The following is a 72,089-nucleotide window of genomic DNA, read 5'->3' as shown; positions in this document are numbered from 1 at the left end:
ATAAAATAAAAGTAGTTTGAAAAAGTCAGGCACTAAATAATAATACCAAGGTTGACTTTTACATTGTCTCTGTAGTTTGTAGCCTGTCATTCAAACCAATGATGCCTTTAAAATATGTTTTGTTAATGGTATGACAAGATTGGCAAATACTTGTGGTGTCACAGAGATTCCCATTTGCCCTCATGTTGTGATTCTCACCTCTTTATGGTAGATCCACAGTTTGTACTCTCAGACTCTTTTATTCTGGTGCCTTTTTAATGCCAACACCAGTCAACTCCAGATTACAACACCCCTTGGCATTGTAGTGGTGATGTGACTCACATTACCACTGGCACTTTACCGCCAGATAATTGCCTAATTAACTTACTGTGTAATCACCATTGTTTCCAGCAACTTGTTACATGATTGCTGCCTCATTTCCACAAAGCAGCACATCTTGGTTTTGACACCGTTGAACCATGTGATGTTTGAAGACTTGTGAACTTCATGATGTCTGGAGGCTTGAAAACCCATTTGTCATTGCTCAGATGTGCAAGCTGAGTCACCTTGAGGTGTGCCATCGTCCTCATATGGGTAAAACCAATCTATCTCTAAGCTCCAAACCAGAATATTTCTGTGATTAACTTACACATTCACAGAAATAAATACATTCTAGATACATGGAAACTTCTATCCATTAAGAAAATTTCAACTAAAATAGATATGGTAAGCACTGAATATGTCGCAGTATGCTGTGGGTTTTATTTTTCTAAGTGTCTCTTTTATATACTGCAGTCTCCATACTTTTCCATATTTTCTGTTCTTTGCTTCTGTTTTCAACCAAGTTACATTTTTCTTAAGGTTTTTGTTCCATTTCTCTAAGCTCTTGCGTTTTATTCAATCATTGAGAAGAATTTTTAAACAAGACTTTCAAGGCATTTCAAGAAGAGTGGTCTTCTCACCCACGTCATACAAAAAACGGGAAAAAAAGCGTCCCCCATGATTCACTACAAACATGGTACCTTTGAAATGCTAATTTTTAGCTTCTTTTTTGTCATGCACAGGTGAATTGCTCATTTTTGTACCAGCTCTGTTCAGTTTTGGAATATAGCAAAAGGAATCAGAAACTCCTTGCAATTCAAACTGAAAAATTTTCCCCCAAATCCTTGGATTGTATAAGCATTTAATAGCCTACAACCAGGACAAACATTGACATAAATGAGGATTTTGTCTGCAGATCAGTAGCAGAAGCAGAGTTGGACAGAGTTTTTGGGCAAACTGGGAACTAATCAGTGGGATTTAATCCAGCATGTGACACGCTCTTTGCTTCAATTTCCTAGGCTGGAAGCCAGGGACACCTATTTTAAACCAGCCTTTTGAACCTCCCTGAGAATACTGAACACTTCACACTGGGTACAACCACATATACAAATAGTTAGAACTGAGTCTGGATTCAGATGAGACCAAAACCACTCTTTCTATTGAAGACTTCTCCAGTGAGACAGGCCAGAAGGGTGATGTTCACAATTGTTTAAATATCTGCCAAACTGCAGCTTTAATATTAATGGCTTATTCAGGTCATGCCATTTCTTAACGGGTGTTTTTATATCATCCTCTATGATATTTATGCTAATGGCCAAATACTTTCAATGAACTTAATTTCCAGCTTCAGTGAAATAACTTCTACACATCTAATTTTAAAAAGCAGAAGACTTAATTTAAACAGAATATACATAAAAGGGGTTTTTTTCTCTTTTGCCTTATACTGCTATTGTTAAGCCTGAATCAGATATGAAATCTAAGCTTGTTACTGGGAAAAAATCCATTCACATTCAAAGTTTAATGCTACTCAGCTCTCCATACAATCACTGCAATAACACTTTATCTGCCTATTATGAATGTCCTTGACAGAATGTTCGCAGAGCTAATCATTTCCAGAAAAAAAAATAGACATGAGGGCAAGAGGATATGTACATATTTTTATATATGTGTGTGTATGCAAGTATATGTGCTCTTGGAGCTGATTTTTTTCTGTTCTGAACATTTGCAACTTCTTACTGAAGTCCTAAGTCTTCCTATAAGTCACTATAACCCAAGCAAGGAAATCAAGGCTTCAGAAGTCAGTCAGATTTATAAATTCTTTCAATTACATAAATAGTTTGAAATTCTTAAAATAATAACAATTGCTGTATACTGATCCATACAATCAATTGTATATTTATTCATTCACCTTATTGATGAAAATAATATCAAATATAATCCTACTCAGTGGTTTTTATGGCGAAATCACATACCCAAACAACAAAAACCTTCAGAAAGCTATGACATTATTCCATTCAACTATTTACAGTTTCTGGCTGAACACATTCTGGCGCAACTTCTTTTTTAACCTCCTAATGAAACCCAATACTGCAGGCTGGAGTCTATCTCCTCAAAGCTGCAGCTTACAGGATACCTCTGCGGTGCATTAATCTTTTAACCCCTTGAGGCATACTGAACATCAATTACACAGTGCTGTTGCCCAGAGGTGAGATATGTGAGCTGGAGCTAAAGACAGACTACAGCAGCGGCATCTTACACACAGATCATGAGCAATCCATCTTCTTCAGGGTGTGGGGGCAGAACAACTTTGGAAAGCCATCAAGGCGTAATACTGTATTTGAGTGTATTTGCGGCTAAAACTAACTTGTCACACAAGGAAGAGCTCGCAAATCATCCTGACCCTCCTGACCCCATGCAATCTGCGGCTGAGGAGCACGGGCTGTTAAAGAGCCTCACAAGGTCCACACAAAAGAAGCAAAAAAGGACTCTCATAACTACCCTGGATTTCTCAGAGCACCCGGTTTAGGAGGAGGATGGAAAGTAAATACCACCAGCAAAATTGAGAGTTATCATTGGTATTGCTTAAAGACAAGACAAAATCCACTTTGATCAAAAACAGAGCAAATCAGCTCAAAAACACTATATGAGTCGTCTGCTACTGAGATTTCCCAGCAATTGCAAATACAAAGTGAGTTTTTCCTACATAATAAAGCTCCCATAGAAATGCAATAACTGTATGCCTGCTCTATATTTCCTTTTAGGCACTAAGTTTATTCTTAATGTGTTTGTCACATTAAGACAGAAAGAGTTTTTATTGCTTTAGGAGCTATAAATCTAAAATTGTGTATACAGAGTGGTTATGAACTTCAGCTTGCTTAAGCATACATGGAACTTGTCAGGGCAACCAGTACTTGCTGTTATAGGACTAGATGCATGTGTCATAAATACATGAATACCTCTTATGAGCAGCTACCTACAGTTTCATCAAGGTTTGCCTGGATGCTCTGACACACTGCTCTCTATTCAAAAACTCACCAAAGCAGCTGGTTCAAGAAACTTCTAAAATACTGATTAAAGTATGCCTTGACTGACTAACTGACTGATAACTGTATATTGAATAATTGATGTGTTAGAGAATAATAGATGCATTTTCCAAAGATTTTTAATGAATCATCCTGCAGCTGAAGAAAGGGAATGAGGAGCCAGGAACCAACAGTGGGGTCAGGCTGCAAAACTAAGACCTTATTACCTGCTTTTTATTGTTCTTTTATTTCTATTTGAGAGAATAGCATGGAAATAAAAGAAGTCTGTATTTGTGTGTGTTCAAAACTGTACAAATCTTGATACCTATTGCACAGCTAATGAACTACCAAAGTCAGCGCACATTACTGGATAATTTCTTTCTTTGGAAATTGTGGGTGTACCTCTTCCTGTGGCAGTTTTTCCTTGAGGTTAGTATTTATTGCCTGCTCAATAACTTCTGTGAATTTCATCTCCAAACTTCCAATCATTATCTAATTAATTAATTAATGTTTCATCCAACATTGCTAATTACTGTGTTTTAAGAATATTTCCCATTTTAGAGATATCCTTTAATATAAGAAGTGATCCACGCTGGCTAAATGTGTAAAGGCATAAATACTTCTCTAGAAATCAGATAGAGAAGCCACTACTGTAGAAGTCTATTAACTCCTGCTGTTTGTCCAGCCATTGTCTGTGACATCCTTAAGTTAATCAAGGCTGTCTGCTCCTGCTCACCGTCACCAGCACCCTTCACAGATGCAGATTTTTAGAAAGCAAAGTATTTTCCATAGGTCTGTGGACCTGTGCAAAGTTCCTCAGTAGCACAGGCACTAAATTTGTCAGCTATAAGATAAGGAACAAATAACTTACTTTTTTTCATACATAGGGTAGTAACATTTTTTTTTTTTTACTGCAGCAGAGCAGGTGCCATCTTCTACTCGTGCCATCTTCATACTCATGCCCAGTCTCTGCTTAAAGACAGCTGAAGTTACCTCTATCTGCCTCCTGTTTCTACTCTTGCCTTCATCTGAAATACTATCAGTATTTTAAATAGCTGAACAAAGGCATGAAATATTTAGGAATTTGCTTGAATTGTATAACCAAATAATTAAATGCAGTAAATAAACACTCACTTTAGGAAAGTCAAACATTACATAGATTATAGCTCTTCCCAGAATTAGTATGTCGCAGCTGCAGAAGCTTGCTGTGATGATAAATACCCTTATACAATCACAGCCTTTATTCAAAAGGAAAAAAGACTAGATTGAAGTTGGGTATTTTTCACACATATAAACAGATTTGAACCTGGCAGCAGAAGCGCTGGGCTTGCTGAAGTTTGTGGAATCACTGATTTTAGTAGGGTTAGGGTCTCATTCCCTTTTTTTTTTTTTTTTTTTTTTCATATTTTATTGGAGGGGTTGGCAGAATCTTTCATTAATGGACCCGTAAGGGAGAGTCTTAGCTCTCTTAGATCTTTAACTACTAGATAGATAAAGTTAATCTAAAATAGCTCCCTCTAGGGTTAATGGATGCAGATAGACATCTCCCGAGAGTGTTTCATCCCACCTAGTTTTGATGTATACCAAGGAAGAACTGCCCTCAGGAGATGCATGTTTCTCTCTGCTGATTATAGAGAAAATATAAATGACTAGTGCATTTAGGTGTCTAGCTTTCAGATAGCTAACTTTACATTAAACAAATACCACTCTGAACAAAGATTTAGATGTAGGTATTTTATGAATTCTTGTGATCTCACTTCCAAAATGAAAATAAAAATTCAGAATAAAGAAATGATGCACTAAAACTGCTGTATAGATGCATGCAAAGAAGTTAATGGGTCTCTCCCAACACCATTAAACTTTCCATAACATTCTAGATAATCCTTACTTCTCTGATTGGTCTGAGTAAAGTAGTTTTATGTTATAATGTACATAAACCCACACAGCTAGAGTAATAGTCATTGCTTTCATACATGGACACTTACATACCAGCTTCTGTGTGTGGCTCTCAGAATGTCTTACAAATGTTAATGAATTTAACTTCCCTGTGAGCAAAATAGTTCTATTGTGTTTCCTATACAGCTGTTGAAACCACAGCAGCACACATGGGATAGATTCTAGTGCTTCAGAACTACAAAGTTTCATTTAGTGCCCAACTTATGAAACAAAGACTTTTGAAAGTTGCTTTCTGGAGGAAATTATTCTTGGCAGCAGTGCCAAAATTACAACCGTCCTTCATTTTTGTGCAACCTGTGATTGGCAATTTTCATATGAGAGAAGATTAAAATCAGACATGCTGAAATACTCTAAAATCTTGTCAAATGAATAAACATATTTCTATGGCATCTTGGAGGAAGATTTGCAGATTAATATATGACATAGTCCTATATATCACAATACACTATACATAGTATGTTGAGTGTATATCATAGTTAGGAAAAAGTTATCACCATTATTTTGAAATCTTATCCATCAAGCACAGAATTTATTCTGAATGAGAATAAAATTTTTTTTAATTATTTAAATTATTATTAGAATATATTGAAAATATTGTACCTATGCTTAAGGAAAAATGCATTTATTTTCATATATCAAAAAACACCTTATAGCTGTATGCTATTAGGTAATCATGCATTCTATATATTATATAATCTGTATGTTTACAGTTCAGAGGTAAAAAGTCAGTAACACTGGAGACTATGTTAAAATCTTCAGAAGATTGTGGTTTATTATTTTGATCATTGAGAAATGTTTTTAATAAATTTTTCCAAGCATATAACTCACTGTGGGTAGAACATTTCCATGTGCTATTTAAATTTGTTCATAAACTTGTTCCTTGACATATCACTAGTGCTTTTTGAAATCACTAGTATTTTGAAAAAGAAAATTAATCACAATAATATTGACTAGGCTGGAATGCTTTATTTGTTGAATGAAAACATCATATTGTTCTGTCACTTACTAGTGCAGTACTTTAGCATTTTTGATAATAAAAAGGATCATTCTCTAATTTATGAAAATAGGTGACTAAGACTTCTCATATGTAATCTTTATCTATAGATAAATGCACACCTATATGTACATCTATGTACCTGTATTAACACAAAAATTGCAAGGACTTTATAGTATATTTTATATTTTTAATTATTGGTAAAAAGTACACAACATCTCTTTTATTATCTACTCTGTCTGTCAGAACATTCCACCATTAGGAACAAATTAACTGTTCTCTGTCCTCAAAAAAGCATTACAGGACTTGCTTCTAAAGGCCCCCTGTAGTCCAGAGAGAAATCCATGGGCCTCCAGAGATCACTAAACACTATTTGGAGCCATCCAGCTCCGCTGCAAATTCACTGATCCACTAGCTTCTGCCAAAATAAAATTGTTGAGTTTGTTTGTAGGTAGTGCACCCAGTTCCCATTTCCAAGAAGAAATTGGAAGAATTTATTTCTGGATAATTTTGCTCAGCATCTCTGCTGCCTTATGACACTCTGCCCAAAATACCTCACTCAGGTTTTTTAAGGTGGGGTTTCTCCCCTGTGAGAGGCAGACAGCTCACAGAGGGCTGCTCTTTGTATGTGACCGTTCTTGCCTTTCGGTTTATGGGAGAAGAATAGATGACACTGGCTGAAGACTCACAACAAAGAACACTGGGTGTCTGAAGCATGTAAGGAATACAATACAGGACATTTCTCCCTCTCAAGTTAGCAGTCTGTTGCAGCCACAGGGCTTTTCTCAGCAGATGAGCTTACCTGCCTTAGCACTGCTTTTGAATCTTGGTGCCAGAAATACACAGAAAAGTATCTACTAATTATCTGATAAATGTGTTTGTTCATGTCTGAAGTGCAGCTTATCTAATTGCCAGTGCCCTTCCTATCTTCCTCTAAGGGGTGGGTTTAGCTGAGAATTCTCCCGAAGAGCTTGCTTTTCATGTGAGTAATTATGTGCTTTGCTTGCTTCGAAGGGATATTAGCTCATCTGCCAATGGCAGCAAAGGAAAAAAAATAATCTCAAGGAGATTCAGATCTAAAATAATACAGAAGCAAAGAATTTTGGATTTGTGGCTTTAGACTTCATTAAAATTAACATAAAGTTATCAGTGAGGCTTGCTAGAAACTACTAGAAGATCTGTGTTACTGCAAATGCTGTCTTAAGGGCATAAACTTGTAAGGCCAGGTCACTAATCAGTTTCATACTTGGGAGCCAGGAGATTGGAAAGTTAATAAAAACAATCAAATGAACAAGAAAAAAAAAATAGAGGTTATTAAAAGTGTAAATTCTTGCATGCTCTTGCAAACTTTGCAAATCTCTTCGCAACTCATCTGAAACTCCTATGACTTTCTGAGTGCTAGCAATGTCAAGGCCCAGATCTCCCTTTCTTTATGTTTTGCAAATCTTTAGGAGCTATTACCAACCTGCAAAAGCTAGAAAATGTTTTAGCTTCTTGCTATGTCTACTGGACTTAGAACAAGAGGAGAAGGACTCAATCCATTTCATAGGATATATAGGCATTCACTTGCCTGGAATATGGCTCAGCTTATTTAATACAGTAGAAAGCATTAATCTGGATAACAATGATAACTTTTAATATATTTTACATACTATTTAAAATAATCTTTGCATTTCTCATTAGAACAATCATGGGCCTGAAGGAGAATGTTAGTACAGTTAGACAGTTATGTAGGTTAACATAACAACACATTTGAACATAACCTTCCATCTTGAATATCATTTTGATACAGGCAGATACCACTCCTTCTGCCAGTACATATAATACAGCCTCATCTCAGTAAAACACATTACAATTCAGCATAATTTCACTGAAGGGAAAAAAAACCCCAAGATTTGGAACATTCACAGAAAACAAGCAATTATAGGAGACCAATGCATCTTTATTTTATTCATTAGGTCATTTTGAGTTTTCCCACACATCCAGAGAGAAAAATGGATGAAATATAAGTGAAACAAAAGTATGTCAGTGTCCAGCACATCTTAGTAACAGAGAAGCAAATTTCTGTTTCTCAGCAGACTAGACTTGTGTAAACTGTAAACTCTCAGATACCCTAATCTGACTATAAATTTACCCTTCTTACACCTTATCATCCTCCCTTTGACTTTTTCTTCTGCATACATTGTGACTGACATGGTTGTCTGTAAACCCCACCAAAGTGGGAAAATCAATTAAATAACTATCCATTGTGAGAAGTAAGGCAAGGAGCTGCTACTCCTACACTACAAGAACACATTTTTAGCAAGACAGCGCAATTTGATGTGGCATTCTTATTTAGAAGATGTGCAAATTAACGATGGAGGTACAGTATTCCTGGCTGAGTGGAAATACCTACATAGATGTTATTTTAACACCTTATCTGTACCACAGCAGATGTCTCACAGCAGCGTTCCATGCAAGCACTGTCTTGTAAGAGGGGAGTCCAATACTGAAATGCAGAGAGGTTCTAGCTCACAGAGTCTTCAAGCTTTTGAAGAAAAAAAAAAAAAAAAGGGGAAACTAAGATACCCTAAGTAAAATATTAGTAAAATAGACTACTGGACTGTTATGGCTAATAGCTTTTGTCCCACTTGCACACTCCTTTCCAAAAGATAGGAAGAAACCTAGATGATTTCTGGCAGAAGCACTATGGAGAAAAGTAACAGCATTGCTGCAACCATTTCTTTGATTCTTCCACAAACAACTACAAGCAAGTATGAGGATTCAATGGCAAGATGGTAGAGAGAGACATTCAAAGTTCCCTGATACTGTTATGAAACAAGCAAACTCCAGCAAAATACTTTACACTTTACCACGAATCTGGAAAAAAAACCCTAAACCAAAGATTGCCAAGTAGCCTGAAGGAAAATTATATAAAGGATCCTTTCCCTCTTTTCTTCTAATCTACTCCACTTCCTGCCTCCTTTCTCACTCTACTGCTCTCCTTTCAGCTAATCATTCCTGAAAAGCAAAACAAAAGAAAATAAGGCTTTTTCATTGAGGAGATGGAATGACCCTCAAATACTACCACCAAGTGGTAATATTCTGTGGTATCCTTCTTGCCATTATTTGTCTTATCTTCTGTACTAAGGTCATGCCTTATTTAGATAGGGAATTACATTTATTCCACAGCGTCTAGAACAGCCTCAGGTTTCCCTGGTTCCTCTTACTATATCAAACAACAAATAGCATCTAGAAATTACACTGAACTGTATGCCAATAAAATTGTGAAGCAACACACTTAACTTCTTTCAGCTGAAAGGTTTGTCTTCACCCAGTACAGTTTGGGAGGACCAATTAAAAGAAGGTGGAATACCTGGTATGATTCCCTCTCACCCCTAAGTGCAGTTATTTACTGTATAGTTACACTATTTAAGTGAATTGAAGCAAGACCAACTGCACGTGGTCAAGAACTTTGACCCTCTCTTGAGATCATCTAAATAAGAACAGTTTTTATTAAGAAAAAAATGGGATCCAAGAAACAGATAAATCTGATTCTTGTTGATGCTATTTTATGAGTTGTGAAGCAGTACAGAATTTGAGTCAGTGATGCCTGAGCCATGGTTCAACAGGGCTGATATTTTTGACTTAGTTACCAAGTCCTTTCTTTATTTACATTAGAAGATTTTTTCATGAATAAATGCAATATGTCACTTATTTTGTAAGTCAGTGACTTTGTTGATTATCTGTCTCAGACATTCATTAACCATTAAACAGCTGAAGTAAACACTCATTGCCATGACATTTTGGGTGGGATTGGTTTAAATTTAGCAGTCTATAGGGAGTGAATGAGCATATAAGCTTCTGTCAGTGGAGACAGATGTCTCAAATCAGATGTCTAAACACAGGCATCTAGAGCTTTTGGGCTATTTGGGATGTTTGTAAGGCAGATAGGACACAAGTCCTATAGGAAAGTTAAATCTTTCTGTGATGGCAGCAAAAAGCAGGTTGGGATACTTAGCTTGTCTGCAATGACAAGAGAGGCCTTTTTTAGGCAAATGAATTAAACCTCAAATCAGTGCACTGAAGAAGAACCCTTCAGTACTTTTGGTTAACTGACTTGACTCCAGCGAACGGATCAAGGACTTTCTTGTCCTCAGTCCACCCTTGGTGGTGGAGACCCTTCCAAATTAGAGAGAATTTACAGCAAGTTTACATCACTGGTCCACTACAAAACACATAAATTTTGTGACAGAGACCCACTGGGTAAAAATGCAAGATTCCAGTAGGGGTTGTTTATAACAATTCTCTCACTTTTAGAAATTGCTGAAATTTTAAAAGCAAAGCAAGATGTCATATGATATTCAATTTCTAGATTATTTGAAGATTTGTAATAATACTTATAACAATGCCACGTAGTCAGAAAAAGGATGAAATGTTTCCTGCTTCTTTCTGAGAAGTTGGAACATAAATTGAGTTCATATGAAGCTTATGTGATACTCTGACTTCAGATTTTCACAACCCACCATCATGAATGAAAAAACTTGACTGACCAACAATGGCCACCTAAGTTGCAGGTATTCAAAAATAATAATTTTTAATTCCGTTTGCAGATAAGAATCCAAACTTGATTGAATTCTAATAACATTTAGGTGTTTAAATACCTTAAACTCCTTTAAAAATCCATGTATAGGAGTGTATTTCCCCTGCAGATGCACTCATTACTGAAGAAAATTGTAAGTATACATTGCAGTATCCAGCACCAACACCAGAACCAGCCTAGCAGCCTCCTAAAGGTTGTTTGCAATTGATTTCCTGAGTTTCTCAGGCACACTTTGATCCTGCAATGCTCAAGACAACTGAAATTATGTTACCTAGGCTATTTTACTGGGTTGATGGCAGAGTTAGTCTAACATATGTATAGCACACTCTTAAATTTCAGTAAGTTTCAACTCATAAACCTTAGCATTTTAAAATCAGTAAGTACAAGACTTGCAAATACAGTCAGTTAAATTATTTCACCATATCAATACAAAAAAAGATAACTTAGAGTATCCATGCTTTAAAGCAGTTTGAAGGCTGAGGCTTTTTCCTATGATGGTAATTTACAATGTCATATGAATCTGTTAGCTTCTCTAGATGTAAGTTTATATTTTTGAGTTTTAATTTAAGAATTCTCTGACATAATTTGACATAGATTTAGACTTGACAACACCTAGCATGCCTTTTTTATATCCTCAAAAATATGTTATAAGCTTTTTTGAATATTAAAGGCACCTAAGTTTCTCACCACTGAATACAATTCATTTGTTATCCAAATAAAAGAAATCAGAATTATATTCTCAGTGATGGCACTAACCATAGATGGCACTAACCTATAGCACTAATGAATGGCATTAATAGGGGTAGTTGTCAACAAATACTTCGTGGGAAAAGACTTTTCAAGTCAGTTAAATGAGTATTCAGTTAAATTATAGTTTCAAATTTCTGAGTTACATTTGTTATTCTCATTCAGCCCTTAGAAGATACAGTTTCCATTAGACCTTCCAGTTTGACTGGCAAAGTAATAAAGAGCTCAGAAAAGCAGCCATGGTTCATTCTGATATATGTTTGCCTTTTAAGAGTAATTTTGACTCTATTACTTTATTATTTCTTGTTGCATCCGGTCTTGAAATTATTGCTATAGCCACTGTAAACATGAGCATATAACAACTTTATTATAAATTCTGTTCTGATTAAGAGTCATCAAGCCTATATTTCATTGAAATATTCTGCATTTGTGAGAAATACGCTAAAGGCCAAGCAATCCTTAGCTGCAGTTATTTCTACCAGTACTTTTTACCAGTACTGTGTTGTTTTCAATGCAAGGAAGAAAATTAGGTTATCACTTTGTAATTTTCATATCTATTTTTATAGCAGAATTTGAAGCTGAATCCCAGTCTATTGTGATATATATGGACTGATTTTCAAACACTTTGATAAATTTACCATGTGCTGCAGTATGAGTAATGCTCCTTCTGAAGGCTGGACCTAAAAGTTTAATTCTGTACACAACACTGAACTGTACATACAATACTTTCATTATAATTTTCTTTTCTGCTGTCTTCAAAGTAAATCTTCCTTACCACGGCAAAAGACACTTCCATATTCACCATATTCACACTGAAACAGAGACACACACAGCTACCCCTTCTCTTTCTCCTATACTTTCTTTTTCCATCTCTACAACTAGTGCTCCCTTCTAAGGAAAAGTTCAAAGACTGAGAGGTTTGGTACTATTTGGATAAGCATGAAATCTTGTTGCTTATCCCAATTACACAAAACCTCTAAGTCTTTTGAACTTTTTCCTTAGAAGGGAGCATACAAAATTTTATGCTTATTCAGGACACCTGGATTTCAAACCTGAGCTGGAATTTTATGAGGATGGTCTCTCTCTTATGGTTTAGTACACGTACTAGAATGAATAAAGAAATAGGAAGAGAAAAAAAAAACTTTGCCAACCATCCTCCTGTCTCATCTCTTTCCGTAAGATGAAACAGATTAAATTACTTATCCATCACAAGAAAGCTGTCAGAGTTTTTAATTCACAACCTATTGCATATGCATTACTTTTCAGAATTAACGTGATGTGTTGCTACCTCTTAATGTATTTCAGCACCAAAAGTTTCAGACTGAACAGTGCAGAAAAAAAGTAACAAATTGTAAGAAGACTTTCTAAAAATCTTATGATAACAGTAGGAAAAGTGTATCTAAATTTGTCAGCATACATACTTGCATGTATTTCATATATTCCATTTTTCTTATGATTTAAGTTCTGACATCGCAAAATTACACTCAAATTTCCCCTTTATCACTTTGCAGGTTGAATAAAATCCTTGAGATTATGATTTGCCTTTTAGTCTTGAACCCAGTCTCCTGCTCCTCTAGCAATAGCATCTATAGAATAGCTGAGCACTTGAGCTGAAGCTTTATTTTCTGTAGTTACCACTGTTGGCAAAAGTATGATTTTGAGTTAGAGAACATTATTGCAATGCAAATTCAAATGGTTGGAGTATTGCCCCATAAGAAGGGAGTGACAGAGACAGCAAGGTGTCTGCCCTTCTGGTGGTTCCTGTAACAGGCTTCTTAGCTGAGTTTCTTCCAGTGTCCCTGGTTATGACAGTTCCATCAGAAACATTTGTGTTTCATACCAGTGGTTCTTCCAGAGTGCAGTAGACCCATAGTAAAATAATGAAAGTGGCATTATTTAACATTAAATGTCATACCACTTGACAGGTTCATGTAAATGAGGACCTTACTAGGAAAAAAAAAAAAAAAAAAGCTTCATTTTCTTTAAAATGAATTCAGGACTAAAATAATAACTGATCCAGGCTGGAATCCAGGAACACAATGTCTGTGACACACAAAGACACAAATTAGCTTCTCGTAGTCTCACTGCTTTTTCAGTGAGGAAAGTGTCATTCTCCTATTTTGGTATGGATTGCATAATCCTCAGAAAAACCGTCTCTATTTCACCCTTTCTTCAGCTGTTATGAAGACAGAAGGAAGACACAGAGGCGAAGGAAGGGGAGGGAGGGAGAGTGATGAGGGCTGGGCTGAGTGGCAGCACAGAAGAGGACCAGCAGTTCGGGTCCCCACCTTCCCTCCCTCTCTGTCAGAAACACAGCAGAGGTGCTTTCAGACCTAAATGGAGAAAGTCAGTGTGTTCCTCCCCTGTTGTCACAGCAAACATAGCAGGTCCTCCTGATATGGCTTCCAGCTTTCTCATCTTCTTGCCTTGTCAGAAGGTTGCCATCGTTTAGAAAGGTACACAGCATTTTGAAAGGATTAGGTTATAAAACACAATTCAGTTCTTTACAAAAGAGAGAGAGGAAGGGGAAGGGGAAGGGGAAAAGCAAAGTGTCAGGTGCTAGAGAGTGACTGGACAAGGACAATGAGCACAAGTAAAAATAGCAAATTGATTGAACCCCTATTCCTGTGAAGCAGGGGCAGAAAAAATGATGCATGACAAATACAGCCAGAGCAAAGCAGAAGGAGAAAAATGTAATTTATGACAATGTGCAAAGGCAAAGGATTAGGTGAAACCAGCAAGGGGAAGGTCATCTCCTCAAAAAAGCACTAGTTTTACAATCTAATACAGACATGGGAAGCTTTGTCTTTACTATTAGCTGCATTTTAGCTACATACATTTACAGTAATGGCAACAAAGGCTGCTTATCATTGTACTACCAAAGCCTGACAAGGTGGAGCTTCTCCCTTTTTAGCTTTTCCCTTAAACTTCATTCCAGCAAGTCCCCTCAAATAATCAGGTTGCCCACATCTTTCCCCCAACAAATATATGTCCTTGCATGTAGGATTTGCAGCTTTTCTTCTATTCTATTCCAAGCCAGGTTTCATCCTTAACATTTATTATTTTTATATGTGCTTTGTTGTTTTTTCAGTTTTGAGGTTTTTTTGTTGTTATTGTTTGATGCATCTAATTCACAAAGCAAAGAAAAAACAATTTTTGTTAGCACTTTCTCATTTTTGCTCCTCCTGGATGACAGCAAACACCATTATAATTCCTAAAAACATGACTGTAAAGCCCTGGCACTACCAAAACCACTCAATTTGTTAATTGCTCAGAGGAACTTTACTTAAAATGTGACAATGGCTGCCCTCAATCTAGAGTTTCAAAAGATTTTTTCTTCCTAAATGGCTGTTATGGAAAAGGATATTACCTGACTCAGAAATTACAGCAGGATGTTGGCAAGCTCTAAGTTCTCTGGGCAGGACTTCAGCAGTCCAGCTAGATTCTTTTCTACACTGTCAGCATCTACTTGGCCACAACCCAATTCCATTTATCCTGGAACAGCCATGACCAGTCTGGACAAAAGGGGAGAAACTAGTGAGCTAACAACTCCAAGTTCATGTTGCTTCCTAAATTGCTGTAGTCTGTCCTGAACATGATTTGAATCGATTATGTGAAGCATGTGGACAGAAAGCTCACAGTACTGAGCAAGTGCACAACACCCCACAGATCTAAGAATTAAAGAAGAAAGTTGTAGTATAGGCATCCAAAATATATTCATGGCTATTTAATTATTGAAGTTGAAATAACTACTAAATTTAAAAGATGCTATGAGATGGCAGTATTAATTAAGAAAACTATAACTGTTATCATAGAAATCGTTTACAATAAAAAATATGTGATATTATGACCTAAAAAAGTTAGTGGGAGAACGTAAATGCAATACATCATACAGGGATACCTAAATCTGAAAGCAGATCTCATAATACTCATTGGAAAGCTACAGGTATTCCATAATTTTCACCCATTTTATGTAACTCAGGAGAGAAGACAAAGTTACTACTCATTATATTGGATGTACAGAATCTTAATCTGCAAAATCAAACTTAAATAAAGACTAAGAAGTAATGCAAATGAACAGATTTGTAATTTTGGCCTTCCCTGACCTCTAAGTTAGTCAGCACACTTCTTTATCATCTTCAGACTGTGTATTTTCATCAAGATTTTATAAGGCTAGCTGGCTTGCAAAGGAGAAGTTTTAATAAAAAAGATCATTCAAATAACAACAATTGTGCACAATCTGGATTAGTAATTTTTTTATCCAGGTTAAGTATGCCCCACATTTGGCTTTGGCTCCTTTGGAATAAGAGTACACACTGACTGAGTTTGCTTGCTTCAGTTGCTTTTATTTTCTGACATGTTTTCATTCCTATCCGTGATTCAAAGGCCAATAATATACAAGCAGGTACTATAGCGATAGACCATTTTCTATTCAGTAGCTGTAGAAATCTTTAGACAAAGATTTTTTTGCCATAAGCTTCTTACACTGAAACTCTTAGCTATTAGATAAATGAAACCTTACACTTTGGATAATTTTATATCACATTCTTCATCATTACTCATGTGCTATCTGTTACCTCTCCCTACCAAAAACCATTACGTTGTGCTTTAAACAAAATCAGCTCCTTCAAGCTGAGAATGACAGCCAGTCAGTGCATAACGCATTTCATGATAAGTCAAGAAAACTTTGTCAAAGGCACCCAGACTCCACTTTTTTACAAAATGAGGTTTATAATGAGGTTGTAATCCTCAAGCACAGCTGTGCAGGATCTCAGTCTAGGAGGCTTTATCCTAAAACTCGTACTGAGAATTTCAAAACAAATTTGAAAAGTCTGCAGAATTAAAGGTCTGTAAACTGACATGCAATGGATATGCTTAGCATACATCAAATATATGTCAGCAATAAGGACTGCCACTCAAGAAAGAAATTTTGCTGGACGTTGCAGGTTGTCATCTTTAGGGCTGCAGTTCTGATGCAGACAGCTCATCTATTATGCTCCACAAGTCTTCAGTTTGTGGATATCTTAGTACAGAACTATCCAATTAATTGCTTGAAGCTGTAGTAATGTTATGCATGACAAGCAGGAAAATTGCTCTGATTAGGCAAAAGTGCAGAGTCAGGCCTCAGAACAATGCAGTTGTATTTCCTTGTGAATATACAGGACAGAAAAAGTACGACAGCTCTTCTTGTTGAGTGGATGCAAAATAAGTACTTGATGCTTTCATTAAAAATCAAGTAAATAGCATTTTTATATCATAGCTGTCACAGAGGGCCACCAGACCCCTTTTACTGAAGGAGAAACATCTGTCTTTGAATGGCATGCTTGGAACAACACTTTCTCTTTCTACTGGAACATCAACAGAAATTCTCTCTGCTGGAAGTACATGAGGAGAAGAAGCACACCTCATCACTGCAAATATATTGCCATTTCTTTCTCTCCTACTCCTGAGAATATTTATCTTTTCCTAGGAATCCTCCCAAATATGTTTTTGGCGGAGACACCACACCCTGACCACTTCAGGAGAACACAAATTTCAGTCTATCTGTAAAAAGGGCATTAAAACTGAGACAAGTGAATAATTAAATATGATAGAGAAATGAAACTAAGTCAGCAAAGTGTTTACCTTAAGACAAAAAAGCAGAGGAAGATCCATAAGCCAAAAATAACAGAGACAAATAAGATATCTTGTTGTCTTAGTTTAGGGCAAATTTGGGACAGAATCCCCAAAAAGGGCTTCTCCAGAAAACAAACCCACACGGCCCCTCCCCCCAACCGGTTCAGGAAGAATTCCTCGGAGAGAAGTGGAAAGAACCTGTTTATTTGACAAGCACAGCACCCCCCAGCACACAAAATGAACAATACTGGATGACACCACTCTTTCACCACTCTGAAAAAAGGTGACAAATTCAGAAAGTCTCTCCTGGAGTGGTTGCTCTGTTTTCAGTCCCTCCGGCGCCGGGGCAGCTGCTGCAGCCACAAGGTGCAAACTCTCTCTCGGTGCTTCCCAGGCCCCAGTCTGGAGCAGGATCAGCAGGTCCAAACAGGAAAGGGGAAACAGTCCAGGAAGGAATTTGGACTGTTTAGCTAAATTAACTAATGAGCAGAGGAAAGAAGCAAGAGCAAGCAAAAGCAAAGCAGAAGCAAGAGCATAGCAAAAAGCAGGGCAAAAAGCAGCACTATGTACTGTACTATCTGTATGTCCCACCAAGTGGCTGATAAGAGGCCCAAAACAAAACTTTCACTCTGCAGAGCCAGTCTTAAAGGCACAGAACATAATATCCAGCATAAATTACACACACGAATGGGGATAACAGAATCCTAACGTCACCCTAGGACACTTGTATTCTCATTTTACAAGTAACAGGTTCTAGCAGTAAGGCAGAGGTCAATCTGGAACTGAAAAAAAGTTAAAATAAGAAATTAGTAAACAGAGTATAAGGGAAATATCATTACTAACTAATGAATCTCAGAAAGCATTAGGAAAAAATAACAAACAAGTAATTAAATGCAGTTCCCTACATTTTGTAAACCTGTTGAGGTAAAGGACATCGACCTCAGGCCATGAAATGAGCAGGGAAATTGCCTAAATAAGCTGAAAAGTCTTAGTTAAAGCAGTAACATCCAGGATTATTGTAATCATTTTTCACAGTCTGAGTAAACCAATAATTTATTTACATTATAATAAATTATATTTTATAGATTCATGCACCACAGTTTGAAAGGTGTGTCAATGGATGCATGTACATTAGAAATGCGTGGTTGCATTCTTAGTCTTTCTGGAATAGACCTGTATGATGAACAATACATATATATGTAAAACAATATACATATAAACTGTATATAATCAAGAAATATGAAGAACAGGAGAAGTAACATGACCTAACATTGAAGTTATATACACCCTGAGCAGGATGCTACACCAGGCAATTTCCAAAAAGTTCCCTTCAACCTTAACTATTCCCTGGTTTTAAGGTGGGTTTTTTTTGTTTGTTTTTTTTTTAATAATCTACGAGCAAATACCTTGCCTTGTGAAGCACCTTGTAGTTCCCCAGTAGAGATCAGTTTGAGAACTAGTAGCTGAGGTTGGTGTGACAGGGTCCTAAGTGATCATACAGTTCTGGGGCTGATGGCAGCAATGATTTTCCCAAAACCCAGAAACCAAAGCTTGAACTCAAACAGCCTGCTCTCTTCTGCCCTACTACAGATTTCTTTGATATAATGTTTTATATAATTATTAACTTTTGCAATCGCTGTAGAACAAAATAGTCTGAAAGGATAATTAAAAACAAGTTAAACTGCAGACATGAGGTTTCTTAAGAAATATAATACAAATGAGACATACCTAAAAGTTCATATGAAGAGTATTGGGGTTACAAAATAATTTACAGATATGTGGAGGAAGCCTTTTTCTTAAAAATCTTGAAAAAAGGAGGAGAAATCAGAGTATAGACAGAAATAATAAGAGCTATAGTACTTATACAGAATTACAAAAATTAAAGATAATAAATGGAAAGAACTGAAAACAGATCTCCAAAAATTGCCCTTCAGTTATTTGAGTTTCAAACAATTGTTCAGACATGAGTTTATTATAAAGTGCTGAAAATTATGGAGACTATACACCAGGGTTTACAAAGAAGTGGTAACAAGAGCTAAATAAAACATTGATGCTCATTTGTGCCATAAACAGCCACACAACTCTATTCATGCTGAGATAAACTAAGTGAAGTGCTGGGTTTGCATTAAATATTTGGTCTGTAACTGTATCTGAACCCTGTATTGATCATGTTCTCCTTTCCCTGTGATAAGCAACACTCCAGGTGGACACAGAAGAACTGTCAGAAGTAGCATGCAAAGAGCAGGCACATCTTTTGCTAGAGGCCTCTGCTAGGACCAAAGGCAGCTCAGAAACACTGAAGAGAGCCGACAGCGGGTAATCCTGACCCTCTGCTGAAGTCACATTAACTACTTTTGGGTTTGCAAGACAGAGGATGAGAAAGCACCAAGACAGGTAGCCTGGGGACAGGCTTCAGGTTATTAAGACAGCTACGGGGTTAGCCAGGAGGGATACAAATTCGGTGAATTTTCCTGAGGGGAAGGGGGAAAATGGGAGTTAAGACCAACCAAGTAGCGTGCCCGGTAGCATCAGTCATATGATGGCAGCCTTCAGCTAGCCAGAGGCGTCCATGAAAACTGCACAGAATCAGTTCTGAAATCCAACAGTAATGTCCATTTGTTGTAGAAATTAATTCCCCAAAGAAGAGAGCAAAGGAAAAAAATCAAACATAGCAAATTTTTCTGACATTACAAAATGAAGTGCAAGTCTATAACCTTCTCAATATGCTATCTCTGTTAAAGTAAGAACTTCATTTCTGATGACAGCCAAATCCCCAAATATTAGTACCATGAAGCATTATTAGATATTGAACCACTGAAGAAATACAGTAGCACAATAAATAGCAATGCTGTTCTATTTCTTTGAACTTGATTTTTGAAACAAAGCGTGAGTCTTTCTGTAAGCTACACAGGTGTGACAGAGAAGCAGCATGACTGAAAATGGAATAAAATGTTTCTCTATCAAATACATTAAATCAGTTAATGCAGATGAACATGTACTGCTCGCCTGCTTCCCAGCAGCATTGGCTTGCAAATTATTTGTAAGAGGATGTTAAATTCTCTTTTTGGTATAGATCCAGCAAAACCCCTGCCAGATCACACCTCCTGGGAAATGTGGGACTTGGCATGGAATTTGGCACAAGACTTTACAAATGTCAGCTTCCCTGTAAAAACAACAGGTCTGTTGTCATGAAAACATCAGTTTTGAGTTATTTTTTTTCTTAATGTTACTAGCCAGTACAAAGAGAGAGGGGATGAGATGTCAGTCATGTGCAGGCATGTACTCAGAATTGGATTTTTGTAACTGAATTCCCCAGAACAGAAATATGAATTTTGGATATTGAAATGCATGTCCACATCTTGGATCGGTACATGTTGTATTTAAAAGTATCCCTGCTCTGTACATCAGAATGCCTATCATTATGAAATAACTGACAATTAGCAATCAGCATGAGCTAGGTATTCATGTGTACCTCAGAACTGCTGGGGTACCACCCCACTTACAGAATTTCTTTACAGAAATTTGTATCAAAGTTATGGGGTTTTTTCAATTAATGTTTCCCAAGAATATAAATCACTAGAGAAAAGTATGAATTTTATCAAGGTAGTAATGGCAATAAATTCAGTAGTCTGTGATGTTATTTTACCAGCCTGGCATGCAATGAGTTGCATTACAGCTTTACTGAACCAATACAGCTTAGCTCCTGGCATTACCAAAACTTTAAATGGTTAATTAATAACTCATTTTAATATAGTACCTAATCTGTGGGAAAGCAGGAAATACCTGCTCCAGGAAAATGCAAGCCATCTTTTGGAAGATGGCTATTAAGTTTGAGGAGCCAGAACAAACTTTTGGGCTGAATGGACTTCTTACTCCACGCAGCACTTCAATAGGTCTTGGTCACTTCTGTATCTATCAACCTGCCAAGACATAAACATTCAGCCCTCCGAGTCACACATTATATTAGCACTGGGATCTCCTCTTGACATTGACAGCAATTACACCTGCACCTTATAAAAAACACTGCTAAAGATCATAAAATTAGAATCTTCCCAAGACATCATATTTTCTAAAATTCCCTTTTTTGAAACAAAATTTATTTGAATGTATGTTTTTATGTCTAGCCTTTGTGTAGAACAGTTATCCAGGAAGAAGGACATAGAACAAACCTCAGAAGTAAGAGCTTCAGTATGGGACCAGTGTCAAAGTAGGTCAATTTTTAGGACTAACAGCCTTGACAGTGTCCCTTTAATATGTTGATCTGTTTCTGTAAAGCACATTAAGAAAAGTTTAGCGTGAAAGAGGCTACAAATGTGTTTGATATGATATGGCAATAAGTGTACATTTTGAGCATACTAAAGCAGCCAAAGTACATTTTAAACTGCTTTTCTTTACTAGCTAAGGGTCCAGTTCATTGAAAAATAAAATCCAGATTTCTGTACACTAGAAGCTGTAGAAAATCTGGTTTTCTGTAACATCTATAACTCACTGTGTATATTTTCAAGGTGGAATCTACATCTTTCTTTGAGAGATTATGGACATTTTTTTGTCCCTTTGAACCCCTGAGAAACCTTGAGACTGGGAAGTTGTCCATACAGAGCCAAGCAAAATCACTTGCCTTGAGACTTTAAAAGTTCTGAGTACTTTGTTCTCAAGAACACTTCTGAATCACTTCATTTGTTGATGTATGTTATTTCTGATTCACTTGTTATGTCCTTTTTACACATGTGAATCTACCTGATGAAAATTTGGTATCATAAGACATATATATATATACACACACATCATGTTAACAGGAATTGATCAGGAAAACACATTTGATAAGGAAGAGTGAGAACTTACATCCAAAGAGAACTCACTAGTTATTCTTGTTGTCTGTCTTGATTAAAAGATGTTAATTCAGTGGCTAATGCATGTAGAAAATGCCATGTACGGATAGTTCAGGAAGCCATTCTTTATAAAAAAGGGTAAAGTTTAAAAGTCTCAAACTTTATCATGAACTTAGTAAGGAAAATCCCTTAATGTTTGGCTCTATAACAGAAGCAATTGCTGATATTTTATGTTTACATCATTCTGACTTCTTCACTATTCTCACTGTTGCCCACTATGAAAACAAGCTGGAACTATATTCAGTAGTTTTGCTTCATTGCTTTGCTTTTAAATACATTACTCTGTAGTTTTCACCACATTTGTATCATTTGCAGTAAAAGATACCATCACCACAAGCTGTGTTTCAGCATATTTTTTTACATTGCCTGATGAATTGAAAAAGCAGACTGGTTTTCAAGCACACAAACCCTTCTTCAGGCCTACAAATGAAAGCAGCCAAACTTTAACAAGCATACCTTTTATACACACATATAAGCCTGTAATGAACACAAAGAAATAAATATATTTAATTAGTACCACATTCTAACCATTTTCTAGGAACATAACTGGAGTTGCTTCCAAATTATTTTTAGAAGAGTAAACATTTAAGGAAAGGCATTAAAAATTGTGGCAAAGTAATCCACTCTTACAAGAGGCTTTAAAAAGTAAAATTCCATCACTAAGCAACTACTAAGGCTAAATAAAATGAAGACTGACATTCTACACAATATCAAAGAATGGAAAGACATAAAAAATACATTAATACAAAAATATATTTTCAAGGAATATACACACAACTGTTAATTAATGGCAAATGAGGATCAAATAATTTTCTTGTGCAGAGCCACAACTACCAAAGTGTAAAACATGACTCATTGTGAAACATCAATATAAAAAGTCAGATCAACGAGGAGGCACTCGTTATTTTCAAGCAAATGAACTCTGAAGACTTCATCTTCCACCATAATTTCCTTATACCAGCTTTGATTCATGGTAACATAGTGTTCCCTTTGAAATGGAGTGGGGGGTAGAAGGGGGAGAGGGGAGGGAGATTTTCCCATTTTATAGTTTTATGATAGCATTTCATCTCTTTGTATTCATTTTCAGCACAACTGGGTAGGAAGTAGACAACAATATTTTAGCTGTCAACGACAAATATTTAAGTTAATTTTTCTTCCTAAAATTATAATCATTAGAAACATATCCTTGCACTGTTTATTTTTCCCTGAAACATGCCTGCTACATTTGGCACTATACTTACATTTCTGTCCTGATGGAATCTAAAAAAACCCCATATTTTTGAGAAAAAAAAAATTTAAAAAGCTAGTTATTATGCTAGCTTCCTAACCAATCTACAGAGCAACCCTCTGAAATTCTTCTTATCTGCAGAAACAATGGTGGCTGGGCTAGTTGTCACAAATTCTCATTTTACAATACAACATTTTACAGTTTCTCATCTACCTCTCCTTCTTTTTAAGATTCTTTTCTCTTGGAAAAGTAAGTTTTACCTAGCCTTTTTTCCTTTATATACTTCTCTTGATTTTCCACATTTGTTTCAGATGGCACACCCACTATTTCATTGCTCCTTTCTGCAAATCCAATGTATATAAAGAAATTTTTCATTTAGAATGGCCAACTGGGAATATAAATTATTAAAGAGAGTTATTTCTCTTGAATTTCTTCAGCAACATCTTAATTAGCAACAAAGGTGAAGAATGGATAAGTCAAGATTTTGTGCTGCAGGACATCTGAAAACAGCTGCCTGATCCCCTGATACTTTTTCCATATCAGACACTAGAGCACAAAAATATTATCAGACCAAAATTCTTCACTACTCTGATTCAATGCAAATAAGCAGAAAAATATGCACCTCATCCCTCAAACAAAAATCCTTCTGCATTTAAACAAAAATCTTTCTGTATTGAATAGATAAGATATTATAAGAAACATTTATAAGTAACAAGTCATTAAGTTTGGGGTCCTTTTGTTAAATGTTGCCTAGATGCATCTCACAAAATGAAACAAAACAAAACAGAACAAAATGCTCTGAAGCAAAATTATGAAGTAGTGCTCTCAGCCGCTGCTGGCATGTAAGAGTCAGTCCTGAAGCTGAGAGGCAGTGAAAGAAATTACAAAGCTACAGCAACAGTCTGCTGCATGCACCTCTTCCCTACAGCTTTGCTAAAGTGCAGCCAAGCCAAAATCATCCATCAGCCCTGCCTACCCAGAGAGCCTGGCTGTGCACATGGCTGTGTCAAGGACTGGCAAACCGCAATCACAACAGGGTCAGAGGAGCGGGAGAGACGGTTTGGCCCGACACTATGACACAACAACACACCTGCCAAAGCTGAAACACAGCCACTGTTCCTGCAATGCTGACAAGCAGTGCTGACAGCCTTTGAGTCAACTGGGAGGAAGAAGCCATAGCCAAGTGTTTTTTCATTAGCAATGCCAAGGAGGCATCTGAAGTACCTCTACTTTCCTTTTCTTTGGTAGCAACCATATACTGATGGAAGTAAAGTTTTGTGCAGACATAGTAAAAGAGTTACAGATGCAAATTGCTGAGGTACTCAGGGAGGCTTCAGTTCATATCAGGGCAGCCTTGTTCTAGGGACCACAGATCTCATCCCCTCACACAGGAAATTCCATGTTCACAGTTTGAAGATTAAGTGCAAAACAAACCAGTCTTGTTGGATAAACCCTTTGTGCTGAAATCATGTGAATTGGTGCAAAACCAGCTTTGTATGTTTGGCAGCCACAAGTGAGAATCACAAAGTGCATCTAGCCAAATACTGCCAATTAAGTGACAATCACCAGAACTTTAAAAGAACCTTTTTCCTCTGTTTCTCTAAACCATCCTTTAAGTATTAACTTCAGCTTTCATTTGGTACAAATGTAACCCATTCAGATAATTTTCAGGGAATAGGGAATAGCAGATTGGAGCAGATTGGAGAGACTATGTACACTGTGTACACATTTGCTACCTGCCAGTCCGATACAAGATATGGGAAATAAATGCTTTTCTTATATATTATTGCATGCTCTCTGCTAAAAGCATACCACTGAGCCTGGGCAAACAAGACAAGCAATCCATTCTTAAGGGTGCAGCACTGCAGAGTTTCAAGTGCAGAAAGAGCAGCATAATGGGAAAAGCAAGTTTCTAAATGGTAGTGCTATCTCAGAACACAATATTTGTGCACAAAGAACTACAAATAGGAGAAAAGAACAGGGTGGTCATGTAACAACCTACAATGAAATTAAAAAAAAAAAAATCATAGTGAATAACAGCAGCAGCAAAGCAGTGGAATATTCAAGACTAAGAATGAAAGAAATCTCCACTGAAACATGGAGTTTCCTTTTCCAAATTTATATGAAGGAAGACAAAGTATTTAGGATTAGACAAGATAAGAAATCAAAAGGCTGAAATTATGTTTGTTTAACCGAGTTTATGAAAGGGCATATAAAGAGGTGAGCTGCATAAACAAATTAAGTTTATGTAGTTTTGACATATCCAACAAATGGTAGTGAAAACCACAACTACAATCAGGAAACAGCAGCAGGTAACTAGCTCCAGCAAGGGAGTGGTTCAGAAGATGAGAAAGATGATACAGATTGCTTGACAAAAAGGGATTGGAAAGAGCAAAGCCTTGAAGTATTGTACCTTTTGATAATTCAGATTTCAGCCGTGTCATGGTACACTATAATCAAAATGCAGGTAACAACATGACACAGAAACAGAAAGTAAGCTTGAAGTTATTTTCATGTAAGACAGGGAGTTGCCATGTAAATTGCTGAGAACTATTTGGCCTCCAGAACTTACTTGGCCTCCTTTCACTCCAGGAGTGAACAAGACAAATCAGCCCTCCCACCAGGTGTCTGGAAGTACCTGCTGGAGCAAAGGCTGCAAATATTTGGTAATTTCTTGTTTTCACAACACTCTTACTACTTGAACTCCTCTCCACCCCACCCTGGCATTTCACACTGACCCACTCTGCGGGTGATGCTCTACTTAACTGAAAAATGGGAATTTTTTCTAGGAAAAAACCCCTTCAACCTATCTCCCCAGTTACTGGACAAGAGTATTGCTGAAGAGACCCCAGTGTGGGCTCAATTCTACACTTACTCCCACTACTTCATGCACTATGGGTTTAAGAACATCACTGTATTGCCCTGTAATAGTAGAAAACATTATAGTTGAAGTTTACATATATTTCCAAGTGCAGACTGATTTAATAGGCAATTCCTAATATTTTTACTGATCTCAAATGAAATTATTCTAGCTGTTAAGTGATATTTTTGCATGGTTTTACAACAGACTCTTTCAATTTATTTTTACACACATACTTAGGAGCATGTTCATCTAGCTGCTTTGAGGTCCAAAATGCTAATTTTGAGTTTCATTCTTTAATTGAGATTTTCAAAAACTTATAACTGCTTAGCTTCCAGTCAAAATCAAATTAAGAATTATTTTAATGCATAATATAATATAGAAAACTCAGTTCAAATATTATAATCTGAGTAACAGAAGAACTGAATTAATTTCAAATATATGTAAAAAATAATGCCACCATTTATATTACTGATTTAGTAAAAAACATTCCGGAATAAGTTCATAGCTTTAAGTGCATGCACTTCAAATTTCTTCCATTTTGTTTATTTTGTAGGTACAATGAATGCTTATGAAAGTTAGCACTGAACAAAAAGTCTGTCCTTACAATATTTTTATAGACTAACAGTAATGTAACGACTGCAATTAGCTAAGTTTATGGTCTTGCTTAAATTTATTCTTTTAATTGAGATCAGCACAATCTCAGTCTGACATATAAGACCTAGACTAAGACTTTGAAAAAGCTGCAGATGGTAAGGACAGTAAAGAAAAGGATAAAACAAAGGTTTTCATTATTCTTTTCACCAAAATCTTATTATTGAAATGGTTTGGGGTTTTATCTGGCCCATCTCTTTTCTCCAGATGTGAATTCTTTTATTTCAAAGATACTTTTTCAATTTGTGTTGTAGCAAAACAAAAGCAGTTGTGTTTTCTCCTATCTGGTGTTTTTGGTATTTTAATTTCAAGGAAGTGATCAAGTGATCTACCTTTTCATCTGTATCTAAATCAAAATTTCCCCAAAAATGAATTCTCAGTCAGAATTTTGCTTATAAGAGGCACAAAAGGCCCAGCTTGGTCTGAAAAAGTTAGAAGCACAAAGCACAAATTAAAACAAACAAACAAAAGCACAGTTACAAAGTTATCTTATAATATGTATGAAGCATAGCACCTGTAACCTACTAATGTTTATGATATTTTGAGTAATTTAACAGCTTACCATCTGTTTTGTTTTGGTTTTTTTTTCCTGTTGAACACAACAAAATATAATTGGCCAGAATTGTGTCTGGACCAATTTTATGATGTCTTTAAATTTTTCATTCATCTTTCTTTTTCTATGTTTGGTATGTAATAAAAATTTTGGCTGTCTGTCCCACAGTTGAACATAACAATGCTTCAGGATTGCTACAGAAAACACTTTTATAAGCTGAGATCATGGAGATGTCTGCAACACTACTGTCTGTGTTATCACTAAGCCATTAATTATTAAAAATGCCCTGAAAACTGTAACCCTACTTTGAGCTTCTGGATATTTTATTAATACTTTCAGTGGAAATTAGACAATTATCTTTATTACTTTAATATCAGAATTTGCAATTGATATTTTCCAATAAAAGCACATACTTTAGCTTTGGAGAAAGGAGGCTAGAGGCAGGGGTGAAGAGAGATACAATGACAGACAATTACTGCATTCATTCCATAAGACAAGACAGCAAGTTTCTTATAGGAGAAGCAGCACTTCATATGAAAATGAAAAAGAAACAAATAAATAAAACCGAGAATCAAGAAAACTGTTTCTTTCTGCTTCAAACATGATACACGAGTTATCTATCAGCAGCAGGAAATATCTGATGCTTTAAGAGCTCCATTTTATTTTATATAAAGAGATTTCAATTTTCCCCTCAGAAATAATTTATACTTTTTAAAACTAAATACAACTAAAAATAATTTTGTTTCACAATAGCCTCTGGGGGTTAAAATTAATCCTGAAATTGCAGAAGCAAGTGGAAACAGGTATGAAAGAACTATTAATTGTCAGTGATTCAGTTTCACTGCTCAAGAGAACTGCAAGAAATCATACTAAAAGTTCTAGGGGAGAGTTGCAGGATTTTTTTCTCCTCTGATATTTGTTTGACTCTTAAACAATTATTTTGATTATTTTTTCAATCTCAGATTTCCTACAGTTGTTTGCTACATGACCAAGATCACTAAATAGTAAATTATTTTTTCATCAGCCATATGGTCACCTCAGAGATTCTGGACTCTAGTTTAGGCCCCATGTGTGCCAGTAAGAGTTTACTGGTAATGTCAAGAACTCCACTCTGAACAGAAGTGGACACGTAGCAGAGGAAATCTAAATCTGAGGTGACACGGTGCCACAGACAGTTTGTGTATGGATCCTATCTCAGATGCTCAAATTCTGCCCTGGGTCATATATATATGGTCTGACATATCATGGAAAAATGGAAAATCGCAACTTGGCTGATGTAAGGAAAGGAGGGAACTTCGAAATCATATTAAAATTTACATCAATGTAGAATGGTGAGCAGAAAAAAAAATACTTTCCCAAAGGTAAGGTTCCATGTCTTGATATAAAGAAGTTAATCATATAACACCACCTGTGAAAAGGAGAATTGACTTCAACAGTCTTTGAGGTGGCAAAGTGGAAATCAGGGCTCACCAATTTTCAGCATCTTGGGACTAATGACAAAAACTCTCCTCTAAAATCAGGACACAGCTATGACAAACTATACCACAGGTGAGCTTGAAGTCAAAACGTTTGGTGATTACCTGAAAACACTAAGCTAAAAATTAACTCTGAAAGGCTGGATTTCTGTCTGAATCTGACATTGAAGGAAGTGGTTAGGAATGACCTCTGGAAAAAAATCTCATCAGTACCTTTTCTCTATCTGATCAGGTTTGCAAATAAGGATGTAGAGTTTACATAAACCTGTTCATTTTGGAAAATTCTCCTCTTGTGTTGCTCTCTTTTAGAAGCCAGAGGATAAAGAATTTTGACTGCTCATGATTGCTCTCACTGATTCTGGGCTAAACTGAAAACGTGAAGTAAAACATATGAAATTAGGTTTTGCTCTACTAAAGTCAGTAAGAAAACAGGCTTTAATTTATTCCAAGTGGTTCATAAATGTGCAAAAAGATGTCTCCAAAACAAACCGTAAAACAAAGAGAAACAAACAAGCAAAGAAAAAAATTAAAATGCCACCATTTCTCCATTTTATTTCACTGAAACAATGGGAAAAGTGTACACATCTTCTACTTTAAATTTTAGGAATTCAGGAAATAATTAGAATAAACACCACTTTCTCATTTTAGATAGAATTGATAAGTTTAAATTAAAGACCCATTACACTCACTGAATGACACCCCACAACGAAATGTATCAGGCAAGATAGTAACGTCAAAATTAAAACTGATTTACAGTTGTACAGTTTAGAGCACTAAATATGAGAAAGAGACCTGTTCTAAATTTTTTGCACATGTTCACAATCTTCCTGAAATGTTTATCAAACAGGTTACCAAACGTGGGGGGTGGAGTTACTATATTCATATAATTAATACAATCACTAGTAGTATAGAAATAGCAATAGCATAGTCTCTACTAGTAATACAGAGCAATTAAAGTTTATTTCAGTAGGATTATCATGGCCACCTACAAAGTAGAGCCATAAAGTTTTCAGTTTTAGATGTGGCTGACCACAGATTGACTTTTACATGGTCTACTTGTCATCCCATATCACACTTTAAAAAAAAAAAAATAAATTAAACCAGAAGTAGGTTTCTATCTCCTTTTCAAAACTTTGAAAGCAAAAATATATTCATGCTATGTGTATGCTGACAGCTGAAACATCAACAGTCAAGAAACAGTAAACAAAGGAAAAGCAGAATATCTTCACTTAAGTTTAAGTTAGCTCTAGAGCTGCGGTAATCTAAATGTACTGTCAAAATTAGGAGGGAGACCCTACTTGAAAAAGCAGGCAAACAAAGAGAAATCCCAAAATGACAAGGCCACAGGTGAAACTCAAAGTGCTTTTTACATGCAGGTTCAGAAATGCTCCACTGAAGTGCACTGGCAGCTGACTTCATTGTTCATGCATATGAACCATCGCCCTGGTGAAAGGCTCTTATAAGTGCATATGCTAATTTAGTTAGTTGGGCACCAAGTTTCAGACAGAACAGAGTCAAGCTGGAAAGAGCAACCTGTAACACTTTTTCTGTTCATGAAGCAGCATATCTGAAAAGGGTAAAATTCTTTGTCTCTATGTAGACTGGAAATTATAATCAAGACATCGTTAGTCTTTCTCACATCATAACAACCCTAGAAGATGTATTTTAACAATGCAACTTACAATCATCTGCTTGCTCTTTACTAACCATTTTGTGATTGCATCTCCCATGGCCTGCATGTGAATCTCCAACCTAAGCCAACAAATTACTGTGATTCCATGATCACATGTGATTCCACCTATCACATATTCTGTTCAGGATTTTCCTGTTACCAAGGAGTACTAGCTGTGTACGCTGAAAATAAATATGTGCAAGAGAGCTTGTCTGACCTAACTTTCATCTGAATGTTTGTCATCTAGTCGGAGACAGTGTTCTACACTCTCTCACATGACAGTGGTAGATTTCCCCCAGGTCTCTTTGATCCTTTCCTGAAACAAATCACACTCTATCTCCTGATTACAGAAGGAGCTTAATGAACTTTAAGTTGACACAGGAATCTAAAGTGTGTTAGATAAGTCCCACCTATGCATGGTTTAATTTTATTACTCAAATTCTGGATCTTACTCAGTTTCCCAAGGCTGTTGCACAGTAGATTTGGTATCCTGAGCATGATGCTCTAGGGCTTCTATGTCAAATTCTTTGAGAAGAGAAGAGAAGAGAAGAGAAGAGAAGAGAAGAGAAGAGAAGAGAAGAGAAGAGAAGAGAAGAGAAGAGAAGAGAAGAGAAGAGAAGAGAAGAGAAGAGAAGAGAAGAGAAGAGAAGAGAAGAGAAGAGAAGAGAAGAGAAGAGAAGAGAAGAGAAGAGAAGAGAAGAGAAGAGAAGAGAAGAGAAGAGAAGAGAAGAGAAGAGAAGAGAAGAGAAGAGAAGAGAAGAGAAGAGAAGAGAAGAGAAGAGAAGAGAAGAAAGAGGAACAGAAGTACTTCCTTCATTCACACCATAGATACAAATAAAGACAAGGGCAGATGATCTTATCATCTTAACAAGTGAGAACAAACCTCAACTATGCTAGAGCAACTAAAAAAACCCAATCTTTCCTTTTGATACAGAAATAAGCTTTAGGCAAGTTGAAATTTTTGAGATTGTTCTCACTGATGAAAAGCTTTTCAAGATCTATAAAATGCTCCAATGAGGTAGACACTGATCAGCGGACAATGCCTACTCCAGATCTCTGAAAGGGAAACATAAAATCTAACCTCAAATGAGATGCATCTGTGTTGCACTTGTATTATGCCAGCTCTCACAAAACAGAATGAAAACAAAGCCTTGCATTGATTTCTTTCAGGATGTTATGGTTGTTGCCTCTCTTGTTTTTGTCCTCTTCCATATTGAAGAATCTGCACTGTATTTAGGATGCAAGCAGACTGTAAATTTCCTATTTGTTAATTTAAATTTAGTATTCAATTACAATTAAAAAGAAATAAAAAAGAGATATGAAAAACTTACAGCAAAAGACATTTTAATGACCTTTTGGCAATCAATCATTAATTGAAATTTATCCTTGAAAGGACGAAGACAGGTAGATGGAACTATGTCACCCATGGATACAAGAACAATTGTCACGCTGTTTTCTTTTCCTCTTTATTTAGCCAGAGAAGTTATATTAGGAAAAAAAAAAAAAAAAAAAAGAAGATTTGTAGTAAGCAGACCATAAAATTTACCCTCTTTTAATGAGCATGAAAACTGCACAATGAAAATCAATCACATACAAATATATTCAGGGGCAATGGAATGCTACTAAATGTTGTATTTCAGTGCACTAGGTGGTAACTAATGCAACATTGCTACAAAGGTGTTTTTTTGCAACAGAAAGATTACCGATAACTTTCAAGCCTTATATCTACCCTCCTGAGATCTGAGAAAATAAACTACTCTTGGTTCCTATTGCTTTACTATATCACTTTCTAGTAACTGAGTTAACAGTAAGTTTATATTCTCAGTTCTCCCTCCATTTAAAATTATGAGGTCTGAGTTACCCATAGTTTAAAAAATTATTTACCTTACAGCCTCAGACATGCAGAAACATTTGCACAACTCACCAGCTCCAATACTCCAATACTAAAATCCTACAAAAACTGTGCCTTCATTACTGAGTGAGATATTCCCAAGCAAGGATGAGAAATGACAAGCTAGGAAATTATATATAAAGGCAGATCTCCAAGCAACGGTCACCCAAGTAAGGGTTGGACAGATGAGTGTTGGGCCTATTTTTTCACAAAAAATCAAGGAAAAAATACAATTTCATAAACAAGTAAGTTAGTCATCAAACCAAGTCGGAAGCAATTTCTGGAAAAGCAATTCCTCTCTTTTTTGGGATTCACTTATGCTCCAATTTTTCATTACCAATTCTTACAAATAGAGGTGTGAATTTCTAATGGGAAAGCTGAGTATCCATCCAGAGCATGCCAGGATTCCTGCCAAAAACAAACACATAAGGAAACACAACTGAGAGAGCATGAACTGTTGCACATTCCTCTCGGTTTTATTTCATCACTAATGCTGCACATAGTTCAACTTTGCTAGGTTACACTATAGGATGGGAGGAGAGAGGGGAGAAAAATCAAGTATCTTTCATGGTTTCAAAGCTGGCTGCACCCCTCTCCCCTTCCTGATTTCTCTGAATATACCTTACCCTCTCAAAAAATATAATTCTCTAATCTATCCACTTTAAATAGACTACTGCACAACATGTGCTTGTCTCCCTCCTTTGCTTGTGCTCTGAGCAGAGTGGACACAAGAAGTCAGATGCAGAAGCTGGGGATCCATTAACAGAGCCCTGAGCCGCACTTTGCAAGTCCCATGAGAAACTAGACTCCTGGCTTATGTCCACCTGGGCAGATGCTTCAGCTCCACCTCAGTCTACAATATCCTGTGCATCAGCTGCTCTTGGACAGCCTGTTAAGCTGATATTGGCACCTATGATATGACTGTTGAGAAATCCATTATCAGATCAATCTTCTTACAGTTTAGCAATGCTTTGACATATGAAAAAAAAAAAATTATAAAAGATTTGAAAGTGACCCTATGGTAATTCAAGCCTTTCTATTTTTACAGTGGCCAGAACAAGCTACTCCAGGTGACTCAGACCCCATTCCTTCCCAAAACTTCCCCCATCATAAACTGCTGCAACCTCAATGGTCATTAGAAATTAAAGTCTAAGATCTAACCTCAGAAATAAGTCTCTTCCTGGACTAGAGCAGAGCTGGCAGTTCAGTCAACTAGGTAATGTCATCGAAGAGCAGCCCAGCTTGAACAACTGTTTCCCTCTAAGCAAAACAGTTGTTTCCTCAGTTGGTGTCTCTTATGATGCCAGTGGATAGAGGTAAAGACTAAAGGTAAAGACTAAAATGCCTTCCTGAGCTATCAGCAGACAATCTGACTGACAGGAAACATGGCCATCCTTCCTTCCCTTTCATTTTTATCTTCCTGACAAACCTTCCCATTGAAAGGAAATCAGTGTTTGCCAACTGAACCACACAGAGCAGGTGCTGTGATGCAGCTTTGTCACAGAACCATTTGGAGCTAAAAGCTGGAACTGCCTCATGTCTCAGCACTGGTTCCCTCATTTCCCACCCAGGGTTTAAGGGAGTCAATACCTAAAACATGGTTCTGAGCCCACCTGTCAATGTCATAGTTAACACTACTCATAGAAATACATTTTCGTGAAAGAATTGCCCTGCTCTATCCTGTAACTAATTTCTCACATGTAGATTGTATTTATGGCCTAAGCTCTTAACCAATAGACTATGTTCAAGTATTTCAATGCTCCTGAGGAGCATTAGCTGGTCTGGTGGCTTCAGCTACCATCCAAACTGACAGCAAAGCTGTTATGGAACAACAAGAAAGACAGAACAATCTCGCTAGGGTAATGCTGTAAGCACTTCAGCTACACATCAGAGCAACCATCTCATATCTCAAATTAACACTGAATTTCCATATCCATCAAAATTCACCAGGTGCTGCTTCATGAAAGAGATTTTAATCTGGTGGGGGAAGGAATGCCTACAAATGTCTCACCATGAGAAGACTCTCTTCTAAAGGTGAGACATTTCAAAGCATCAGGAAAGACACACTAGTCCATTATCACCTATGATCAGCCCACTGTGCACTGCTGCTCCAGCCTGATGTTTGAAGCCAACAGCAACAGTGCTTTGCCCATTACTGAGGCCTGGACAGGAAGACTCATTAGGGGTGGGGTTATCACAGAATAATCACACCCTTGGGTATTGGGTACACAACCACATCTCAAGTCTTGTAACACCCCAGAGGTGTGATTATCTGCTGTCATGCTTTAATTCTTAATTAAAACAAGAGCTGCATCTCAGATAAGATCTGTGAGAGGATTATGGTCATTCTTGGTTAGACAAGGGGGAACATGTATCTTTGGAATTAAAATTCAGGTGCTTGGGTGAACTCTGTAATGATGAGCCGTGCTTGAATCCACCTCATCTTAGTTTTCCTTTTAATATGATTTAACCAGGAGGGATTACACCCAAAAAGCTGCAACTTCCAGGAACCAAACACTGAATAACACAATGAAGTGCACAGTGCTGCCATCATTCAGTTTTGCACTTTAATCACTTCTCAGCATTTCAGCTTAAATAAAACTCTGAGTGTGCTTCTAATGATGCGAGAAGACTAATTCTTGTTACTTAGCAGTAGCACAAGTCACAGCAGCCATAAAAACACTGGAGGAATGTTTTGATGAAGTGCATACTAAACTACTCAACTTACACATATAAAGATGGATATACAGCCTGGGGAAAAATGAATATAAAACACTTTTTGTGATTTTTTTTAAAAATCTTATTTTTAACAAATATTAACCCAACTTAAGGTCTCTTTTAAAGGTTACATTTGCATTTACAAAGAACTTTCAAGCAATTTAACTACAATGAATTTTAACAAGGCGCTTCCTGTTCTGACTGCTTGCGTATTTTTAAATTTTATGAGACTTTTCTGGCAGAGTTTTGTAGCCGTTAAGATGAAAGCCTGGATGCATACATACTTGAAAAGTGGAGGAGGAGGAAAAAGAAGAATAAAAAGAAGAAAGGAAAATAATCAATTTGGTATCAAATTTATTCCAAAGCCGAAAAGTGCATTTTTTTCTGATTGTGAAAGAAGACATGCAGGGAGGTCGAAGGTCAAGCAAAGAGGAGACAGTATTGTGTAGGAACTGTCACGCATCACCACCTATTTTGACATGCACAGGGCCGTTTGTTGTCTGTCGAACATGCAAATTAAGTGCCTGCTGTCATAGCTAGCCGATATCTGAAAGTGGAAAATGAGACCACCTGTAACCAGTGAATGGAGTGATGGACAAGCATTCAGAGCTCGTCATTTCCAACGCCATTCACACCACCTCCGAATTGCATATGACATGTAAAAATCTTTTCTTAATATTCACAACCGGGAAGTTTGGGGAATTATGGAGGCTTCAACTGCTGCATCTAATGGGTTCTCCAAGCAGACAGCTGTGACTGTGAGCTGGCTTGATAATTAGGTGTCCAGGAAGATTTTATGCTATGAATCAGTTAAAAGGGAGAAAAGAAAAAGAAAATAATGGCAAGCAAAACTCGCTGGAATGGAAATTATATTAACCCTTGCATGTCTTCCTCAGCACTTGGCTTTTACAATTCCCGTGAAGCAAGGATTTGCAGAAACCAGACACATAATAATTTGTCTTCTGTCTCTGAGCAGCACTGTCCTCCTACTCAGAAAAAATTGCACTCCAGCTCTGTTTGATGCTTTGTTTTCCTGAAGAGAACTTAGAAACATAAAATCTAAATATGCCAATCCCTCTTCTATTTGAAGGCAAAGGCAATACTTTATTTGAATTTCTAGTGAATATGGTGCATAGGATTTTAAGAAATAGATTCATTGTGCTAAAGTCATGTCTTGTCATGTGCCTGTACATACAAAAATCAAATAGTTTAGCTAGCTCTTCTGTAATCCTTTTCATGTTATCCCTACTTTTGTATGCATATCTGTCTTTATGCATGGGATGCTATAAACACTGCAGGCAGTATAACACAAAGAAAAGATGTGATCTTCCTGATTCTCACTTCTGCTCGATAAATAAATAAAGCTGCTCCAAAACACTTAGGATAGGAGAGTTTAGATGTGCCCAGCTGCATGATAAGCTCACAAAACCTGTTATTTTATTCAAGGCCTAACTAATTAATGCTAGTGTTCATTCCTAAATAAAAAATTAAGCTCTTCAGTTTTCAACTTCTGTGCCACATTCTGAAAGCCATTCTGGCTGTGTTTCCAGACAGAAGGAACACATGGATAAGGTAAAGTCAGAATTCAGGAGGATTATTCAACACAAAAACCAGAATTCAGCTACCGAATATTATCCACCAGGTACTTCTGAATATATCTAGAGTATTTGGGGAGGCTGTCTGAAGTCCAGCAAAGATTGTAGTCCTGCTCCATACTCCTTACAAGTGAAGCCAAGCACTCAGAACAGAAGCAGGCAAGTTATTAGTATATTAAACAATCTTTTATGAGTAAGACCACAGAAAACCTGCATTTAAATAGAGTTCATTTTTAAAAAACCTTTTTTATTTCTATTGTGCCAAATTGTAAAACACAGTAGCTGTTCCAACACTGCCCACAACCTGCACTCACTGCTGCTCTGGTTTAGGTCTCCAGTGATTCTATTTTCCTTCCTGTGGCAGTGAGAGTTTAGAAAAGCTGAAAAAATACCTGCTGACCCCTCTGACTGGAGCAGAGAGGGAATATTAGAAAATGGAGGAAGAAATAAAAAGCCATAAGTATCTCAAGGACTCCCATTTTCCAGACACAAGCCAGCAGGCCCCATTTGATGATTTACATCTCTAAGAGTCCTAGGAATCAACATTCAGGAGAGCCTGAATCAGGCACCAATCAGCCAGTACTACACTGCTGGGCACAGCTGAGGAGCGTGTAAAGGCATACCTAAACACAGCACCAAAATACTATCACTCCATTCCCACATGTTAGTTCTCTGCTGGGCAGAAAGAAGCAAAAAAGGAAAAAAAATGGGCACATTGTCTATTTTGTCACAGCACACTTTCTTCAGAGTCAGCTTGTTTCCCTGTGCTTGAAATCAAGATCCACACAGTACCTGAAGACAGAAGCACAACAATGGCATCCTACTAATGCTCCAACATTCTAATCTACACACAAAAGAAAATCTAAATCACTGACAGTTAAAACCACCCAGTGTGTGCATTCTACAGAATAAATTGTTTGGCCACTACATTGGATTAAAAATTCCTTCTTCAGAACATCTTCCAATTACTATCCATGTGCAACACACCCACATGCCCCAGAAGTGCCTTGGCAGCTGCTAGACTGTCAGTGTGAACAGGATTGAAAATATCCCTTGTCTTTGAACATATTGCATCCTTTTATCTTTTTTGACTCTATATAAAATGGATCATATTCTTCCATATAGAAGAACAGCTCACTGAGCTTCTAATATGTCCCTGAGCCAGTCCCTTCCTGCAACATCTGTGCTGACACAAGCAGGAAGGCAGCATGTTGCCATGCAAAACCTACACCCTGCAGCTTTAGGCAGCACTTAAACTGGCATTGTTGATGCAGGACTTTGTAGCTGGAACCTACAACCAGGGCCACAGGTTTTATCTGCCTATTGGGTAGTGAGGTTGGTGTTTGAGATCTTGGGGCTTCCACACCTCAGACTGGCCCTAGTTCACCTCCAGCAGCATGGCTATACCAGAGCCCTGGTAGATGGCTGCTCCTGATGGATAGTCACCAGTAGCAACAATTTTATTTATACATTTTTTATTTTGTTGATGTTATAGGATTTAAAACAAGCTTTGGTTTTTACATATGGGCTATCAAAATGTTATCCTAAATTTATCCTATGCTATCCTAAATTTTATTGTCACTGCAAATGTTTTAAGCAGGTCAAAAGGTGGTACTAAAGGCTGTCCCAGAACAGGTCTGAGAAGCAGAGGGAGGGAGGTTAAAGGGAATCTTGTTTTCTAGCACATTACCAGGAATCTGAAACAATCATGTTTGAAATGTCTCTTTGCAGTACTTTAGGCCATGTGTTGCCACTCTTTCCTTGCAGTAAGCAACATACCAAGCAGAAAATTTGATTTGCCTGTCATCCCAGGTAAAATGGCAGAGTACTTGTGGAAGAAAGATGTCATGACCAAAATTTGGTCAGTCTTCCCATCCTCTGTGGTAAATCACATTCTTTAGAGCAGATCGAGGAAAACAGTCCGTGGGGTAAGGGGTTACCACTGTCAACCTTTTTGTGACTTAGACATGCCTAAAACTCACACTCCTCAAAATTCATCCACTACTTGCATTCCTTCAATAAGTATTTTGCTACTTAATCTCAAATTTGTGTTTCTGCAGATCTTCTAGTGGAGGTTTTATTTGTTTTTCCTAGTCTTTTTCATGAGCCTATCTTGAACAGTAATCCTGTTGGCAGCAACACAATCCAAGGACCCAGAAGTTCCCTTTATTCTGGAGACACTTATATGTTGGGCAAACAAATAAGGCCACTCACTTTTGTATGATATTTTTTAAAATAGAAATGTGTTTAGTCTATAAAAAGAATCTGTCACTGAGAAGCTGTGTGACTGAAAAGGCACAGTAGCTGAAAACTGAACTTTCTTGATCCAGGTTCAGCTTTAAATGAATTAAGCCAGTAGTTCTTTCTATGTGAATTTGCCCAAATATATGACCCATTTACTATTCAAACATGAGTCCATTTACCCTTAATACTAAAAGCTGAGTGTGACTTTAAAATGGTGTGGGTACACTGAATTTTCCCTCTTCACAAAACAAATTTTCACCCTAATTAAGTAAATTAAACAATAAAAATTTGCAGAAGATTTCTAGCAAAATTTTCAAGGTACATTAACTGCATATTATATTGTTATCAATGTATGCTTAACCATTTTCTGTATTATGGAAAATTACCTGTACAGGAAAAACACTTTGCTTGCTCTGGTATACACATGAATTAAAATATTCAGTTAGGCTTAATATTTAAAAGCAGCACCAGAAAATTTTATCCCTGTATTAATACGCACATGGTACTTCTTTTTCTGATTATATTCTTCAGTTTCCAAGTTAATATACTGAAGCCTTCTACCACAAGAATTTGCAACAATAGATTGTGATGGTAATAAGGAAAAAGAAAAGTACAAACATGCCTTTCCACTCACTTTCTAGATAAGCTTCATTTTCCATATCATTTTTCAATTGATGGTGTTATAAGTATTTTTCCATGTGACTTTATCCAGCTATTTTAGAATCACTCTCTTACCCCAATCTCTTAGTACAGATTTCTGAAATACATACAAGGGCAAGTTAGAAGAAAACACAGCATGATTCTAAAACACGCTATCAGAGGAAGAAAGCAGCAACAAACTAAACAGCACACAACAAAACAAGCGAGCTCTACGCATTGTGATGAAGTCCTCAAACCGGAGTTTTATGATGGCAGCTTAAAGTTTCTTACATGCCCTTGTGTTGCAGCTCAGAATAAGCCAGGGACAGCTGCACCAATTCTCCACAATTAGTCAAGGTCAGACAGTGGAAAGGGAGGACACTCACTATTTGTCAAGAGAACAATGGCAGGAGGCTCAGCCTTTCTCCAGCAGGAATGACTGTTCACTACACACATTCAATACATGGCAAAATTAGGCCTGGCCCTTTTTCTGTGGAGTAGAGAGGGGCAACCTTTGCAGACAATCGAAGTGTAAGAGCTAACAAGGCAGAGCAACAGCACAAAAACAAGCTTGTTTTAAGTACTGAAAGCATATGTTCTTGACACAAATTAATGTTTTGACACTTGCGGAGACAAAGGTATTAATTTCTACAAGCTTTGAGCAAAAAATACTAAACCCACTAAAATCTGTTCCTTCACACTATTATTGGGTTTGCACAATTAAAAAAAAAAAAAAAAAAAGGCATTCTGACAAGTTACCAGCAATTATTTTTTCCTTCTCTGAGAGGTTTTGTGTGTCTTGGATTTTTTTTTTACATGTCTTTTTCATAAACCTAAAAACACATTCAGAAAAAGTTTAATTTTGGGCAAAGGCACTTCCCTCAACATTGGTAGGCTCAGGTTGCCTACCTGGAAAACAAGAAAAACAATTCAAAGTATCTGCCATTAGCAGGAGGAGCAAAAAAGAAAAAAAAAACATTTTTAACGAGATTTTGTGTGCCTGTTTAATTAGGTGCACTCAGAGCTGTATTTTGAGTTTTCTTATGACACAGCACAAGTACAGAAGAGACAAAAAGTAGTTAAAAATAATGCATACAAAGGAGTAGTTTTGATACAGCACTCTCACAGTACTGCACTGGAATAAATGGATTTAATTGTGTAAATTCTGTCACTTGTGTGGACAAGTGTGGGGATGCAGCATAGGCTGAAATTGTTATATGAAGCCATAAGAAGACCACCTTTTTTAACAGCACACTATACATTTAGATGTATTAAAATTATTCATATTCACTGCAAACAGCATTTAAGCAAGGTTATGGCAGTTCTGAAAGCTAACACACTTTTCAGGTTTTTATCACATTGGCATTCATCAAAGCCAAACAATTTTTAGATATTTAGGCGAGAATTCTTACAATTAAGAAGTTTGAAAGCATTACTTAATGTGCATGTAATTAAAAAACATCAAAGAGCAAACATGCTGTTTCTGGACACCACCTGAAAACTAGATCACATTAGCTTTGGAAGAAAGGAATTTCTCCTTCAGGTAGTTTTTGCAGCTACTAAGGTGCAGAAGCCACACCTGTAGTTGCACACTGCCATAAAAGAGGGAAAGATGGAAATCTATGAACATTTCTATCAAATCCTTCCTCCCCAGTCAGAGGAATTAGGTCAGCCCCAACCACAACGATTTCTTTCTCTGTTGCTGTCCTGCAGTCACATCAGAATGTTTGAAAATATCTCTTTTTTTTTTTTAATATTCACCATCTGTTTGGTGGTTTTTTTTACTCCAAAAAAACTTTTCCCCTGTGATCATAAGCAGCATCAGCCCTGCAGTTAAGGAACCATCTGCCCCAGCAGAAAAACTGATTGTAGAAAGATTCAATAAGGGGAGGAAATGGGAAAGATTTTAACTTGAGTTAACTTCACATTCCAAATATCCTAGTTCATAATAAATCTCTACTGAATCACATCTGAAAAAGAGGCTTTTAGTATAGTAATTTTAGAACATCCCTTTTCACCTGGAGCAATTTAGAGAAATACTTTAAATTAGCATAAATTTAGTTCTTTGTATATATAAGACTGAGATTCACTGTAGGAACAGTGCCTCTTAATTGAGACAAGAAATTGGTGTACTACCTTCTAATTCTAAATCCTTAATGGCACTTGGCTATTGCATTGTTTACAAAGCAAGGCATCCTTGACTGGGTTTTTTATCACATTTCCGATGTCAACTGAATAAATTAGAACAGGAAAACGTCAGAGTACAATGTACCTTTTCAAGCCATTTGGCTTAGTGAAGCAGGATAGATTCAGGCAAAAATACCTCTTTTCCAGTCTGGTGGCTTTGCAGGAAGTTTCTTCATGTTTAGCAGTCCCTCCCCGTCCTCTCTTTCTTTAGAAAGCAGCCCTGGGAGGCAAATGACATTTGTAAATGGAAGTAACCACTTAGGTCACTTTCAAGCTGCTTGCCATACACCTTCTCAACTGATAGGTACAGGCACTACTTCCTGTGATAAGAATTTATACCTGAAATTTGTTCATTCTAATCTTCCTTTCCCCTGATCCAAAGCAGAAGCTCTTCACCATACTCCCCTCAGTGGCTCTCATCCATTCACTAGAAGGTGAGGACAGGCCCCACATGTAAAAATATTGCTGATCAATGGAAAATAGACAATGTCATATAACACTGAGCAAGGAAATGATTAGAAAAAGGAAGAAATAATTTGTTAAGTTATTCCACTCTTTTCACTAAATCTATCATAAATCAAAGAGACCAAAAACCCCACTTGGGAATTACTGGATCTGAGAAAGAACTTATTCAAATGAATTCATCTAGCTAAGGGCAACTGTTATTTAACTGCATATTTTGAATTTTTCAGTATGAAAAACTAGATATTTCTATTCCACACTGACTTTTCACATATGTGGATGGTTGAATTTTGAAACCTCAGAGCACATTAGGAAATAATATTTTGTGGCATTATTGAGAGGATTTTTTCCCAAATGTGTCTACTGCCATATCTGGTATCAGGACCTGACTGGTTTGTAAATTTTTGCACATATTCCAAAAATGGATAAGTATTGTTTGAAATTTTTATCAGGTATAAACTAGGAAAGTTACAGCATGTTACGTAAAAGGGAAAGGAAGAATAATAAATCTATATTAATGCTGAATAGCGAGTAGCTTAGAAGATATTTTTATATTATTTTAAAGCTACTATATCACCTTTTCTCCAAGTATGATTAAAATTCAACTAGATAGGTTTCAAATTTAAGCAAAATCTTTTAATCTTGTTCTTTCTGAACACTGTGGCCTTTAGAACATTACAAAAATATGTATTCAAACATACATGTTCCTCACAAAGAGTTAATACATGCTTTTTACATGATTGCAGACTGTTTGAAATTCCTCAGTTCATAGCATAATTTAACCATAGACATGTATTCTGCATAGAACTAGATCTAAATTTGATGGATGTACAGTTTATCCACCTAGTAAATAAGAGTACAGAAGCACCAGGTAGACTATGAAATAGAAGTCCCCAGTGGTAAATAAAATGATATAAATAACATTCAGAACAGTATTGGACCTGTCATTGTGATAGTACATTTATGCATTTGACAGGGACTGTCTTTTCCTAAAGAGGTTAATAGAGTCACATTTATGTATCACCGAAGTTGAACTGATCTATACAGACTGTCGGGAGAAGGGCAGATGGATAGGTAAATTAGAAAATACTAAAATAACTTTCTTACTGCTATAATAATGAGGGAAAAGAGGAAGAACTAGGACTCTGAGAATCATTAACTCCCTTCTGATACCGTTCATAGTGTACTAACTTAGGTCCCTATCAATCCAGAGAGCCTGAAATACAGGAAAGTCACCTAAAAAGACCTGGGCAAATTATAAATGGATGCACAGTTATACTCCAAACAAACACATTCTTAATGCACATTTCCATGAACTGTAAACATCACTGATTGCTGAATTCATTCGTTCTAAATTCCATGCTGTAATGAAAAACCTCTGACAAATTGGCTTGGAAAAGGGCAAATTAATCAAATACCAAGGCATTATGGACAGATCAAATAAAACATCTTCATTTAAAACTAATACTTCTATGTTTAGCTTAACAATATTCATTACTAAGAGAAAATACTTATGCAGGCAAAAAGCAAAAAGGCAGTTCACACAAAATTACATCATAAGACAAATTATCATTGGAAGAATTAGTGTTCTTTAATGATGACAAGAATGTTCATATAAAATCCAGAAAGCAAAATCTAGATACTCTCTTTAATTTGATACTAATCGAGATCAGAAATTCCACTGTGAACTACCCCAATTATAGATAACGCTGCAACAGTTACAGTATAGACTGCACAGTTAGTAAAAAGCTAAAAATAAACTGGTTTTGTTATTGTTTCCATAATTCAATTCCTGAGCATGTATTGCTGGATATTAACAGGGATTTCTGCTACTATAGATCCTAAGTGTGTTTTGCAGAAACATACTTTTAATAATTTCACTCTTATCTGTTAGTTGCCTTGAATACTTGCCAGAAAAGAAGACCATAAAATAAGTGCATCCATCAAAATATCCAATTTAAAATTCAATAGTTAAAAAAAAACAGAATTTTGAATCTGCATTTACTGGCTATTTCCTCCAACATCTGCTAAAACCATTGACTAAGATAAAACCTCGAGTGCTGGTATTTGATAAAGGGCCTTGACTTTCAGAGGACAAGTGCTTGCCACTTTCTGAATCATTAAGTAGAAAATTAAGGGCTGTGTTCCTCCATCCTGGCAGAAGCATACCATATGATTTAGGTGATGAGTCACTGGGCTGGAATTTCGATGATCAAATATTCACAATGAGATCCTTGAGAATGAGCTACAGACCAAGACAAGAATTATCCACACAAGTTATCGGGTGAATAGTTTTGAATAATGAGCACATATGAGAGTCTTTGCTTATACAATCTGTGAAGAAAAAAAAATCAATTGTAGAATAAATTATTAAATTAAAATTATGTATCTGTCTTTAAAACATATTTGCCACATTATAGTGAACTGTAACCCTGATGGTAAAGGGACTGCCCTTTGGATTTCTAAGTGCAAAGTTTTCAGAATAGACATGCACTGCAATAATAAATGTCTGAATGGAAGTGATGGTGCAAGTTTGTTGTGGAACAAAAAAATATATTGCTTCTTTGATCAAAGGTCAGGCCTAGAATAGCAATGCAAACACACACACTCTGGGCATAGATGAGAAGTATTTCATAAATCTAGCAGAAGTGAAAGCTGTCACTAGTTTCTTTTTATGAGCTTGTTTGATGAGAGTAGCCTGAGGTACCAATTAAAGGGAGTTACTTTATGACATTATTAGTGCAAAGCGTGTTCAAAGGTGAGCCTATTTGTCATGCCTGATTAGCACCAAGTATGGGAAAAAATTAAAATGGTAACAAACCAAGTAAAATCTGTTTTTTAAAAAGATTGAGTCAAATTGATTTGACTTTCACTTGTTCAAATGCAAATTCGAGTTGCTCAGAGCTTTGTTTTCTTTTGACGACTTTTTGTAATTAGGATTCAGAATACAATTTCCTATCAACCCACAGGTACCATGACAAATATTAATACTATAGTTTAGCTAATTTTACTGAGTATTTGCGTGGGAGGTTTTGATTTACTGGGCTTTCTAATCACGCTGTTGTTTCTCATTCTAAACCACTTGACTGATTTTCTTACCAGCCCTTGACTGGAAAAATAAAAGGAGCATATAAACCAAAATTATCAGCAATTAAGCTAGGTGGCAACTAGGCTTGCTTACTACATTTTGCACAAATCTCCAAATTTCCTTTAAAAACTCCAAGGCTCTTGCAATCTCTTCTAGAGAGTCTAGAAGAACATTTTTCATCCAGTCGGGAAACCATGTGAAACTTTGACACTAGAGCTCCTATAAAGGTAACTTTTTTCTAGACTATAATAGTCAGTGGAACTTTCCCATTTTCCCACTTCCTTAACTAAAGAAGTTTTATTAACAATCCCCCAAAATTCCTGATTTTGAAATCTTAAATTAATCAAAAGTCATTGGTTTCGGTAATTTTCCCCTTTATTAACAATCCATAAATTTTATTTCCCATCCTAGTGTGGATCAAAGTTATAGTCAAACTCAATCATATTTGAGAAAGCTCATAAGGATAAGGTGTAACGGTTGATTTACATACTAACCCTCAACTTTTTTATTATTAAGTGCAATCTAAAACTAATTGTGTTAAAACATCACCCTTTACTCATAAAATCTGGACTTCAAACTGTGAAATCAACTCCTCTTGCCCTCTGTCCTAAATAGGACTCAACAGAAGCCAAAAAAACCCAGCATCAAACTTTCATAGTTATCTCCTTTTCTCCACAATATTAAAAACAACTTTTCATTTTATTGTGAATCCTAGTGCCTACATTATAGAATTGTGTAAGGAGAACAGCCTTTTTGAGACAGTGGCATTCTATGTGAAAAAAAAGTGCTTGAACCTAGTCCAATACTAAAACAGTGGTTGTATTTAATTCATCTTAATTAACCAGGAGGATGCAGATGCCGTATATGCATGCCACATACTCTCAATTGATGGGCAGTGCACAGTCCCCTGTAGATGTGCAGACCAAGTACACAATGCATGTGACTTGCTGGCACCCCCTTTTATAGAGGGAGCTCAACAAATTGACATTTGCTCAATAACATTTTGTGCCTACCCAATAATTAGCACTGAAAAGTTTGTTTTCTATTTCTACACCCTTCTAAAAATGCAAAAGTTGTTTTCATTAAAACTACTACAAAAAAAGACTCCAGTCATTGAACAGTATAATCAGCTCATATCCTTTCACAATTTCCAAGGGAAGAAATTATGGCATGATGCAAATCATATTCTCAGCCAAGTTTTTTCCCTAAAAAACTTCTGGACAATTAATGTGCCCTTAAATATTCACTTTGGCTGCCCAAAACTAAATAAGTTGGGATTCCAGAGTAAGACAAGAGAATTCCATTAAACTGCATTAAAAATAATAAAAAAATCAGAAGCCAAATAAACAAAACCACAGTCATAAAAAAGAAACATTTCTCTCTTTACAGAGAATAAATAAGCAATGTTTATTTTAGATTTAGCATGTCCAACCACATTTCTTAAATGGAAGCTTTTCCTAAGTGTCTGACAGTCATTAAACAAGTAAACCTGCAGCAATTCCTTCTCTCTTTCCTTACCCTTTCTATGTCATGAATAAGCTGATCTGATACTTTCAGAAGTGACCACATTCTTTCATGGAAGCTTTTCCTAAGTGTCTGACAGTCATTAAACAAGTAAACCTGCAGCAATTCCTTCTCTCTTTCCTTACCCTTTCTATGTCATGAATAAGCTGATCTGATACTTTCAGAAGTGGCTTCACTTCTGATCTTTGTCCCCTGTTTACATCTCTTCTTTACCTTATTTATAATGTGTTCAGTACTATGCATTTGTCTTCCTACTTTGTAATACAGAAGTTTAAAACTTCTGCCTTTTTACAAAAAATATGGAAGTCAGAGAAGTACTGAGAAAAAAACGCACTTTTCAGCTTCAGCACATTAATCACAAATGACTTTTGGCTTCAATGCGGGTGTGAAAAAAGCTTATTACAATAATAGGTTCTTCTTCCTCTAATAAGAAAGAAAAAATGAAATACAGCGAAAAGCTTGGGGGCCAAGTGAAGACAATGTACAGACAAGGAAAAATTAGTAGGGAATTGTGGGAGGCCTATGAAATGCCAAGTAAATATTATGAAATTTTTCCACTTAATTAAGTTAGGGCATGAATGTAAGATTATGAAAAACAGGTAATTAAAGTATCTTGTAGAAAGTTATCTCTTCTAATAGAAAGGTCAACCAAAAAGGCAATAAAGTAGGAGGAGGGAATCCCACCTAAGCAATCTTATGAATTAATTGCAACAGTAAAAAATTCTTTCTTTCCTAGAATGATTGCAAAAGCCAAAAGCTTTACAGACTGAGAGAAGCAGCAATTTCTCATTTTCCTTCAAAGACTTCCTCTTCTTATTGTTTATGGAAGATTTACCTGCTATTGACCAGCGACTTCACAGAAAAGCAAACTAAGGAAATTGATATTGCATACTGGCCTGAAACTGTGAAATTTTTTGCCATTCTTGCAGGAAGAAGCCAAGCTAGAGTCTGTCTCTGGCTATTACCAGCCCTGCCTTCAATGCTTGACACTTCTGCTATACTATTAGAGCATTTTAGCCCATCTCCAATACTTTGACATTAGCATTCTTGTCCAGTGACTCAGAAAGTGTCCTTTTGGTAAAATATGTGAGTGTGTTGCACCAGCACCAGAATATTATCCTTTACAAATCTTGGTATATATCTTGGTATGGCAAAAATATTTTCCATTGGAAACATTTATTCAGATAGAAAATAAGATCCAAAGAATGAAAAGCAGATTGAGATAGAAGTTCTTCCAGAAATACTGAAGTAGCTTGTTGGAAAAAAAAAATTAAAAAAAAATCAGAGTTGTGAGGAGATCAATAGCAACCAAAAGGGTTGATATGCATTAAGTGTGAAATGTTGGAATGAGATTAGTTCATTGGGGACTGGGCAACATTTTGACCTTTCTGCCTAGCCTAAATAAATACTCCGGCATTATTTCCCCATCCAGAAGATGCTTTGGACATTTGTTGTTCTGTGCTACACTAAAGCATGAAAACAAGCCTTCTACTTCTGGGTCAATAACCTGTAGAGTTGGAAGGGATTTTTCTCCCCTTTCATTGTCTGTGTTGAGGTCAGGACAGGTTAGAACCATCAGGCACCACCTACTGCTCAAGTCAGGGTACAGAGAAGTGTGAAGCCTCTTGTGAGCTGTGGTGAATGCTCAACATCATTGCCCACAGCTGTGTAATATTTCTTGATCAATAGCAAGCATCACAACCAACATTAAGAGTTTGTAGAGAAGGAATTATCACCATTATCATCTAACTTGCAGGAATACCCAGTACAGAATAATACTGGGATCATTTGGAGGTCTCTTGACTCATCAGTTCCCTAATATTGCTGACACGTTCAGAATCAATGATATCCCACTCACTCTTGTTACTTGCTCAACATAAGAAGGAAGGTGCCAGAGAAACAAATATTGTAGTAATGTTCCCACTGTGTTGTGGACTGGATACCCAGAGAAAAATGCAGAATTCTGAGCAGTGTATCACTTGCAGATTTCCCAGCACACAAAGAAACTTGATTCCACACTCAGTAATATTTTCAGTGTTTCAAAACCTATGCAAATTGCCAGCATAGAGGAAGGACTAATGCAGACTGCATACTTAAAAAAAAAAAGTTCTTCTGAACTGTTACGCGCAAGACACACTGAAGCAGTAAGAATTATTATTCCCCTTCTTAAACACTCTGTTTAACCACATAAATGGACAACCAAATAAACCAATGTCACTTAACTATAAAGCATTTCACTGCCCTAGGGTGTCAGTCTACTCAAAAGTAATTCCCAGACACCTAGCTCTCCATCCATGATCCCTTCATCTGTGTTTCTGCACTTCAAAAAGCCAAAACTTCTCTGATGATTTATCTTAAAATGCTAAATTGAAGTACTTGGAAATGAGCATTAGATAAAACTCCACACTCTTATCTTGAAATGAAAAAAAAAAAAAAAGAAGTTACCACCCAAAAATTACCCAGCAATGACTGCTGGCATTACAACATAGAAAAGAATGGACTTGCTGTTGTTATACTCATTTCTTTCAGATATTTTCCTTTCTAGAAGACCTATCTCTTTCTTATCAGTTGCAAAATATCACAAAATTCTTGCTCAATGCCTGTTAACATCCACTTTGAACTCTTTTATAATTTTTTTTCCACCAGACTTTGTTTTCCATGTTTAGATTTGCCAGTCTCAAAGACTGACAACACATCTTCATGGAGAAATCAGGAGATATAAAACATAAAGGAAGCTCAAAATAGTCTGTGAACTTTCACTAGGGGTTTTTTGCCTTCTTCTTTTTATAATTTAAAAGGGCAGCTTCTGAATATATTCTAATCTTAGAGGATTATCCAACAGAATTTGACTAGGAAGCCCTTAATATGCTTATGGCAGTGTTGATAGTCAAGGTGACAGAAGTCTTGCTTAATTTATTGTACAATAGTTGACCCTAGTCAATGTATTTATGACTTCTGTTGAACTGCAATTCAAATTTAATCGTTCCCATTCTATTGCAAACTCTGTTTGTATACTAAATGTTAGAGGACTATAACTCACAGATAAAGGGATGAATTTAGAAAAAGAAGCAGTCTTACTGTGAAGAACATGTATTATCTTCTGAAACCTACTTAAGTTAGAAAATGTTTTCAGGCCTTGGAGAATATGATTGGCAAGCTCATCTCACATGGTGAAAGTCCAGAATCTTTAGGAGAAACAATGAATTAATTTACAACTAAACATTGGACCATCTTCTGTCCTTCACAGCTCAGGTTTATAGAGGAAAAAAAAGAAGCATCCCAACTTTCCATTGGCATATATGCCATTTTGCTGTTTCAAAGCTGGGATATTGAGGAATACTTTAAAGAAAAAAAAATTTGAATGCTTTCAAACATATTCAGAAAATAACTAATTTTTTAGTACCGGACAATTTTTACACTGACATAAAGTTATCTGTATCTATTTAAATAAAAACAATACTGAATGTAGCACAATGGAAGAGACATTTAACCTGTGAATTGCAAGGTTATTTTTGTAGCTGTGTCCTGTCTAACCAGTACAGCACATGATTTATGGTCTCCAGCAGAGCTTCATCATCATTGTTCTCACCTTTATTTCCATCATAGTTAATTAAAGGGAAGGTCATTGTCACCTTATGTTCTAAGCCTTCTTAACATAATATATCACCCTGGGTAAGCTTTAATAAGGAGAACTGTGAAGGAATGCTGTTATAGAAAAAAAACTTTGGAGCATAATCTATCCTGTTAACAATTACAACTTAGATTTACACATAATGAAAGTTAATAAGCAGACAGAATGAAGGCTACATCTTGATACTCATTCAAATCTTGATTAATTGGCTGTGTGATCTCATGGAATAAACAGCAGTATGCTTTTCTTGACTTCAGGCATATGTATGTAGAGTGAGTTTCTAAAGCAAAGATCTCCCCTTGAAATAATTTTAGCATACAAAACACTCTGCCAGTTGGAAAGAAAAAGAAAGAAGAGACAAAAAAGCAAAGCATGTATTTTAAATATTACCAAAGAAACCTCTTTTGACGCTAGATGTACAAAATAAACCACCTTTAAACTTAAGATTGGCTCAGACAGATTACAAAATATTCAGACAATGAAGACAATGGGTCTAAACAGTTTCAGTAGGTGTTAGTTTTTTTAAAATGCCTAAGGGAAAAATTCAAACTGACTTATAATTATCTCCTAAAGAAAACCAACTCTCTAAAACACACATAGATCTAGGGGGGAATACAATTTAAATATATATTTAAATCTTAACTCCAGAAGAGCTCAAAATATCTTCTCTGCTTAATCTATACTAAAAATTTGATAACTAGTATGCTGTTTATATAATTGGCCAAAATGTGGGCCAAATGTACATGGAAATTGGAGCTGAACAGCACTACTGTACTAGTACTAGTTAGTTACAGACAGTCATAGAAAAACTAAATGCTGAATTCATAGCTTCCCAAACTTATGCTCATTCTAGAAGACAAAGCTGATTTTTCTTGTAGCATTAGTGGACTGCATTTACAAGCCCTAAAAGAGGCAATGCACAAAAGTACAGTCCTTGTCATTTGCATGTATAGTGCCTCCTGTCCTCATGTTGCAAACACAACAGACTTGAACTTGCCTTTATGGACACACTTTGCCTAACGGGAGGCAAGTTTGCACCTCAGCCAGCTGGGCTGTCCAGGTAAATCATGGACCACAGAGCCAGTCTGTATACTGACAGCTAAAAATTTGGATCCAGACATGAAAATCTTGCTTTTCTGCAAAATTAGCAAAATTGCTAATTTTGACTTCCTTACCATACAAAAAAAAACTTCTCCATCAGTGGAGAAAGCAACTTGTCTCTATGGAATCGAAAGCATACTGATCTAGGACCTCCTCATCGTAGCTGCAGTGTTTCCACTACTGCCTCCAATATGCATCTCTGACATGCTAATATGCTTTTAGATTGTGATTCTAAGATTTGAACAGGGCCTCCGTGGTTTGAGGAGTCAGAAAACAAATTCATGGTTGACCTGAGACATTTGTATCAACCTCTTCCAATGACTTGGTTGGAAACATCAGAAGAACAGCTAACAAATGGTCACTTGGACAACTTGCCTTTGACACCAGCAATACTTTTGAAAGCACATCTCTCCAAACCTCAGAAATAGAATATTAACACTCTTTGGAGATAACAAAAGTATGTTATCTCCCTATTTGTCTTGACTTGTCTTCTGGCAGCATTATTGAAAGCCCTAGATGTCTGAGATAGAGACCTGTGAAAAGTTCCATGGAAAAGTCACAGATCAGGTAGAGACAGTATAAAAGAAAGGCACTACACACTCAGCACCATGCTGAGAAAATTATGGCACTTCAAGACAAACATATTAGCATCTTCATGCAACAACAAACTTGTTCATGCACATGCAGAATGTTACTGTGCAATTGTGTGGGAGGGTGGGTTAAATACTGTACACTGTATTCACTCACCACCAAAGTAGACTTCGCTCTTAATACTCTGACGCAAAATTCATCTTAAACACCAACAAATAATTTTGGCCAATAGCATTATTAATTTACTGCAACAGTGTTGATCTTTACATCACATCCTGTGATCATACACAGGCAGCTCTTCAGGAACTCCAGACACAGCCTTCTACTTTCTTTAGAGCAGCCAAAAAGTAAAGCAGGGAAGTGAGCAGGGATGAATTCAGCTCTTAAGATTTCTAATAACCGATTGTTCGACTTAGTGTACTGTGAAGCTCTCAGCTGTATTTATTAGAGTAGTTCATTTTGCTTCAGGACAGAAGTATGCCTCAAAGCCTAAAATCAATGTTAGTACTTTAATTATCCAACCAGAAAAATGCAGCAAAAGAGACCTCTCACCATATGCATTCATAAAAGAACCCTGGCAACAAAACATAATCCACACTACACTGGAACTGCTGGAAACCTGAAAAAACAACCAGATGTTATTCATGTTTCAGGCCTTCCAATTCTCTTTAATTTCTGTCTGTTGTTGTATAAAAGGAGATGCTTAGCAAAATACTATCTTTTGCATAAACAGTGTATTGCTTTAGCTCCACATGAGATATGAGGAGATGTCTTAAATTTTGAGGCCTTAGAACTTCTCTCTTGATTCTAGTCTTAGTCTTAAACATTTATGTAAGTCAAAAAAAAAAAAAAAAAAAAAAAAAAGCCTTGATGCCAAAATACCACTGAAAAAACCTGTATTTCTATTACACATTTGGCAAGTCTTCCAACCTCCCATTAAGGAAGGTGTGTGCAACTCACTGTGCCAGCTCTGACTGACAAACAAAGATAAACCTGGCCCCTACTTTAGAAGCTCCTGCTGACTAACATGTTGAACATAGAACTTACAACTTCTTATCAAATCTGAACTAATTAGCTAATTACCAGCTGCATGAACCTTCTTGGGTCTTCATCCACACATCAAAGATCCATAATTAATACAACCTTCACAGTTCCTAATGGCTTTGCACCCCTCTTTGAGTAATATATTCACTGCTCCTGCATTTTCAAGGGTTCTCCATTATCCTCTTTTCCTCCCCCCACTTGACTTTGCACTAATTGGAAAGAAAGAAAAGATGACCTATATTTGCTTTGTGCAATGACCTGCACTGCCTGTCCCTTCCACAAAAACTGAGGCACCGGATGTGTCAGGCAGTTACATGAAGGGTCTTTCCAGGCATGGAGGCTGCCACTTCTCTCTTCTGATGGTATCCAAAGCAAAGTCCAAAATCAGAGTTATGCACCATGTCAACTCTGACAGACATCCTACCTGCTGAGAGAGACATTATGTTAACAAACACAGAGAGTCTGCCTCTGAAGGAGAAATGGTCTTATGAGGAGCAGTTGTGGGAACTTATTGCTCTCTACAGCCACCTGAAAGGAGTGTAGCCAGGTGGGTGTCAGTCTCTTCTCAGGGATAACAAGTGACAGATGAGAGGAAATAGCCTTGGTTGTGCCAGGAGAGGTTTAAATTGGATATTAGGAAAAAATTCTCTAGGGAAAGTGTTGTTCAAGCATTGAAAGAGTCTGCCCAGGGAAGTGGTGGAGTCCCAGTCCCTGGGTGTGTTCAGAATACATGTGGATATAGCACTGAGTACATGGGTTAGTGGTGAACATGATGATGATGATGATGATGGTGGTTGGACACCATAATCTTAGAGGTGTTTTCCAATCTTAATGTTCCTACGATTCTACACAGCCATGTAAATCCTTGTTTTCAGCTCGTCTGAATTTTGCTGGCACAGATTTGTTCTCATGCGACAAAAAGTCTCCTTTTTAAGCAGCTTTGAACAAGTTTACAAGGTTCACTGGCTACACACTTGACAAAATTTTAGTACTTCTACTAATCTGCAATATTCAATCAACCCTGACGCTGATTATCCAGTAACAGCTCCAGCTTGTCTTCACAATGGCTCTTGAATGGTTTCTCAATGCAAGATATGTAAATGAGAGAGCTATCTGAAAAGAGAGCCCTTGGAATCCCCCCTCATACTGCTACTGTCCTCCACTCAGTTGGGCAATCCCCTTAGTAGTATCACCCCTCTCCTGACACCTGGCAATAATTCCAGCTACATTAGAAAGGAAATTCCTTAGAAAGGAACAAGCAATTGAGAATGTAGTAATGCAGCAGTTTGAGCCTTTAGAAGCAGCAGTGGGACAGATAAGAGGAGGTCTTCTTAACAGCTCTTCCAAATTCCGTGGCACCATGCAAGACTCTTTTACCTCCTCCAGAAATTAGCTAACAACTAAATATCAGCTATCTTAAGGAAGATCTTCTGTCCAGGTGGTCATCAGCAGCAAGAATGGGATAAAATAGAAACTGTAAGAAAGGTGAGTCCTAATGTGCCCTAATTTATAGTGTAGAAAAGCATGAGCTTTTTGGCCTCAGGGACTTGGAGTCTTTACTTGACACTGGTATTTAAAGTGACAGATGATTACCCAGAGATGGAAATAATGTGACATTAAAATATTCTCCAAGAAATAGAACATTTGATAACCTAGCTCAAGAAACCTACTCCAAAATAATAATAAAAATAAATTACTAATAATGATAATCATTAAAGTCAGGCTGGCTTGTGGGGCAGCATGGAGAGTCTGGTTAAGTAAAGCAAGTGAAATGACCCTATGTCTAAGAGCAAGATCCACTCTTAATGCCTAACACAGCCACATAAGGTTTGGGAAATGAAATCAGTAATGAGACTCACATGGGAACCACACTGAATGAACTTCACTTACTGACATGCCTCCATATCCCTGCTATGAAAGAGCTCATGATCAATACTGTATCAGTAGCTGTATATCAGTCCACAGAGACCCAATCTCACATTATAAAAACCAATATATTCTCAATTAATAATCAAAAAACGCACACTCACAACTTACTGATGACCTTCACGGGTAGCAAACAAATCTTTGTACCCCCTAAAAATTATGGTAGTTTTCTTCCCCCAGCCTCTCAGCCTCAAAGCACACCTTTTTCTATTTTCTCTCAAGACTTAGGAAATTCACACTGTTTGAAAGTACAGCCAGAGAGTTCTTCAACACAGACAAAATATCATCTGTCAAAAAACCCCCACATTTTCTATATTTTTGTAGTTTAAAATATGACAACAATGCCGCCTATTAATAGTCTGAGGCTGTATTTACATGATTCTTTAATTTATCCTGATTGTTAAGTTACAGAAATCTAGCTGGTCTCACAATTGCCTGCCAATTCAGCATGCCCCTCTCCAATGTGACTGATTTGCTGAAGAAAAAAAGTTAAAAACTGTGGAACAAGTTCAATTCTCAGCATTACACAAGAGGGTTAGAGAATAGCTAGCAATAAAAAATATATACATTTCAAGCACTGTTTACTATTTATATCTTTATAAATCATGTATAGCATCCTGCTCTATTCATATTTTTACAGCATAAATTTCGTAGGTGACAAGTTGTGACAGTCATACAAAATCTGATTTTATGACATTTTTCCACTTGCTGTCTTTGGTATTAAAAAAATCAGGTTAATGTCATTCTGCTTTGTATTTATAGTTCCTATAGAATGACATGGAAAAATTTCAGAGTAGGTTAGTCACATTGATATGCATTTGTTTTCCTACATATCTTAGACTGCCTACATATAAAATCAGTAAATGTACTGTAATCCATGTCTCAGCAAGCCAGTGCTGTTTATACTAATTCATATAAAAAAATCTTGTACACTAAGAAATGTCTATAAATATTCTCTTTGGGATTTCTAAATTCACCTGCCTCTTTAAAAACTATTGCTGTTTCTCTAGTGACTGAAGAGAAAACACACTGAAAATATAAAGGCCTATTTCTCCTCCCCTCAAAGCAATCATCATTGAGAATTGCTTTAGTGAGTGTAGGACTACATAAAACCTTTCTAAGTGGATGTAATTTACGAATCAAGACTAATCAGTTAACATTTTTCTCTGACTTCCCCAACAAAATTCATCCTTCTGAAAAAAAAAAAGAGGAACTCCAGTAAACAGCATTAATTGCCTCATATACAAGAAAACATACAGTATTCCTTATGCCGCCAACACCTCTATAATACCAAATACAGGCACACACTAAATAAACATTGACTTTTATTACTTACAATATGGCAAGAAACACACCCTGTAGGTTCTTCAAATTATGGCACAAAGTTATAGAGAAAGTGATGATGTTGTCTGGCAAACCTGAACAGTTTTCTTGTTCTCAGCACAAAATTGGAAAGAAAACTATTTCAGGGTCTATCAGAGTTAGCTAAACAAAAGACAAGAACTCCTAAGTAAAAATAAATACCATTACATTTGCTTTTCACAGTGCACTGGTTTAGCACAGAGGCTGATTGACCAAAATTTCAGTTATTACACAATAGGATGTCCCTGCACATCCTAAAAAGGAAACATGCAATCACTTTTTATCAAAACTGTTTTCTCTTTTTTTATCATTATTTTATTTGGCTGATTTGAGGCTTGTTTTCTTCTGCTTAGTTTTAGGAGGATTTATGAATATTAGGGGGAGTTGCTCATTTGTTTGCTTTTCCAGTTATTAATATTACTAGTCCATAATGTCCATTACCCCATATAATGCATGATATACTCTGTCTGGAAAGAAATTCCTGTTCCTTTTGCCCTGTGAAAACAAACAAAAGTTAAAGAGTCTGTGCTAGTAGGGTTTTATGACTGATTGTCCAAAATAGGGTAGGTGAGAAGAACTCAGGATAGACCTCCAAAGGTCTATCTGTAGCATGAGGCAAAAAAGAAAGAAATAAACCCTTCTCACTAGGAGAAAGTTATAGAATAATTTCAAAATTAGCCCACTAAATATAGCACACTTTTTTTGAGGTTCCTGGACATTTTATTTTTACTGTAAGTAGTTCCTAAAAAATAACTTAATATTTTGATAAATCTGAAATACTGCCCAGTGCTGCAGTAGCATTTTTATCTCTATACAAATATATTGTTTAAACTCATCTACACACATCTTTTCCATTTCAATTTTTGTCATAAAGCCATCAGGCTGTTTTTGAGGCCAATGAAATATTTCTTAAGTACCTGCATGAAGGCAAAACTCATTGCTTAACAAACGCTACTAACTTTTTATGAAACAAATCATTTATTATGTTGTAAAAATTGCAAGGTGTTTCTTGTATCTCTCATTTTCCATTGCCAAAGAGCACTCTAATGGCATGCTCTAAGGGAGCTTGCAAAGGCACAGGCAAACAAGCAAAAACTACTCCAATGATGGGAGGCCAAAAGATAAGATCTCTTACAAATCTATGCTGCTTTACTGTAGGCTTTTCAATATGCCTCAGCAAAGAACCCTTTTTAAATCTTTCAGCAGGTTATTTCTGCCCTTTCCTTTCAGCCAATGGTATTCCAGCCCTTCTAGCATGTTTTTCAGAGAATATGCTGGAACATATCTAACAGCACACATCACTGTGTTTTTTAGAAGACAGTCCCTATTGCGTAAGGAAGTACCTGGGAAGAAATGCATTAAGTAAATGCAAACGAAACTAGTAACGACTATGCAACACGTTAATCTGAAAGAACTACTATCAATATCTCATGTTAATTCTGTCTCAGAGGAGCACCTTCTTGTATGACTACCATATGCTTTTATCCTTTAAAAATGTTGACTCTCTCTAGTGCCTATTAGAAAGATTTCTCCCAGGCCTTGTGATCATGTTTCAAACCACTTATACTCTTGGACAGCCAAGGGACTGCATTTGCTCTATCAGAAACCTAATGCTGAATACTCAATACTTCAATGTGTCAAGTTTATGTGTGAGCATGAATTAAAAAGCACCAGGCAGTGAACTAGCAAAACGTCAAGGCAAGCACTCAGCAATGCTCCAATCTAATACATGTATCTCTGTCAAATTGCCATCTTTCATTGGTTCAACATCACATTACACATCTCAAAATCCACAACACACTGCACTGGCTCTATAAATATTTCATCTTCATGATCTTTAGCTAAGACTTAAGTAAAAATTAGAAAATTATATTTCAATTATGTCAGTTTAGAAAATGGAATTTGAACAACACTGACTCTTTTTTCTAACTTGAAATCTGTTAGGAATTCATTTTCTATTTCCAGGAATAAGACAAGAAAAGAATACAAGAGAATCTCCATAACTAAAACTGTCATATTTTGAGATGCATAACCAAACCTAAGCCTTATGTAAGTATGTGGATACTCTCCTCAAATTCTTGCTGTGTTACACACACCTCATGCACAGTGTTTCCTGGAGTTTTCCTTTCTCTTTCATTGAGCACTACATAATTTCCTGTTCCAGCCCTAGCCTAAGCACAAAAAGAAAGATTCAAACAAAATTTTCTTCTCCTCTTTACTGTGCAAGTGCTTCACTCATGTCCCCTTTCACTTTGGTTCTAGACACCAACCTTTCAGGCCTGGGGTGAGACTTCTGGCAGAAAGGAACACACAGGGCAGAAAGAGCCTCTCCCCCAATCCGCATGGAGGGCATGAAATCCAGGCAGTCAGCAAGAGTTTTGTCTGCCAGGCCACGATTTCACACAGCATGTCCACAGCTGAATGACAGACACAAAAGAACTTGAAAAGTGCTACGCTCTTAAGATAGATGTCACGGCTGACAGTTATGGTATGGAGCTGTCAGCTGGGAGCAAAAATACATTCACTGCCTAAATATTATTCTCCCACTCCACCCCAGGGCTGGTACCGCCCAGCTTTCAAATAACTGCAGGCCAAGATTTGGTGCTTAAGGAACGATTCATGAAAACCCATATCTTCAGATAATTCATTCCTTTCCATAGATCACCTCTTCAAGTTTTGTGAGCTCTAGGCTAAAATTACAAGTTTGGAGCATGCTTTGTCAAGCTTGTGCTGATCAAGGGAACTGACAACATAATTGTTTTATCAAGATGAGTATCTATTTGATGTTCTTTTAAGATTCTGCCCAGCTGGACTGCTAAGCAGAAATTTATGAGGTTTTAGAACAGATGTAACCAGGTTTAGAGCTATGGGGATCCTTTTCTTCCTCCAGATGTACATGTACTCATGTACAAGAGTTTCATATTTAGTTTCATCTTTCTCTCTTCTTCCCCCCCCCGCCTACCCATTTCTTGAGCTGATAATGCCACAGACATTTTAATTAATCCACAAAATGCCTAAAATAATTTAATATGTCTTCAGCAGTGAGGGACTTAAAAAAAATAGTACTTTAAAGTACTTTCAGGCCTACTGTATATTGTTTCAGACCATAGTTATGGCCTAAAGGTGTTAGCAAATTGCATAACCTTAACATCTACCAGTATTCAGAATGCATGAAAGGAAAGCAGTAACTTAGTAACTAAAACTAAATACAGAATATTTAAACAACTACTAGGTAAAGTGTATTTCACTGTATGGCAATATCATGAAGTTCAGAGGAGAAATTAATGATGCACAAAGAAGGGTGCAGCTCAATACTATACTTTTAATAAAGATATCTGAATAATTTTCTCTATGTAATGATTGCAGTCAGCCCAGATGCAGAGCAAGTTAAAATCTCATTGTCATTAATTTTTTATATATGAATTTAAAATACTTTACCAAGAGAATCCCTTGGAGGAACATTTAAAATAATTGCATGCCTTCATTAGTTAGTGGCAATTCAGAATGATCATTCTCTAGTAAAGGCTCTGAAGGAACTTTTATGAAGTTAGGATGAAAGGTTTAAATTCATCACATGTACAACAGTCACTGAAGTTTAATGCGATTAAAGGAAATTATTTAAAGTTATATAAATAATCCAGTATTATATATATTTATCTTCTGCATGATTCTCTTCCAGGGAAACAGAAGAAAGATGATCACGGTTGGAAGATCTGTAGGATGGGTTTGATGATTGAGCTTTGATTGTGTCATCTTTGTCTGAGTTATAAAGGATAAGACTTTTACGAACTAGTTTACCATCCAGCAATCAAGGGGTGATAACTACATAAAGAAATCACTCTGTGTAAGATACACTCCATACAAAACTCTAGTTTATCAAGGTAGACATCCATTTAACTAAATACAAAAGTATTCTGTGATAATACTAAATCCTGATAATACTAAATCCTAATAATACTGCTAGTACTAAATAATAACAATTTTAAAATATTAAAGTAATTATTTCCTTATTTAAACAAATTCACTTAAAGTATCCCCATTCAAATATTGACACATTAATTCCTAAACACTTGCATTCCTTCCCCATCATTTTTTCCTGAAATGAGGGAAAATTGACTCTGGACATATTCTTGAAGTATTGGGCTGACTAAAGTATTGTTTGACTAAGGGCACCGTTGAAGTATTGAAATATTTTATATCTAGTGGGATGAATTTTATGTTACTTAGCTCTAGAGTTCTTTCTAAATTTTTTAACACTAGAATAAACATGTCAAGGAGTTCAACTGTTACTAGGTTCTGAAGTGCTACAATCTGAGAAATAGTAGTCTTTGGAAGAAAAGTAGAATTATCCTAGGTTTGACACCAAATTCTGGATAGAGGTTTTAATCCTGATTTAACAGTACTCTACATCTTGGAAGGTACCCTCAAGAAATTTGGACAGCATCCAGTCTGAAACCAGGAAAGGTGTTCTTCCAATGTGGGAAGCAATGACTAGCAAAGATGCAGGGATATAGTCAGATGAAACACTTCAAATCACAAGGTAAGCACCAAGTTCTGTCTTCACAAGAATCAAAGGAGACTTGTTCAATCTTTTTTTTTTAATCTTATTTTTCCTCATTGGGGTGTTTTTTCTTCTCTTTTAAAGAGCAAAACCAAATCATTTACCTCATTATCTGTGCTGCAGTTTTTCTTAATCTCAATTAAATTCTTGCTTTCTTTCTGTCTTATGTTTTGTCACACAAGACTCTGGTACTTCAGGTGCTTGAGTCTTCCAGAAATTCATCTTCTCATTACTGGAGAATCTTTTTAGGTGACAAAAGAGGATTTCACAGCCCAAAACCCCCACATATGAGAACCAGAATTCTATACTCTCGGGGCTCTCATGAATTAGAGATCTTCATCTGTGTGCTGAAGGGTAAAGACAACTGTAAATGCAAAAATTTGCAATGTGAATAATTACTTCCTCATCTCTTAATAAAAATAGATTTTGCTCTGGTTTTTAAAAGAAGGAAAATAAATAATTATTTAATGAAAATTTGTACTTGTATGTGGAGGTTTCCATTTCAAACTTCTTTCTTTTATAATACTCTTTTAAATAAAACATCAAGTCATTATCATCACATCATCTGGAAAAAAAATTTTTAAAAACCTAATTATTTGAACTTTGACTAATTTTCAAAAACAGTTTTACAGTGAATTTAGTAGAAATGGGTGATACTTAAACCTGAGCAGAATATGATCCATTGCAAATGTCTCCTGTTCCATCACAATAATTTAATTCCAATATGAGAAAACTGTTACATGCATATATATTCAAACAAAAGATAAAATGCATATTTGGATATTTAGTTTTGTTCTTTGACTCCTGTGCAAACCTCTTATTTATCTTTTGTGTATAAACCCTTTTGCATGAAAAGAATATATTGATTTTTTTTTCCTGTTAGCTTAAATATTATTTCAGAATTAGCCTGAATCAAATATTCTCTTTTGACATATCATTTAAATTTCCATCAATAGACATTTTAGAAGAAAACCTAAGTATAGAAATCTTACTCACACACTCTGTTTTCTCTCCAGCATTATTATAAATCAAATCAAAACAAAACAAAATATTAGATGACAATACAAAAAAAGGTAGGATTTCTATAAGACCCCGTTTTGCAGCTATAAATGGAAAAACATATGAACATCTTCAATAGAGGTGAAGTTTAATATTACTATCCAAATTCCATTTTATCCCACTGTCACTGCCACCAAAGGAGGGGTTTTATGTTGGAGATAATATGATACTGCAGTATAAGCCCTCCTCAGATTTCAAACAGGTCAACTTGTCAAAGCTTTTTAAGGGAGCCAATTACATTAATTTTCCACAGCAGAGAAATACATATTTCATTTCTATCTCCCACTAGAGATGGGGCCCAGGGATTCTGTTTCGAAAGGCTCTTATCACTAAGTAACATTCGTACCCCCAGAGGAACCTTTGGCAGTCACTGGTCCATTGATATAATTGAGCAAGGTATGAGCTGTCTGACACTGCCATGGCATTGCTCAATAGCACTGTGCACTAAGCACTCGCAACAATGAAGCTTCAGCAGACGGCCACATTGTCAATAAATTTCAATTACACTAATTGCCAAGAGTTCAATGAGTGCACTTTCAAAGAGGAGGGGGAAGGACGGATGGAAGATTAAAAAAGGAGCCTACGTCTACCACAGCTAAAGAATAGGATGCAATAAATAAACTGCAGCTTCTAATGGGAGCATTAATGTATTTTTTTTTAACATGGCTTAACAAGATTTTACAAGCTGTACCAGTTTCAGGGATGCTGTTTTACATTTCTTTCTTACTGTCTCCTATACAGAGACTCAATTATGAGACTCAACCTATACAGAGACTCAATTATGTGGCATTATCTTTCAGGGAAGAATCATTTTCTTAGGTTTTTATGTTGTTTGTGTTCTGCTCAGGATGGATAATGCATTTCAAAGCAGAATGCTACAATGTCAATTCCATGAGCAAATGAGGCTGCTCACTGAACAATCATAGAGCAAACAAATGCACAACCTTACTGCAGTGATACAGTCACATATTCTAAACTAATTTGGGATACTTACCTATGCACATATGTATTCACTCCAAATACTATTAATATTAGGCTCACAGCAATGTACATAGCATAGATAAAAGCAATTGATACACTTAACTCTTCAACACAGATTATTTACTGCAGTGTCTGAGCTCGCACAAAAATATTCTTGTCTATTCCAGGCTAATCTGGGAACATTTTGTTTGGTTTACAGGGGCCAGGATCCCAAACAAAGTATTTCCTGATATCTGGAGCTCTGGTTTGGTTTTTAATACAGCTTTCTGCATAAAAGGGGTTAAAAGGAAAAGGCATTTTGCTTAGTATTTTTTCAAACTCTATAGAAATTCTAAGTTAAATGTTTAAATTAGCAAATAAATGATAAAACCTTAGAGTAAAAACTTAGAGAACTGTCAATAGTTCCTGCTTCTGCAAGAAATGTACAATAAATGGACTGAAAAACTGCTTATCCAATATCCAAATGGAACTTAAGGAGATCTACAGCTCAATCTCCTGCTCAAAGCAGGGTCAGCTCTACTGTCAGAACAGGTTACTCAGGACATGATACAGTTGAATTTTGGGAATGCAAAGAATAGAGTTTGTCTACGCCCCCCCAAGCAACTTGTTCCACTGCTTGACTGAACTCATGGGAAAAGATTGCCCTTACACATGCTTGGACTTTCTCATGTTTCAGCCTGGGCTTGTTGCCTCTTGTCTTCCCACCATGCCTTCCATTGATCTTCCAATGAAAGTCCTGGTTCTAAACACTGTTTAATGGCATAGAAAGAGTGCAACTGTTCTAACAAACACACAACCCAAATAGGTAACTTATATTACCACAGCTAAGTATAGCACTATCAAAACAAAGATTTGAAAATGGACCTCCTCTGGGCCACTCTATTGGCTATACAAGCATTCAAAAAGAACTCTCAGCTTTAGAAGGCCATACATACAACTACAAAAGGTTTTTTTGCAGGCCAAATTTGAAATCTCAAAGAACTCTGCAGAAGAGAATGACAGCTTCAAAATCAGTCCAGGAAACAAAACAGAGATGCAGCCTAACAATTTTTTAAGATTTTTTTCTTTAATGAGACTTAAAAAAGTCTCATAAAATTAGTTGGAGAAAATTAGTTCTTCAGCATCTCAGCACACCACTGAGAGGGTTGACTATGTCTATATGACTAAAGCTGTAAAGGGCTCAATAAGACACCAGAAGAATTTACAGCACACTAGCTCAAGGCACAAAATTTAGAAACAGTCACTTTCCTAGACAGGAAATTTTTAACAATTTAGTTGAGAAACGTGAGCAGATAACCTCAGTTTTCTCAGTAAAAGGAACAAATACTTTCTAGCAAGAGAGAAGGCGGAACAAGTGTAAGACTCAGTTGCGTCCTCTGCTTCATTATGTTTATGAGTTGACAGACATCTAAAGTTTAACCCCTTTTTTACACCTCAGAGGGACCAGATCAAGATTTGCCTGTGGCAAATAAAGGAAAACTAAGGAAGGACTGAGATCAGGACTTAAACCTCCCGGAGGCAATATTACCCAGTCACAGCATGCAGAAATTTCTGCAGCTGGGATGATAAGTAACGCAAGCCCAAGAAACACCACAGCGTTGCAGCGTAGGAAAGGGGCTCCTCGCTGGTATCACAGCTAATAACACTACATGTGCAGACTAGAGGTGAATGAGGTATGGCTAAGGATGAAGGCCTGAGGTGATTGGGTGAAATCTCCTGGACAAATATGGAATGGAATAAAAAATTGATATTTCCACCTTGCAAAGCAAGCCTTACACAACAGAAGTAATAAACGACATTTAAGAACTATTTCCAGGAATTTATGAAGATTCTGAGACACACAAAAATTATCCCAGATATCACAATATGTCTAACTATAAGCTGTGCTGCTACAAAGGAGTGGGCTGTTTTTCAAAACTTACTGCAAAAATGAAAACCCATTTTGATGCATTAGGATTTTCCCTAATCTAAAGAAATCAGATTTATGAGTAGTCACTATCAGATTCATCTTTCTCATCCTTTTAACCCATTACATTTCCAACAGCTAATGTGGAGGTGCAATTCAATGTGAAAATTCTAAGGAGTCTTAAAAATCAGTGCATGTAAAAAGGAATAATGACCAAGTAGCTTTCCACCCAAAAAGCGGAGTAGTGCTGTGTGCTTCCAACTCTGCGCAGCTCTGTTCAGTCTTACTTCACTTTGCATTGCTGCTAATTTAAGGCAAAGTGTTGTTGCCAAAGTTCACAAAGTTTGTTTCTTATATAGCTCACAAAACACCTTGTTCAGGTTGAGACTTCTTTGTCAGGCATTTTTGTTAACTATAGCATTTCCTTAGCAATTTCAGAAGTACAGAGCAAAGTTGCGAGTTCAAGAGTTTTGAAGTGAAACACAGAACTGTTTCGTTCATTTCAGCTGCATTAGATGTTCCGATCACAGAAGATTTTTGTTTACTTATGACAATATTAATTATAACTAAAACAAACTCACCACATTTACTCTTTAAAAAAAGAAAAATATTTCCTGCCCATAAAGAGGTTTTCCAAATCATTTTGAACAAAAATTTTAGATGTCAAAATTAAAAAATCAGCCCAAGTATGTCACTATTTTGCAGCTGTCCCAAGACTACCATAAGAAAATTAGAAAGGCTAGTTAAAACTGTTAGTTCATCTGGACATTTATATTCTGCTAATCAGAGTAAAGGAATTGTTCAGAGATTTAAAATCAGGAGTCACAATGATCCTGTATCTGAACTTCCCATGTAAGAGAAGCTGTACGATGTCACAGAATAATTTCTGAGGCAAGATTGGTAACCCGTGTTTATAAGAAAATATCTGACCTTAATCTAAGAACCTAACAATTAATATTCCACCACAGTTATTGGTATTTGCTGGTGTATCATTTTACCTAAAACTATCTATGTAGTTTCCATTGCTGCCCTTACCCATATGCACTGTTCTACCTTTTGGAATTTGTTAAGATTTTGTCTAAGAATTTTAAAAGAGCAGTAGGAATATATACAAATCAAAAGAAGAGAGCATCAAAGGCACTCTGTACATCTTTGACATGAAAATGCACCCTGAAACAAAATCTTAACATTGATGTAAAGATGAATTTTAATGTCAAGTAGCATATGCCTTTCCTGTTTTCCATAGGTTATTTTGTTTATGGGTTACAGGAAGCTAATGGAACATTCTATATGAAATAGATAAATCACAGATGAATTAAATTAACACATATATAACACAATCAATTTTATATTTATTATAATAATTATGGAAAGCTATCCATCCACTGGAAAATGTTTTTCTAAGATCAAATTACAATGTGAGGTACTCCACTGGTAAAACAATTTATGAATAAAACCCATGAAGTCAAGAAAATCTCATTTACCTCAGAAATTAAGATTTTCCCTAGTGTAAAAGAAGAAAGTTTGCTCACGGAGTATAATATATACTGAATAATGGACCAAAGATATGATAAATAAAATAATTTCATTTTTCTAATTTTGGAATATGTTTCATGTGTGTCAAACAATAAGTAATGGTTAATGGCCTCTAGACTACAATTCAAAGTTTTTTTCAAGAAAGAGAAAATTATCCTTTTTTTTATCTTTTTTCATCATAACAGCGTGGTGTGGTTTATATAAAAAAATTGTGGTTGTGTATTTTCTGAGCTTCATGAAGTAAACTCATTGAAACAAAATAAATTTAAGCCTAAATCATTATAACTTTGGATTACTAATGTTTCAACTTGATTTGTTTATTAATGTAATCTTTACTATCAATTTTTTAATCCACTGTACTGTATTCTTCAAATTACAAAAAATGAAGAACACATTTTCCTTTTTCAGTCCCATTTTTGTAAGAGACTCATGAGACTAAATGAGGTTGTTTCATGATTCCTGATGTCTAAGAGCAATTTTTTTTTTTGCTTCCTTACATTTACAAGACTAGTTCTACTTCCACAATAATAGGACATAGCTATATGCAACTTTCTGCATGATCCCACAACATTTTAAGTCACTTTTGTTTTCCACAGATATAAATTAATTTAATACTATTTTCTATGTATCCAGATTGGAATGAAAGCTCTATTTTAAAACCCTAAATATTTAGTTCCTTTCAGAACTTATGTTTAAAAAAAAAATTTCCTAAGTGTCATTGAAAACTCTGGGAATCTATGAGAACAGTCTCCTGTCCAAGCGTACTAGAGAAGTATGATATATTAAACCTGACAGGATGATGTTCATTAATCTTTGAAATGTAGTCAGGACACTGGTAATTCCAAGAGGCATTACATTAAAATGAAAAGCCCCCTTATGGCAAATGAAGGTGGTTTTTTGTTTCCTGTCATCATCCATTTGTAACTGCCAATAGCCGCTAGTTAAATCAATGCACCTGATAAATATTGCTTGACTGAGGAAATCTAGAGAATCATCATTTCTTAGCACTGGGTATTTATCTTGTTTTCTTATTACATTTATTTTTCAGCAGTTCTGTACTCTGAAAACCTGTTTATACCATTTGGCTTTTCAGCAATTAACATTGGCCTAAGGGCAAACTGAGCGAGGGAGATGGTTTCAGACCAAAGCACATACTACAACTGTTGCTTTACCACACTTCCTTACAGAGGTTTGTGGACAGAATTTCATGAGTCCTGATGTTTTTATTCAACATCTACCTCTCTCAGTTGTATGGTAACACTTGTAAGACTTTGAAACAGAAAAGCTCTCTCATCCAACTCAGGAAAAACAAAACTAATACCATCTCTAACACATGACTCTAGGAATTTATCTATATCCCAGAAGTAAGTGAAGACTAGATCCAGGCAATGATTTACCCCTCCCCCCTCTTTAAACCATTACAAAATTCAAGAGAAACAGAGGAAAAATCTTTTCATGTTTACTGTTTAACCTTTTAGCTGCAAGTCACACAGTTATGATTTATAAATGAAATACATAAAAATGGGTGGAGACAAAAGAGATAAGCTTGATACAGTCTTGAAAAATCTCATTTGTTTGTTGGATTTGCCTATAATATACAGAATATGAAGTGCAAGTTTAAGGCTTATTTGTATTTATTTACCCTAAACATTTCTGTTGCTTGCTTTTATAAGGGCAGTATTTTTAAGGAGTGCCTATTTACATTGATTGTGCCATTATTTTACATGTCTAGCCTGTGATCCATACATTTGGGCAATCCAAGATTAGTGTTCACCAAATACTGATATGCATTGGTGTACTTTTCTTTAGGGGTAAAATTCCCAAACTATTAAAATGCTTCCTTCAGTGACTTGCAAAAACACATTTAAGATGGCAAATTTACATAAGGAGTAATTAGAAGCTATATAGTTTAACAAGAGAAAGAAGCTCTTTCCAGTTATTTATTGATGTTTATTGCCCTGATAGGCAATGAAGTAGAAACAGCAGTGCTTTGAATGGTATTTTGAAGCACATAGTCTTCTCTTCAGAAATTCCCTACTTGATCTTAAGCTAACCAGCACCAGCTGAGCATCAGCTCCCCATCCTTACAATGGGCTGACAATTCCATCCAACAAAGCACTAGTAGTGCGTAGGTATGATATTATATAAAATGAGACACACAGCTAGCAGCCTTGAGAGCTGTGAAAATACCAACAATACCCAAAGCAGATAGTATCTCAAATGGAAGACTTATTTCACAAGTATTCAATTTGGAATAAAAGAAGTAAAGCAGCACATGTTACAAATTTGCTAACAGTTTTGGTGTATAGTTGATTATATCCAGTTGCTAAATCAGTCCTTTCTCCCAAGACAGAAAATTCATTAAAAATTCATTTTGACCCATTATTTGGAGATGTTTGTATTTAGAGTTAAGTTCTTACCTGAGTTTTTTATAGACAGATTTCACTCAGAATTTGTAAAAATATCTGTAATAAAAGCTTGGTCCAGCAAAACACTTAATTCATGCATAACTTGAAACATGAAAATAATGTCACTGAATCCAGGCCAGCTGGATAGGTATTTATGGTTACATCCTTGTGGGCACCTATGGCCTGTCTACAGAAGTCACAAATTTGCAAGGTTTTCCTGTGCTGCCAGACACTTACACCACATCGTGGAGAAGATTACTCTAATGACTGAAGAGCCAAGAACAAATCTTTCAGTACACACAGCACGGTTTGCCTGAAGATAAATGGCAGGGAAAGGAGGGCATGGATACAACACTGCTGCTCTGCTCCACACAAATATGAAATGAGAAGCAGCCAGAGGACTGCTGATGTTCTGTGTTGCACCCTCCATATGACAAACACAATATTAATGCAGAAAACATCATGCACAACAGCCACAAAGAGAGCTGTTGAAAAAAATCCTACCACACTTAGAAAGAAGACAAAGGAAGCTCTGATGTATTTTGTCAGAAATAACCAATAAATAGCTCATACATATATAAATTCTTCCATTCCAATTTTGCATCCTCTTTTAATATCATTCGGTGAAGTCTTACACTTTCGTCATCACTGCCATTCAGTGGGCTTTATCATAACAATGGTCATCACAAGGATGATTTCTGTAGTACATGTTAAGGTCTGGCTTCAAAACAAACAAGACAAGCTTACTCCATCCCACTGATCTGCCTCAGCCTGCAGGAACTGAAGGACAATTCAATGCCTCAACAGCCATCTTTAGTGGAGGTGGCTTTAGAAACCAAGCCCTGGCTCCTTGGCATTCACTATCCTTCTCACATCCTCATTTTCAGTTAGGAATAGCTTCCTCTCATGTTTGACAATATGTATTTCACATTTAGTAATTATTCTTCATCACATTATCATAATGTACCATGTCCTAAGGGCAACAGCCCTTTGAGATTCAGTTCTCTTGGCCTCTCCCATTAATACAGGCCTACTGGCTGTTTTACATGATTGAGGTTTGACTCACAGAAATACAAATAACATAAATTTAGGCCACTGGCTTTTTAATCTCCCCTTGGCTCCCCAGCAAGACAGATGACAATATTCTAATCTGTTTTCCATTATAATTAAGGCTCTCATTTAGTTTATGGTTTTATAATTGAAGCACCACCCCTCAAGAAAAATCACAGGTTCTTTTCCACTTCATAGGAAAATCAGGAAAATTCTGCACATAGCAGAAGGGGCAATAGGCAATAACAGAAAAGACATTTATATACAAAAAAAGGACATGTTCAAAAAGGTTCACATTTCTAGGGTGATAAAAAGCATGTCCACACAGCACAACTGGGAATGTATTAGAGAGCATTGAGCAAGCACCAAATTTCTTTGCATCTGGTGTAATAAAAGGAAGCACTGCTCCATAAACATATGAGAAGAATTAGCATGCCTCACTGTGCAAGCTGTTTTGTCCTACTGACAGGGTTGTCTGCAGCCAACTCATTTGATACCAGCAATGGGTAATCCATGCCATGCCCCATGACATGATTTAAGTGTGCTCACCACAGCAAATATTGCTCCAGATTTAGAATAGAGTTTCCCTTAGCTTGAACGTTTTCACAAAGGTTAAATCTTTATGTTGACTTTGGAGAGGTCTACATTTGTTGGCTTTCACTAGTGGGATGTAGCCAGTTTGTCTCCTTGCAGCAAGAAAATATGAACAGGGGCTCTCAGCTGAGAAATGTAAGAAGTAGAGATAGGCCAAAGTCTGTGCTACTCATCCCATACAGAAAAAGCTTGGGTTTGATCCGAATAACATGTTTTAGTTTTTAGTAATACCAGAGGCCAGAAGTGTGTGTTTGTTCTTTCTATTGTGAGTCATTAATGATATTTCAAAATGGGAAAACTTCAACTATTGTCCACCTAAACACACAATGTTGATTAAAAAGAACACACATAGAAAATGTCATTAGTCTTTTCATTAGTCACAGAGAGGATAACATAGAATCCCAAGGATGAAGAAAGTAGAAATACAGGATTTTTTTCTACCTACCACTTCCAGAAAAATAAGGGAAGGGAAACTTGAGGCAGAAACAGTGAAGTGGCACACAGACAATCTGGCACCTACATTAGGAGCAATGAGGACAGGACCAAAGTGAAGAACGTAGTTAGGATTACTGTATGTGCCAAAAACCATCATCTGTCAGCATGGGCAAACCAGGCATGATAACAGCAGTGTGAACAATGAAGTGAGGTTAAAGGACTTCCCATTCTTTTAGGGTGCCCAGAGCTCCTGGACTACACAAGGGCCAGGATCACAGAGCTGTTGGAAGGTTATATTCAAAACAAAAGAAGTTGCCAAAAGAAGTTTTGTTTGTCAAAAGAAGTGCTATTATATTGGCATCTTGGGGGGCATTTCTGACCTGCATCTCCCAAGTAGCTGTGCTTTCTCCATGCTGCTGGAGTATACTCAAAACTGGTGTGTAGTGAAGCTGATGCTATTGCAGCCGACAGGTGAGCTGGCCTCTCTGAGGGAAGACAGAAACACACAACTTTATTAAAATAAGCCAGTCCCTGTTATCACAAGGTTGCTCCACGAGTCAGAACATGGTCCCAGCAAAGGCAAAGATAACAGGGTACTCTGGGCCCCTTCAAACACAATCTTTACAAACCAGGATATGAGTAGCATTAAACAGTAGCTAACTGCTGTTTACTGTCAGACACACATTTTAACATCTACACACCATATGTTGCTTTCTACATCCCCATCCTCCCACATATTTTAAGTTCAAAAGAGCTGTCAATCCTTATCTAACCTTTGGTTTTCGGGAAGTGGCTCCATATTATTTTCCCTTTGGTTCTCAGAGATATCAGTTTAGGTATTACTCCAATGATATATAAAAATAATTAGGAAAAGATGTTACGAGAAAGTTATTTTAATTTGCTTCCAGAGAAGGGGTTAAAATCAACTTCACTTCAACTACAGCAGAGTTGACTAGCAGTCAAAGAACTACTCTATGAGATGATTATGACTTCACAGCTAGGGGAAA

The 72,089-nt window shown here is 36.4% G+C and overlaps 1 long non-coding RNA gene across 2 annotated transcripts; it reads right to left on the bottom strand.

Annotated features, from left to right (window-relative positions):
• Positions 1 to 17,406: 17,406 nt before the first annotated feature.
• Positions 17,407 to 56,660, bottom strand: LOC132330367 (uncharacterized). Of its 2 annotated transcripts, none has more exons than XR_009487299.1 (3): positions 56,527 to 56,660; positions 41,909 to 42,043; positions 17,407 to 18,000 (listed from the first exon to the last, which is right to left on the bottom strand). It is a non-coding gene; the product is annotated as an uncharacterized LOC132330367 (long non-coding RNA). The 2 variants fall into 2 exon arrangements; XR_009487302.1 differs by lacking the exon at positions 17,407 to 18,000 and adding an exon at positions 39,631 to 39,754.
• Between the last annotated feature and the right edge of the window lie 15,429 nt (positions 56,661 to 72,089).

The sequence above is a fragment of the Haemorhous mexicanus genome, chromosome 1 (assembly GCF_027477595.1).
Source record: "Haemorhous mexicanus isolate bHaeMex1 chromosome 1, bHaeMex1.pri, whole genome shotgun sequence".
NCBI classification, from domain to species: domain Eukaryota; kingdom Metazoa; phylum Chordata; class Aves; order Passeriformes; family Fringillidae; genus Haemorhous; species Haemorhous mexicanus.
This window is presented reverse-complemented; position numbering and strand designations above follow the sequence as displayed.